The sequence below is a fragment of the Echiichthys vipera genome (genome assembly GCF_963691815.1).
Source record: "Echiichthys vipera genome assembly, chromosome: 9".
NCBI classification, from domain to species: Eukaryota; Metazoa; Chordata; class Actinopteri; order Perciformes; family Trachinidae; genus Echiichthys; species Echiichthys vipera.
The window spans coordinates 9034908-9094067 of NC_139834.1; the positions used below are offsets into that span (position 1 = coordinate 9034908).

The following is a 59160-nucleotide window of genomic DNA, read 5'->3' on the forward strand; positions in this document are numbered from 1 at the left end:
ATGGATTTTATTAACTCCGGATACACTGCACCTTCAGATCGGGTCTGCTGTTTGACTGGGACACTACTGCCAGACCAAGAGGAGAAGACATCCTACCAAAGCACATTTTCATCAAGAAAAATGCTGTTCCAGGAGTGAAGACACTTGCTGCAGAATGCTAATGCTATTAGCTAAAGTAACTGTGTTGACCTGCACCAGTTACACATCAAAACATGGCAGGATAACGGCAACTTCTCCATCTTTCTAGTATGTAGTCAGACATCTATGAAAACAATTAGAGCCAGCCAGTGGTAGCCCTTCAATAGTTTCATATATAGCAATAACTTCACCCATTTTTGTACGCTGTTGATGAGAACAAAGTCAGAGCATTTGGAAGAGAGGCTCGAAACTGAGGTGGCAGTTTCTCTCAACATCTAAACCAGAAGTCAACACAAGGGGGCAGTCTCACTCTGTGTGCAGAGAGACATTGTGCTGCATGACAGTACTGAGCAATATTTGACCATCGTCAAACACATTACAAACCGTATGAACTATATGTCAAGTATTTTCTAGTATATTGTCAACTGAAACTGATGCAACCCCATTAATATTATTGTTATTATTACACTGTTTATTACATTTGTTTCATGCTTTGAAACCAGTGGTAGAATGTAACTAAATACATTTACCCAGGAGTATTTCCATTTTATGCTACAAATACTGTACTCTTTACTCCACTTCATCTATTAAACAGTTTTGGTTACTTTGTGGATTGAGATTATTAGACAAAATATAAACCAACTAATAAATACTGAGGTATTATAATGGAATAATTTACCCAGCAGTACATAAAGTAGGTGAAATGACCTTTACCAGCTGCAACATTACAGTGATGGTTACATAAATGCATCACTAACTATAATCAAGTATGATGATACTGATAGGGGGCCATTTTGCATAATAAAATACATTTACTTTTAATATGGATGATAATACCTTTGTTGTTTTATTTGTAATAGTGTTTAGTTAAGTAAAATATCCGAATACTACTTCCATTGAGTGAAACTTACAGATATAAAAACTGCTGACTGTATGAGAGTTTATATTACAGGGATTCATTTAAAAAAAACACCTATATGCTGGTGAACCTGTTGGATTGTTGTTGGATGTACAAACACATCGCATTACAACCCCCCCCCCCCCCTTTTTATATAGAAGGTACTGTTGTAAATGTTCATATTTTGTATATATTTAAGTTTTCTCAAGCTGAAGTGTTTTGTTGTTTGTTTTTAGGATTGTGCTTGTTTTAGTTGTTATGTTAATTGTCTTGTGCTGCTTACAGTATTTCTCAATTGCTAAAACACTAAACCTGTTGTCTGAACCAATTTCTCTGTTGCCTGAACACACTGATTGAATCAATCACTCTTTTGGCAAAACCATGGGCACTTTTCACCTGTTTAGACACAACTTACCAACACATTTTCATTGTGATGCACATGTGCTGCATAATAGTGAGCAGAGGTGGCAAAAGTCAAACACAATTAAAGCACGGTTGTCACTACTTGAACACACACTTATGGCTAATGATGTGAGGGAATATATAAATTAAAAAAAATAATAATAATAAATATATAAATGCACAAGATATTTGTTTTTTGTCTTTGTGTACAAGTGCTAAATGCAAGTTTTTTTGTTTTGCAACATGCATTCAGCTTCATGTCCTGAGCATTGTGTTTTCTATTTTTCTATGTAGTGTTTAGTGGCTGCTCAGTAGTGTTTTTAATTTTGATTGACTTGGGGCACAATTTGACAACAAAGTTCAGTTTTGGGCACAGATTGAACTGTTTTGAGGTGAAAGTTTGGTTTTGCAAGAAGAGTCTGAGGTTTTGTGAATGTAGCTTGAAAATTGGGGTTTGTGTTCACAGTTTAGAGAAAAGGAGAGAAGCTTTCAAGAAATGTGTCTTAGCAATCGAGAAAAACTGTAATGTTTTTGTCTTCTAACATCTTAGAACCATGTTGAAAATAAGTGTTTTTCACTGTAACATGTTATCCTGTATATAATCCATAAATACAGATGAGTCAAATAAGTCAACCCCAGTAGAATACTGAGTTAGTGTGTAATTTAGGTTTGTTTTTTAGTTTAATTTAGGTTTAGTTTCTATACAAGGTTCGACAAATATATTGGGAAGAAAAAGGTTTTTCAGAGCTGACTTGTGTATAGGTGTGTGTGTGTGTGTGTGTGTGTGTGTGTGTGTGTGTGTGTGTGTGTGTGTGTGAGTGTGTGTGTGTGTGTGTGTGTGTGTGTGTGTGTGTGCGTGTGTATATAGGTGTGTGTGTGTGTATATAGATGTGTGTGTGTGTGTGTGTATAGGTGTGTGTGTGTGTGTGTGTGTGTGTGTGTGTGTGTGTGTGTGTGTGTGTGTGTGTGTGTGTGTGTGTGTGTGTGTGTGTGTGTGTGTGTGTGTGTGTGTGTGTGTGTGTGTGTGTGTGCATAGGTGTGTGTGTGTGTGTGTGTGTGTGTGTTGGCTGTCCAGATGTGTACACACTGCCATGAGTCTGGCAACAGTAAACACTCTGAACTTCTTGGCGAACATGTGAAGTGTGCCGTGACCTCTGGCTCCCCATGTGGCCACCAAATTATGTTTGTTCTGGCCAACATTTGTCCCATTTAACGACTGAATTCTTAAGATGTGACACCTCAGAATTAATTATTTTTCCCAACTACCCAAAAATCAAACTAAAAAACAACATCCTAAAGTAGATTTAAAAAATGAGACAGAATAATCTTATATAAATACTTTTTCTTTTAAAAAGCATGTAACTGTGGGTTCACCACCACAGGAAACAAGGTTCAGGTTTGTGAAGTGTTGAGACCAATTACTCTTGTTTGTTCTTTAACATGGCTGTGAACATACAAGAGCGGATATAGGCCAGTCTAAAACAAACAAACAAACCAACAATGCTGCAAATTAGACAGAACTCTTACTGAACCTGCATTGGAACATTTCCTCCTAAACTTTTTTAAGTTAATGTGATGAATAAAAGCAGCATCGACTATTTTCTAATGTTCAAACGCACAATTGTATTTTTCTCTCTGTCAGGCTACAGTCACCAAAAAATTAACAAATTGTTTTCAGAAACGTACATAATAAGCTGACAGAACATTAGTGAGGAGACTTGGGTCATACAGTGTTCAGGATCAGGTTTTATCGGGCTCAGTGCTGGTTAGGTTCACTTCAGTGCATAAAAAAACTATAAAAAATGTATGAAGCTTTCCTCCTCTTTGGATCATGCCCCAACTCCTCCGTTATTCCACGCAAGTTAAAACAAGTGCTGAAAATGAAAATATTATATGAGCCGGCACTGCCAAAGCAACACACTCCAGTAACACACCAACTTTGCTGAAAACTTAAAACACATATAAGGGGATTTGCAGGTCAGCTCAGAATTTGGACCACTAGTGTTAAAACTAAACAGACACAAAGAAATAGAGAATGGACAAACAAACGCAACTACCCATATGTGGCAAAGCCTTTCATGGTGTTCTCCACTTTTTCATGCAGGCAAATTTGGCCTCACCCTGTTCATAAAGTGGCGATGTTGAGAAGCCTGACGTATGCGTTATGACAAGCAGGTGAGTGGAAGCTAAAACAGCTGTAACTGTGTGATGCCATTGAAGGAAAACTCCGGGTGGAGCCGCCACCGGCCAGCAGAATAAAGCTGCACTTGTTTCACAGCACCAGAAAGTCCGAGCCTGGATGCTCTTAGTTCTGCGACATGTTTCACATGATACAATGAGAGCTTGTTTACAAATCAGGGAGGGTAAATGAGCCCACGGAGAATATGTAACACACGTACACACACGCACTGTTGTGTGTCTGCACTGACCGGAGTGTTTCCAGGTAAAAGAGGTGGGACCTGGTACAAACAGGATGCAGGAAATGAGCCTGCTTCTAAAACAGGTCAATCAAATGATCCCTGCGAAATAATGGGCACAGTGTTACTCTTGTTTAAAATAAGGCCATGTTACAATGGTCACAGCAAAACATGTTTCAAGAACATGAGGCATGAATGTTGGTCTGTACGTATAAGTGGTAGAAGAACAACTCATTCGTATCATCAGCTACATAAAAATCCAAAAAGCAGCATTTTAGTGTTGAGGTGCTTGAGGTGGAGCTAGATTTAACTGCTTTACATACATTTAGTCCAGTGGTTCCCAGTCTAGGGGACAGCCCATAGTCTGCGGGGTCACAGGGTGATTAATGGGAGAGGAAATTAGGAAAAGAAAAACGAAGTTCTGCTACATTAATCTGCATTCATTTCTATGACTTGTATCTTAACATTTGCTTTTCAAAATATCTGAGAAGTTTAGTTTAGAGAGGAAATGGAACTAACAACTAGGGTTGGGACAATATGTCAAATTACTTCCTCTTGTGATTCATTATCAATACACTGGTGTAAAATACTGATATCTTTATTTATTCTTTTGTTTTCTGTAAACATAATATACACAGATAGAAGGCAGAGTTGTATCCTTCCTTTAAACAGTTTAACCCTGGAACTGTTCAGCCTTTTGCTAGTTTATGGCTGTTTCTCATTGAAATGACGGCATGTTGCAGTCAGTGAGACTGACTCTTTGCACTTTGTTGTACATTGCTTCATCTCAGTTGTCACAATTCTGTGGAAGGGACAACACCACGATGCAGTATATAAATACATAATTCCTCTTTTTTTGCCTTATTTTTTCAGAGAGACACAGTTACGTTATGTATCGTAGATGATTGTCTGTCAATGTATCCAGCACTGCAGAATGGCTGTATCGTGATACCATCATTATCAGGGGCAACATATCGCGATAACATCGTGTCGTGAGTGACTCTCTGATCCCCCCCTTACCAACAACTATGAAGCAAGAGGCCCCAAACACACACTTCTTTTTTGTAAGGGTCACAAGTCAAAATGGTCGGGAACTATGGACCTTATCTTTAACAATGCGTCGTATTTTATTATCTTAATAATTAGAAGGTTTTTTGTGAAATACTAATCTGAAAAGTAACCGGTAAGAGCTGTCAGATCTGTATGGTGGAGTTTGAAGTACAATATACCGTAAGTGGAGTAGAAGTATAAAGTAGCATAACATGGAAATACTACAGTATGTAACAGTAAGTACAGTACTTGAAAAACTGTGGTGTTTTCACAGACAGCCTCGTGAACCCTAATAAATGTACATTTTTACTCTGTACATGAATAACATGCTGCGCTGCATTCTCTGATTTAATAGAGGGACAGAACAGTGTGATAATGGTTTTTTTTGAAGGCTTTGATCTTATTCAAAAGAGAGTTCAGTTTGCCCTCCAAAAGCTGATACTGTAAAATCCATATTTCAACGGTAGGCTTTGTTGGGGTTGATTGATTATAATGAATACATGCTGCTCAAAAGTGACTCTGTCTGACTTCCTTTAAGTGGAGAGTGGTCTAGCTGTTGTACAGTGGAGTTGCCAGTTATACTCAGGGGCGGTGAAGTTATTCAACTGTACAAAGACTCGTGTATTGAATGAATGTGTGAGCTTGTGGTGCAAAGCACTCAGGCATGGGTGTGTACTGTCACAGCCTTCAACACAGGGTATTTGTTTTTATTTGTCCCCGGTCCTGGAGGTTTGCTGTTAGGTGGGAGTTTAAACTGTGTGTTGATGTGTGAATTAAAAGAGCCCAAGATGTTTCGCAGATTTCACTTTAGAAACAGCCGAGTCATCACAAAACCTCAATATCATCATCACAGGTCTGTTATTCTGACATGTGTGCAGAGTTCATACAACACAATATTGTATATTTTGTTTATGCTAGTTATGAACCACACACTATAAGACTCTGTACGAGAGACTTTTGACAATGGATTAATTGTGTAAGGCAGTGGTTTTCAAACTTTTTTAACAATGTACCCCTTTTGAAATATTTTTAGCCTAGTAGTAAAAAAATAACTATATAAAGTTGTACGATCCAACACTTACAATGCTACATTTAAAAGTTTCCATCACTAAATTCATGGCAAACCACAACACTCATGGTACTGTGTCTTTTTGAGAAGTTGCACTTACAATGTAGTGAGAAAAGGGGCCTGTGCTTCACGGGGATCTTTATCATTCTCTGTGTTTTTAGCTGTAATGCTGCTACGTTTCAACTACAAATCCATTTTCTTGATTTTCGTCTGTCAGTTAATATCTAAAGTGACTTCCCGCTGACACTGAACAAATGTAATTCTGACCGTGATTGCATTAGTTGCGACACTTGACAGTTTATGGCAGTTAACCCCGATTCAAAATATGAATATTGAATATAAAACGTGGTTTATCAAACGTACACGTTTTTTATTTGTACTTATTTTCCTATAATTATTTTTGGAATCACACACGACTGAAACTTTTTTAAGTAACATTTTTAAAAAGTTTCATGTACCTGCTGCAGTACTCCAAAGTACCCTCTTGAAAAACACACCGGTATACGTTATGAGGCTAAAAGACCAAACATGCTCTGGTTCCAGCTTCTCAAATTTAGTTTTGGACATTTGAAGACATTGCTTTAGCAGTGGCAGAATTTAACTAATGTAAGTACATTAACCTAAAAACAACTTTGAAGTTTTTCATGATGTATTGTGTTTCTTCTGCGTCTATGGCCTTGGGAAGTACTTACGGTATGTCTCTGAATACAAAGACATTGGATTTACTTACTTTATGTATTCCAATTTCATGCTACTTTAACTTCAGCTCAGCTACATTTTGGAGGAAAATATTATACTTTTTACTTTACAGATTCAGATAATCACCTAATGCATTCTGATCTATTATTATAGACTAAACATACATGGCAGTATAGAAAATATAGTAAAGTAGCATTATTCTGTTTCTTGACCAGCTACAATATTAGTAAGTCTTACACATGAATGCATCAATAAATATAATCCCATAAAATATTCTGAAATGGGCCGTTCTGCATGAGAAATCGGAATGGAAAATACAAATAGGAGTATGCATGAACTTCCAAACCAAAGAGGGCAGGTGCCAGAAGTGAGCAAATCATGAATTAAAGAAATAAATGCCTCACATTTCAGGTCTGCAATTATCCACTTATTTAATGCCCCTAGTTTATTTTTGGTACTTTAAGTACAATTTGTGTGTGTGTAAAATCTGTGATGGACATGTTTATAGTTTTCTTTGCGATGGACATATATTTTCTTTTATAGACTAACTGATTGATTAGAAGAAATAATAGACATACATTCAGTTGTCGTTTGGTAAAGGGCTGCTTGATTAAAAATTACATTAATGACGTATGATATATTATCTACTGTATCTACTGACATTCTGAGGATGGGAGCTGTAAATGGCCTCAGAGGATGAAGTATATATCACACAGTGGGTTTTTAAAGACCACCAGCATCATCAAAGATAATTGGTAACTTTTCTACATTAGTTCAGACGCTGTGAAGCAAAAGGTCAAACAAATAAATAATTGTTGACTACAGCCACTTATTTTTTATTTCCACTATTAGTCAAAAAACAAAGACTGTCTATTTTGGGACCTGGCGTTGTACACTCTAGATGCGATGTGCTATTTCCCGTCTGGTTTGCCGTGATGTCATCATGGGAAAATTGCTCATGGGGCTGCGTGCCCTGTCCTGATTGGTAGAAGGTAGCTTTCAAACTAGATGTATAATAACAACTGGATTTTCCACAAAGTGGAGTGCTGTAGAATAACACTAACTGTGAAGTTGAGGGCTCTCTTCCCTCCTCCAGTGTCACTCTGGTGTTACTTTGTGGAGGTTGAGTGGGAGGAGATATGCAGATGGTGCCAGTGGGGCCCTATTAGTGGCGCCTGTAGTCCACCAAACTCACAGTGGACTGTTGTCACTCTAACAGAGTCCACCACACCCATAGCCAGCTTCAGGGTCAACATTCACAGGGTGGCATTCTGCTTTATAACACAGCCCAAAAAAGGTTGTTCTGCAGAGACTGAAGTCTTTTTCTGATGTAAATTTTGTAGCCCTCTTTCTGAGTTTGTGTTTTTTGAGATATCTTGTTTTGTCAGAGGCTCAGCAATTGCATAATTTCCATATCAAGTGAATGGAGTGGAATATTTAGGGTATTACTTTGCCTTGACGGAGGAATACCTTTTTCTTCTGTGAGAACACTGTAACCTCAGTTTGAAGACTCCTTTCACTGAGCTTTTGACTTCACACATGGATTCAAGGATGCATTTTGTGATGGCTGTGAGTCCTTTTGTGTTCATGACTCTATTTTTGTCAGTGGTCGAAACCAAGTTCTACAGACCACTCCAGTTTAACCAGTATAAAGCTGGGCTCAGTCAACACCATGACCAAGGGAAACCAACCAGCAGACACAAGTAAGTTCTGTCTCTGTCTTGTGCTATCAGGAATCATGTCACCTAAGATCTTAATTTAAATTTGACTTTAAAAGACAAAAGTTTTTATCTTTAATGCCAGCTGGAAATAAAATTCATGTGTCCCACCTCTATCCTTTCATCTTTTATCTACTTTTTGAAAGAAACCACTGCGCCTATGTGGTTGAAAAGACAGTGTCCTTCACTGTGCAGGATGGGGCAGCCCCGTACGTCAAAGCTGAGTACAACAAGTGTTCCTGGGGTCAAAAATGTCCAACTCTCCAGTGAGTAAACAACAGCTGTTATTATGTCAAGTTAATATTTACAAAATATCCCTTTCTAACTGATGGTTGGTTTTTCATCTCAGGTATCGTCTGATGTACAAACCCATGTACAAGGTGGCACATAAAACCGTCACAGAGCTGGAGTGGCGTTGTTGTCCCGGGTACTCTGGTTATGGCTGTATGGAGGGACATCCGCATTACCAAAATCCCATGAAAGCGATGCCACCATTCAAGGGCCCACCAATGAAAGGCCCACAGTTCAAGGGCCCACAGTACAAAGGTCCCATGTTCAAGGGTCCCATGTTCAAGGGTCCACCTTTTAACACTGATGTAAAGGCCAACCCATGGGGTCAACACAAAGGACCTCCCACCGGCAGTTTTAACTCTTACCCAATGCGCCACTTTGGGCCTCCGAGGACTTCCTCCTACCCAGACACCTCCTTCGAGACTTATCCGTCTGAGCCAGAGCCTGAACCAATGCCAGAGCACCAGGAACCACATAATACAGAGCATGATCAAGAACATGAGCATGAGCATAGCCATGGACCCGAGGAACATATACCAGATGAAATCCCTCCTCCTCCCTCTGGTGGTGAACAGCCTGAGGGTGAGACCACAGGTGTGTTCTAAGTCCATACTACATACTTACTTCTAACTGTATTTGACTATGTTGTGTGTTCACACTTAATAGTGACAAAACTGACTATAATAACACTTTTTGTCTCACACGGGCTCCGAAAGACTGATGTCTATTTTTAACAAATTGAAACTGCAAACACACCAGATAACAAAATTGTATTGTTTAGTTCCAATGTTAACAGCTTTTCTTTTTTTTCTTTAGGCCAGGCTCTATACAGTGAGACAGAGGAGCGAATTTATCGAATGGAAGAAGATGTGCAACGTCTAAACCAGGGTCTGGAGACGCTGAGGGGAACTGTGAATGGACTGGAAGATAGTCTGCGAGCCTCTTTGAGAGAGGATGCCAACAGGATGCTGTCAGCTCTGCTCTCTGCAGCCCCTGGTCCTGTTCCTGCTCCAGCTGCAGCCTCTGGTCCATCCACTGTAGGGTTTGTAGAGATTCCTGGGGGAAACCCTGAGACGGAAGGTCTAGATGGAAGACACGTGTTTCCAGGCCTTACAGAACTGAACGGAAGGGTAGAGGAGCTCAGGACAGAGCTGCAAGCCAAGACAGCAGACCTGCAGGAACTCAAAGCAACAGTGATGGGACATGATGGAGCACTGAAAAGGATGTCGAATAGAGTGAGGGTGGTATCTGACTCCAGTGGCCAGAAAGTCATGGAGAACTTAATGAACGCCAAGCTGAGTACAGCCAGGACAGAAATTCTTGGTGGGTTTGAAAAACATGTGAAGAGTGCAGAGGGCCGATGCCAGGGGAAAGCTGGGGATTTGCGTCGGCAGTGCCAGAGGGAGCAGAGTGAGAGGCAGGAGCAGATGGAGGATGCGCTGGAGGAAAGTAACACAGAATTGAGAACTGAGCTTAGAAACCTTCAGGCACAGATCAATGGTTTAAAGGCTACAGAGAGCTGCTCTGGTAGAGTGAGTGGACTGGTTGAAAGGCTGCAGTTGCTGGAAACATCAGTGGCAGGCCTCAACCAGTCCCAGGGGCACTTAAGAGTGGAGCTGAGTGGACACAAGGACCACATAGAGGGAATACTTGAGGGGCGTCTGGGATATGTAGAGGCCAAGCTCAACCTGACTGATCAAATTAAAAGTGATGAGTCTGTGAGAAGGAGTATCCCAGACAGGACTGAGACAGGACAGGACATGGAAACCAGAATGGAAGGTAAGTTGATGGCTCTAGAAGACCGTTTACTGACGGCTTTAGAGGAGCTGGGTAATGCCACCGCCCCTGCACTGCTGGAGGGTCATGCTGTTCCCACCCTGGAGACAGAACTGGAATCCCTCCGAGGGAGACTAGCGGTGGATGTGGACAGAGTGCAGAAGCACCTGAGCAGCCTTGAGATTCTCTGCTCCTCTTCCTGTTCCTCACCTCAAAACCCATCTGCCATCCAGGGAGACTCTGCTGCGCCAAGTGCTAACCTGGCAGAGGACCAGAATGTTAAGGAGGCACTCAACATGCAAGGAGATCGTTTACACAGACTCAACGTAACTCTGCAGAACATCTTGAAGCGTCTGATCCTCAGGGACCAGCAGGAACAAGCAGAGGGAGATTATCCCATCCAAGGAGAGCTCACAATCCTCAAGTTCAATGTCCGCTCAGTCAACCACACCCTCAAAGGCCTCCAGGACTCCCTGGGGACAGTGGTCCACCAGGTGGGCGAAGCCAACAGCTCGTGGCATGAAAGAGAAGCTCGTCTGGCCAAGCAGATAAAGGGTGTGGTGCAGCTGGTTGGACATCAGGCATCCATGCTTGGGGCAGGTGAGCGCAGACTGACCCGAGTTAAAGGTGAGCTGCAGGAGATGAAGAGGCGGTTAGCTGAGGAGGTCCGAGGCTGCCGGAGCACAGCTTTGGGGGTCCAGAAAGAGGTAACTGAGGTTGGAGGGCGTGTTTCCAGTGTGGAGAACAAGTGTAATGGCCTGAATTTATTGACAGAGGACCTGGAGAGAATCAGGGAGGAGCTGGAGAGACAATCTAATGGGCTTCTTGTGCAAGTCAATGGGACTCTCTCCAGCCATGCTCAACAGCTGTCTGAGCTGAGAGGCGAACTCAGAAACTGCACCTCCCAGGCAGAACCAACACAACAGAGTTTAGAGCTAGAGCCAGAGCTGAGACGAGGGGACACCTTCACTTTGAATTAGTTCAGTTCATACGGACAATAGATTTTAAAAATTAATGAAAAAGGGAAAATACTCTGTAAGTTCAGCGGGGGTCCACTAAAACACCATCTTATTATTTGAATTGTAAAATACAAAAGGTTTTGAACCTGCACTGATAGAAGGATGGTTTTAGTTAGCTTACAGAATAAAATGGCAGCTAATTTCCACTGCACTAATAACACAGAATCTTGAAATTGGATCATAAAGGTACTAAATTTAACTCTTTGTTGTAATGGACCCAATGATCGAGAAAGAGAAAAACAAATGTTACTATACTGTTTCTGTAGCTTACAAGCTTACAAATAATATTGTATGAATGGTTGTTTGACAATGTTTACATGTTTCAATTTTTGTACAGATTTTTTCTTATGTCTAGACTAGAAGTATACAAGATATTATGTTTTTATATGATTTCAAATCCCTTTCTATTTTGACTGTAATCCTATATACAGTTTAATTTCAAGGTATTTAAATTCTGACAATCCAATAAAAAATGTCCATTCCTATTCATGTTTTCTTGGTTAACAGACATGTCCAACAAGAGGTGATACATACAATAATATATTAAGGACTCTTCTGGTCCAACCCTGAGAAACCACAAGAGGGAAACAGAGAAGCATTCATACTGTAGACTGCTGAGGACCAGAGAAGCTTGACTTGACTGAAGCTATGTATATAGAGTATAAATTATAGTCTCGCTTTCAGAAATTAAGTTCATAGGGACAGCCCTTGCTTGCCAGAGGAAAATTACAAATTGGCATTATTACCAAGGTGATACCAGGGTGATACAGGACAAGGACGATTTCAGTGCAGCAGCCAACATTACACTCTCTCTCTCTCTCTCTCTCTCTCTCTCTCTCGACTACCAGTCCGGCTTTCTGAGGACAGTTCTCATTGGACTTCACAATAAGGTGATAGGTGACCTTGCTAATAACCATCACCTGTTAGTTCCAGCTCCCCTTTTGGACAAACAGCCATTAAAATGACAGCTATGTGGGAGATGAGCCCACGGCTGTGTAAAAAGAAAACGTTTTAACGCGAGACATGTGGTGCATAATAACTACGGAAATGCCAAGGAGGAAAAATAGGGCAGGCAGAAAAGATAGACACCAAATTAATGTTGGAGGAGCTGAGCAATCTGGAGACAGAAATATAAACTTATACTGATAATGATGCCGGTTCATGCACACACCCACATGCAGAAAATAAGAAGCTTCCAGAAGCAACATTTCGCACTAAACCTACAAAATACTTCTCTTACATTATCTTAAGTGTAAGGATAAACCAAAATACAATAAAAGAGAAATAATTGAATACAATGGGGTCGATCTATAAACCGATACACAGAATGAGACACCATTCTCTCTCTGCTACATCTACTGCTTCTCTGGTACATATCATTATCATTACTTAAGTTATCACCACACCAAAGTTCAGACAACAACACATTAATCTTGTTTGTTTTCAAGTAGACACTGACAGAAAGGGCAGTAAAGGGGGCTCTGGTGAATGCGTCTCCTGTGACTCGAGAGTCTCTTCACTGCTCACTCATGGATCTGATTCTGAGTTATGCTCCCAGCACAACTCGCAGACTGTCTCTGGCCAGGCATGTGACCAAATCACTAGAGGCAAAGCTGGCAAAGAGACAGAGGACAAAGGATATTGGAGTAAACAGAAGGCTGCAGTGGTCTAAAATGTGAATCATCCTATATAATGTCCTTTGTACAAGCTTACGGTGAAAGACGGGGTTTTGTCCTCATTACAGTGAGGGTCAGAGAGCGGACAGTGTTTATTACAGTAGGCTCACACACGAGAGAGCCCAGGACAGGGTTGCTTTAAATCAAGGACTCTGGGCGTATTAGAAATAAGCTCCGGGATTTGATATTTGTCAAGAAGCAGTAACGTGTAAAGCTATATTGTCCTCTATGCTGAACAAGCCCACGCTGACAAAACATTGTGACATTTACCATCACGAGATGTATGGATCCTTTACTGGAAACGCAGCCCCCATTTCCTGATGCAGCTTTTGTCGTGTCAAGAAGATGAAATACTGAGTCCTTATGGAAACACTTCCGCGTGTCTCTGCTGTGTCACTAGCAGAAGATGGATTATTCCCAGAGTTAAGTGCCTAAACTACAATTTGGCTCAATCTTCAAAGTGTAGAGTAGATTCAGACGAAAATGCCCAGGAGATTCATGCTTTTAGAGTAAAGATCGTTCATAAACATTAAGATTTTGCGAGTAGGTAGTGCACATGGGTACTAAGTATTGCACATCTCTGGACGTACCTTATATACACCGGAAGAGTGTTAGGAGCATGAAGAGCACAAAGGTCACATGCAGATAAACAGTAAGCACCCATTTCCTCTCACAGTCTGCTGTTTTTTAAACAGATTGTGAAATAAGGTTGCCATTTTTCTTAAAACCAGGATCATTCACACATCAGTTATTCACACAGTCTATAGCTTTGAATTTTACTTTGAATTTGATATTATTCAGGCTTCATGATAAAAAGATGAAAATGTATTTCCCTTAAGGAAAGCTAGGTTTCAGCTTCATTAGACGATGTTTAGCAGCTAATGTATTAAAAAATGCACATTTTAAAGTTGAAGGAATATGCTCATTGGGTTAGATGAGAAGGTCGATACCACTCATGTTTGTATGTACAGTATTAAAGCTAGAGCCTGGAGATTAGCTCAGCGTAGCATAACGACAGCAGGGGGCAAGAGCTAGCCTGGCTCTGTCCAAAGCATGTAACTCTCTTTACACTTGAACTACAACTTAGCGTTTTTACATTCACAAACTCACAAGATGTAACATAATAATAATAATAATAATAATAATGAGTGAGTTTTAGACCTTCTCATAGGTAGACAGATATTTAGCCATTCCCCCCTGCCTTGTTTTGAAGCTAAGCCAAGTTAATGCTTAGCTACACTGAGCAACTTAATATGCAGACATGAGCGTGGTATTAATCTTCTTTCCTGACCCTAGAAAAAGCTAAAGGTGTATTTCCTAAAATGTCAAACTATTCCTTGTAAGACTCGGTTATCACTTTGTTAAGATAAGAGTAGCTTCACAGCCACAGATAACAACTAACTTTGAGCTAAAAACTACCTGAAAAAGGAGTCTGTGATTTAAATCATTATGAAATAATCATTAGCTGCAACTCAGTCTGCAACAATACTGGTCCAAATGGCATGACACATTCAAATGACTGAACCTTTGTTACTTTCATTAGTCCCCATGTTGTTGTATATCCATAAAACTCCATCAAATTAGAAGAAACTCATGGCCTCATAAAGTGGGCTTCATTCATCAGGCGTTAACACAGAATGTTAATATACTAAAAGGATGATGATATAGTGGCTTTGTCAGTCTTTGTGAGTCAGTTTTTCCACAGTGAGACCTGTAATGATGTTCACAGCAAATCAGGCAAGTCAGGCTTATTCGTTTCACTGCTTCCTTAAGGGACTGGAAAGCAGAATGAACAGACCCAATCAATTTTCAAGTGGTTTACGTTCAATTAAATGTACAACTCTGCTCTGTTTTTGTTTGAAACTCAATCAGCCACTCTCCTACAAAAAAGAGAAGCAAAGACAATGCTGGATAAGAAAGACTATTTTCACACCCCGAGGACAAATTTAAGTGCTGGCTCACTGAGCATTTGGCATTCATATATACCATGCTGTGTATTTCAGTAAATGTGTTTACTCAGTAGAACTTTAAGTAGTTTTTACTTTGGAAGAACCTCCACCAATAACAACAAGACTGTTTTCAATGGTCACAATAGAAGTCCACAATGAATCAATCAATCAATCCATAAGCTAGTACTGTCAGTCACTTGCCAATTGTTCAGTGACTTTGATTATAACGAGAAATAACAATAAAGCAATGTTTATTTCTGGTAACGCTTACACTGGGTTTCAGATTCTTTATTATTTCACTTTTACTTCTATCTTCAACTCTGTTAGAGGTTTGAAGCCCAAATTAAACACATCAGAGATCATCAAATGTACCCCTCTGTGACCTGGACATTTTCTCTTTTGGTATCTGTCCCACAACACCCAGGTAGGACTATAAAATAATCTAATCCTCGTCATAAAACAGACACAGGACTGTAAATCAACTAAAGCACCTGCTTATGCCAATAACAGAATTTACTGGAAGGGCAGTCGGAGAGCGCAGACCTCCGTCAAGGCATACCATATCTTACAATGTTATGCAGTGTGAATTTTAACAAATTTTTCCATTATTCCAACATCACATTAATTCAGAACAAAAGAAAAAATAATTTGTATCATTAGAACCGGACCAGTAGTTTTTCCATAATTCTACTGACAGACAAACAAACTAACAAACAGAAAAACCGAGCCAAAAACATGACCTGCTTGGCGTAAGTAATAATGTTATTTGATGACTATACATTGGTATAAGGTTTCTCATCTTTTTACACCAGAACAATATCGTGACTTTTAACAAAGGAAAAGTGGTCCTCTAATGATGATTTCCAAAATAAAATGGATCTGATTCTGCCATTTACTTCCAAATGTGCTTTACCCTTTTCTCCTCCTCTTCTTTGAATGCAGGATTAACTAATTAGCGCGACTGTTGCTCCATTAAAAAAAAAATAGAAAAACAAAATGCGTTCATGTGCTATGTTCGCTATTATACTATTCTACATTCAAATGATTCACTGGCGAGATTGATGATAAAGCATTGTTTGCTTCGTAATGCATTACAAAAATAAAGCATCAATCGATTAATTTATTTTCAAAAAAGTTGGAAAGGAGGCTGTGATGAAGGGATTAATGTACTCTGAGAATAATGAGATACAACATATCTGATGCGTGTTGTGTCGTTATTTATCACACGCCTGGTGTCATTTGCATGTGATTCAACACTCAGCTCAGAGATTGCTGACTTATTAGCAAAGCATTAAATTAGCATTAGCCTTCAGATGTTTGAAGGGATTTACTGAGCTGAAGGAGAAACTTTTCATACAGTCTAAAGCAGCTGTGGACAAACGTTAAGACTCATTCATATTGATTTGAATATTATTCATATTCGTATTATTCATTTGAATTCACCTCCCATTTGTGTACCATGCACTTAGAACAAAAATACGTTAGCCTCATAACATTTGCTAGCACTAAACACAAATTGTAGGTGATGGAACTGCCATTAGTTTTCAGGAATTTAATCATAAACCCAAAGGGGATCACTAAAGTTGTTACAAATTATCCTAAGGGGGAGATGTCTGTACAAAATGACATGAAAATCCACCCAAAAGCTGTTGAGAAATGTAAAAAAAACCCAATGTTAACCCTGCAGTGGGGGTAAGAGAAAAGGGGCTGTTATACGACAATTCACCATGACGTCACAACATTAATATTAGTTCTTCCAGGTGGCAAAAGTCGAAGCATTCTCCGATGGCACCACTAGTAAACAAGCTCTTCCGTGTCTTTTAACCAGAGTTAATGACAAATGTCAAATTAGTAAAGTGACGTTGATGAGTGAAAGCAGTAAGAACGTTTGGGCAAAGCTCAGCCTGAGCGGCTCAGGTGGTGGTTTAAGACTTTACGGTATATTTTGGAGCTGTTAAAGCATGTCATTTTATTGTGAAGGACTGAAGTATGTTCCTGGATGTTTTGACAGCATTGATGTTAATGTGGAAGACCAGCAGCTCCCAGTGTTTACGGCGAGGAGATCGGGGTGTCCGACTTGGGCCGAGAGGAGCAAACGGCTAATTCACCGGTGTTAGCGTCCTTTTGACCATTCGTTAACACAAAGCTAAATTCGGGGGTTAAACCGAAATACAACAAAGATAACAAGTTAGACTTTAGTTTAACACCATTAAATTAACTCAAAACATTACACTAGCATTTATATTTGCAGGTTGAACAGAAAGTTTGATAGAATTAAGACATAAAATGTCCGTCTGGAGACACAGATCGGTTCTCTATGAGAAAATGTCTCCACAAACACGATGATGGAGGTTTGGTTCCTCGGTCTTACGGTCTTCTCTGTAGCACTCGTACTCTTGACCACATCCACTCGCTTTAACCTCCTCACCCACAGGTCCCGCTGGATAAATTCATTTTTTTCAGAACAAAATCAATAAAAACCCTACACCTTTAGCTGTATATCAGATGGCTTAACCCCAAACACAACACGTTTTCGATTTTAACTGTGTAACACTGTTTACAGTTGCCGGCTGATCAGCTTCAGGTCAGTGGAAGTTGCTCGCGTTCTGCCACCTGGAAGTGTCTTGACGCCTGTTGTTTACAACCATTCTGAAATGCCCTATAATGTCTGTACAGAACTTTGTGTCAGTCCACCTGTAAATATTGACATATTTCACAGGTTAAGTAAAACCCAAGTGAAGGAGTTCAAGTACCTAGGGATCTTGTTCACGAGTGAGGGGACGATGGAGTGTGAGTTTGGCTGTAGAATCGGAGCAGCGGGGGTGGTAGATTCATTCGCATTACCTTCGTTCCCACCCTCAACTATGGTAATGAAAGCTGTCATGACCGAAAGAACGAGGTCACGCCAGGGAAGACCCAGGACTAGGTGGAGAGATTATATCTCCACGCGGGCCTGGGAATGCCTCAGGATCCCCCAGTTAGAACTTAGTGAGTGAGTGAGTGAGAAAAACCTTTGACCTGCTCGGGTGCTAGAGGCAAAGTTAGGAGATCAACAAAGTCATTAAGATTCCTTCTCTGGGGAAGATGAATATCTACACCAAATGTGATAGCAACGCATCAAATAACTTACTTACTGACATCCAGCGTGTCTTAATGATCTGAAGGAAAGTGATTGCACTCACGTTCAACATGATTTCTCATAACTTTCATCTTGTTCTGATCCGATTTTCTGCTTTCTCTCATCTGCAATAATTCACTACTACAGCAGACACATCTACTACATCTCACCATGTCAGAGCGACCGGCCTGAGAAGGAGCAGGACCTTGTGCCGACATATTAATATGACAGCACTGCTCTATGCAGCTTTCTGACAACCCTGCAGCCTCGGCACGACTTAGCGAGCAAGCCCATGCTCCCTTAAGCAGCTTTCCATGACTGTCAAGTCCGGGAGTGGAGCTGCTGCAGGCAGGGAGGGTGTGATAAAGATACAGCCCTTCAGGTGCACTTCCAATGCTCCCTGACGTGGCTGCTTTTACTGTGTGACCGAAGATGACACTTTATTTTTTTAAGTGGCTGTCTCATTCATTTTCCACTCTCAAAAAAAAATCTCATTCCATTCGCAAATTATGCATCAAACATTTTGTAATTCTCCGTGCATACCAACGTTATCATTATGTGAGCAACAGGCGTTCACGAGGCACAATCGTGAACTACTGGTGCTGCTTAATTTCTTCACTGTGAACGGTTAGCAGCATGATGAACTACAGTTGTAAGCTGTTTTATACCCTAGTCACAAGAGAAGAAATTACAATCATCATTTACTCATTCTGACTTTTAGCTTTTAGCTTCAAAAGGCACATCCTGCAAATTACTAATGTCTGTTTTATATTCAGAGAGAAATACATGCATGCTTCAAATATATGATTCATACGTGGTAAAGAAGGTGAATAACCAAAAGTGTGGAAATAGAAAGTAGCGACAGATGAAGAAATGGGGAGGGGAGTGGTACTTTTGACTCATCAGTAAAATTCAGAGCTTGCCAGTATTATGCTGATCCCTTTCTCCCTCTCTCTCTCTCTCCTCCCCCCCCTCTCTCTCTCTCCCTCCCTCTTTCTAGTGTGAGTGAGTGCGTCCAGCTTGCTGGATGTTTGCAAGTGTGTGTCACTGAGGAAAAGGAGAATACCTTAACCGGACTCTTCCAGTGCTCCTCTCTCTTTCCCTCCCTCTCTCTCTGACTCTTCCTCCCCACTGTTTCCGAGTTGGTGGCTGACCAAGCTCCTCTCCCCTGTGTCCTGCTCTCCACTTGGCCTCCATGAGTTTAACTGAGGACAAGTCATTCCTCCCTGGAAGGTAAGCAGCACAGCGGTGGGTTGTCTTTTCTGATTCCAGTGCAATAAAAAGATAATAGACAATAACAAAAAGTGGGATTGTTAATGATGCATTTTTTAATTTTTCAAATTTTGCTGACATTGTTGAAAATGGTTACTAGCAGCTAACATGAGTCAAAAATATTCACTCTCTTTATTTTTATTTATATGCAGTTTAATCTCCCTTTCAGTGGTTTTAAGTCTCCCTCTAAAATGATCGCATCTGGTTGGGTTAAAGGGGTGTTCACTGACGGACATTCAGGCAAGGTTCAAATACTATCTCAAGGAAGTGAAAACGGATTGTGCCAGCTGTAATGCTGATGAAATGAAGGCACGGACATGACAGCCAATTTGTGGGACTGCTGGCAGGATTAGTGATGAGTTTGCTGATCATCCCTCTCTGTAAAGAGAACTGCTTCTTCATCTTTAGTCCTAGCTGTAGCTGTTTGACCGTTTTAAAGACAGCCTGTCAGCTTGATCTCTCTCCCTGAATGCATGAAATGCCTATTTTTATTACATGCACAGACATATGTGATCGACAGTTTGCTTATTTGTGACTCTAGCCTCACAACAGAGAATCAATATGTGATGACAGTGACCAATTATGAGGCCAGGGTACCATGTTTTTGTGTTGGAGACAACATGCTACAACAAAGTGAACGACCTTCAACTGAAGCTCCGAGTCAAAGACAAATAATTGAAAACAGCAGTCTGAGGCTATAAAAATGATCCATCATTGACACATAGATGTCAGCTTTTCCACACTCAATCAGACTGCAGTTATGTAATATGTTTGTGTCACGAAAGGGAAGCAGTTGTGGTAGAGTGATAAGGATAGGACTAACAGGGTGGCAGAATTGTATTTATTTATTTATTTTGCATTCTTTGCGGCTGCTGTCCTTCCCATAGGCTTGGAGATCTGAGACTCAGAGGCAATGAGAGAAACTACATTGTAAAGCCTGACTAACAATAGAGATACTTCATAGCCTATTATACATGATATTCTGATTGTTTTTCAGCTTCTACTATGAGAAATAACCCAATTAGCTTTAAGGTCATGTCAAATTACAAATGTTTGTATTGTTTGCAACAAGAACTTTAATGGCAAATTATCTCTGTATTAATCAGGTAAATCATTTCTCATCTTTGAAACCACATCAGTGGCACCGCTGCCCTGTGATTAAATCCTTTTCTTTATTTTACTTAATCCTATCCCACTGGATAATAAAAGCAATCCAAAAAGCTACAATTACAAATATGTTTTAATCCTCTCTCTAATTTAAAGTCGATTTTGTAAAATGTAGGGTTGTTCTCGACTCAATACATTCTTAAGTCGACTAATACTCCCATGTTTTTGTTAACTAATCAATCAGTTGATTAAACTGAATGACGATTAGCCAATGACCTTAAAGTGTTCCATATAAAAATCATAACTTGACAGATCTGTAAAACTGAGTTTCTCCACAAAGACTAATGCAAAACCACCACTTTAAACTTTGTGTTTACCGGAGATGTGCTCATACATTTCTTTGGAATTAATAATTCAGCATGAAAAAAGCATTAACAAAATACTAAATCGACTGAAGAAATCTTAGTACTCTAATCAGTTGACTGATCGACTAAGAGGGGACGACAGCCCTAGTAAATTTTTGCCACCAAATCTGTAGACTGTTAATTTCAGATGCCAATTTGCTACAACCAAAACCACATGTTGAAGAATATTATTGAGGGAGATCAAAAAACAAAACAAAAGTGTGAGTCAGCAGGTCTGTCAGCAGGCTCGAATAGTTTAGTGTCACCTGAACCTTTCAACATTCATCACGTGAGCATCCTCCACAGTCATTACATAAGATATGTCACAGCATACCCTGCGATGTTTGAAAGAGTTGCCTCCAACCACTCTTTGTCATGCTGCTAAACTACGGTGTAACAATTACTGTGACTGTGCGGCATTCCCTTGTCACTGTCAGTCACTCTCAGAGGAGGAGGCAGTTACACACAACGAGGGTGAATAAAGTCCACTAAAGGTCGCACAGGGCCTTCAGGGGATGTGTCGCACAGCACACTGTGTGTCATGTACTGTATGTTGCTTTTATATAAAGAACAATGCAGTGAAATCACAGATTTAACAAAATACTAATGATATTATTTGCACACAAAAATGTGATCAGCAATGATGATTACACAATATTGAACAGAACATTTAGCAACAACTATTTGGCTAATCTTTTCAGCCCTAATGTGGACATGTGTATCGACCTGTGCTATAAGAACAAGCTTTACACTTTTGAATTCTATTTTTAGAAGACATGGCCAAAAAAGCTGCATGTTCCAAACTAAATTACCACCCTTTGGTTGTATGTCTCCGCCAACCAACTAGTCAGGTTGCAGTTTATATCCCAACTGTCCATATAATATCTGTTCTGAAGACTTAAGACATTTAAAAAAAGGTATTAAGTGTATCTATTGGCAAGACTGGATGCTTTATACACATCTTCAACTCTGCAGTAAGAAAGATTACCAATTCACCAACTCAATACCCGACCAAATGTCTCATCTGTTCCTGAGTCATGGCGCTGAATGGACAGAAACATCATGTTGTCACAATGAAGTGGACCGTTGACCTTTTGGATATAAAATGTCACCAACTCATCATTTTATCCTATTAGTTATTTTTTTATGAAATGTTGTCATAATTAGCGTATAAACTCAAATTTAAAATGTCATGCGCACAAACAAACAAACATTGAGGCCTGTGGGCGAATGTAACATCACTATGATATTGCTAAGATAAAATCATCAATTACAAAGCCATCATTATAGTGTGTCGGGTAATAATGATTAGAACAATTATGTCTGATTCAATTTGGCTTCCATTATAGTAAAAAACACATTTTTTTTTAGTTTTAGAAAAAGATCAAATTCAAACACAGGTTGATGACTGAGCCATCCCACTGGGTGCCAATCTCTGAAAACCATACAGACACTCTGACATTGAAAGTGTCGTTGCTCATGAGCTCATGCATGTGGACTTCCTGACAGGTCTGTCAGCCAATAAATGTCTGTTTATCTGCTCCGACCAAAGCGATTTAAATGAGTGACAGGTCTAGTTAAAGTGGCATCACATAAATCTCACAGTTTTCATGACATGCTGCAGGGAAACTACACAATACTGACCACAGCGGTGAACTGAAGCTTAATTAAAATTTCTTCCTCAGTAAATTACACAGTCAAAATGTCTCCACAGAGAAGGAAAACTTGGGAAGATGAGTCATTGCAGGGGATGATGAGGTGCAAATGTGCATCAGAAATGAAAATGTGCATAAGCCACATCAGCAGCAATATATGGTTTACCCCCTGTATCACCATCTGGAGGTCAATGTGCCTGTCTCAACAGCATCCAATTAATCACAACTGAAAAAGGAAAGTTATGCAGCCAGGCTCAGGGACATGATAACAGTAGTGTCACAGGTCAGCTAGTCTCAAAATACTTGATCTGTCACAGCCGACCAAAGGCAAAACTCAGCTGGTGAAGCTCTCCCCGGCTCTTTTCGTCTACGCCCTCTCACTTTCACACTCACACGGCTAGGGGTCGTCTTGGTTTTGTTCCTCTGGTTTCATAAACATGCTCAGATACAAAGATCAGCCCTAGAGACATTTGATAGTATTGTCACAATATACTGTGTCTGTGTTGACATTTTAATGCAGTAATCTGTTAATTAAACACAATTGATACAACCCAACACTGCTTTCTGATTTATACAGAATAAATAAAACATCTTTCGCACAGATCTGAGTGTACATGTTTCCTTCTGAAGCCTCCTTGTACAGGATACAGGTTATCACTCATGAAACATGCACCTGAAGATTGTCTTCTTTGTTGTGACAGGGCCAATAAGGAGATAATAATAATTGCAATTTGTCAAGCTGTCGGGGATGAAACGGTTAGCGGTTGAATGATAAACCGTGGTGAAAATTCCTCACCATTAGTATTACCGTTTAGAATTAGCGTCGAAAGAGTATTTGATTACCGCACTTAGAAAAACTCACAGTATACTGTCCAGCATTAACCAAATCTGGCAACATTCTCCCAGATGCAGGCACAGCAAAATATGCTATTGCTATGAACTCAGTTGCCAGTTTATCTGATACACAAACCAAGCAATGCTCAGCTTTTGTCCAAACTGTTTTTAGAGGGGTGTTGATTGTATGCTCCTGCAGCAAATCACATCTGGCTTGTGATTGCTTGTCGTTTCCCCATTTATTTATTTATTCATTTATATTAGTGATATTGAGCTTGTAATAAATGTTCCAAATTTCAGCATTTTATCATTGCATGACATTCTATGATGAGACGGTCAACCTGTTGTGTTCCCCGAGTCTGCAACATGATTGATTCTGGAGTTTGCAGTTTGTGGTGCTGTTGAATTTAATTATACTGACTGTATTTTCATTACCCATTTCTATGAATGAGGGTAGACTGCATTACAGAAACACCTCACTGTATTATGCAATACAGTGCAACAACACCATAAACTACAGCCTCAAAATTATCATAAATAACATATCATATCATAATATTAGTGCAGACACTTGTATTAGATTGCATTAGGTGAACCTCAGTGTACCTAATAAACTGGTAACTGAGGGTACTGGGCTTTAGCAAATCTAAGTAAACATGTTTTGTTGATAACAGAATGATTGGTTGTGCTGACACAACAGTTGAATTCTTTGATTTAGTGGCATTAACTGGTCATTTGATGAACTGAGCTGAGTCTCATCTACTCAGACTGACTGGACATCTCGTCATTGGCTGGTGTGCTGACCTGCATAGTAATGAAGCCTTCTTCTTTATCCTGTGTGATTGCCCAAGTCCTTGAGAGTCAATGTTGCCTCGGCACCGTCTCTGATAGCCCATAGTATTACCCCACATTGATCCCTGAACGGTGCTTTCTTCACGGATTTAATTTTAAATTTTTCTATCGCGCAAAGTGATGTACTGAATAGCAATCGTAATCTTGTTTAAAGATAGCTAGCCAAGAAGAAGATACTGATTGCCTCGGTTATGTGTCTGGCTAATAACAATAATCAAGAGTACTTCTGACACGGTTGCTGATGCTGAAAGGACACTATTGAGATTCTTCTAACAATCTATTAGGTTAATTTATGAGCTTTGTGATGCTTGATGTCAGCTCTCGTGGCAGAATGAACCCCTCTTACCTCTGCTCATTATGTTTCTATTCTATCACTTCTGTGTCTGCATTGCACTTGTATTTGCATACTTGCATCATGTGTAAACATGTGACCGCTGGAGATAATATTGCAATTTCACTCATCTTTTTCCCATCAAATTTGAGCGCATGTTATCTTAATCATTTTGTTCTCAAGCTCTAAATCTCTCATCTCATACTCCTGTCGTAAATCCTGAAAGGCACAGTCTTCCTAATTCTTCCCATCTGTCGATCCTGCTTTGTGTTTAATATAAATTCCTCATCTTTTGCACAGGATTATTTTTCTAATAAAATAAGCTTTTTTTTTTTTATCTATTTCTACATCTGTAGACTGGATGTATTGTGCAACACAGAGAGTAAGAAAGCACAGCTTTCACTTCAGATAATATGGTAAATGGACTTTTATATATGGCTTTTATATAGTGCCTTCCTTTGTAGTCTTTTGACCACTCAAAGCGCTTTACACTACTTGCCACATTCACCCAATCTCAAACACTCATTCATACAGTATACTGTTGGCAGAGGTGCCATCTGCTCATCTGGATCTCATCTAACTCTTATTCATACACCAATTGGAGCAATTTAGTGTTCAGTTTCCTGCTCAAGGACACTGAAGGAGGACTGGAGGAACACAACTGTAGAGACGTTCATGCAGTGAGGAAATAGATTTAGCTGCTGTAACTGAGCACTCTCTCTCTCTCTACAACATCAGTCGAGTAGATTCTTTAATAATTGAGTTGTTCACAGTTAACTTGTGTGTGCTTATGTTAATTACATTTTAGATGGGAAATTCTTCAGACACATCGGCTCTGTTCGTCTCCACCATCTCCAAGGAGCACGACATCCTCATGGGTTCCCTCTACAGCATCTTTTGTAAGTCCACACAACAAGCAACTATCTCATGGTGTTGTTCCGTCGCAGACTCCATGAATATGTGACAAATGCCTACAGGTGCACAAGCTCCAGCCCAGCTCAATCTCCCTTTTTGTTTTACAGTTATACTGTCCCTCATTGGTAACTGCATTCTGCTACTTGTTGCATATCACAAGCGTTCGACCTTAAAGCCAGCTGAGTTCTTCATCATCAATCTCTCCATCAGTGACCTTGGGATGACGCTCTCTTTATTCCCATTGGCAATACCATCATCTTTTACACACAGGTATCTCACATTACCCTCTGTCTGTTCTGTTTTATATCATTGTAAGCTGTGTATATATGGCCAAAGACGAAGATGATTCCTTTATTGTCATTTCTCAGCACTTAGGCTATATACATTGAAATAAGTACCAAATCCAGTTCTTTTGTCTTGTTCAGGGGCACTGACAGGACCTGATATACATGTTTTTCGGGGTGGATAAAACTGGAGCACCCAGAGGAAACCCACGCAAACACAGAGAGAACATGCAAACACAGAAAGGCTCGGCCTGAACCAAGGCTCGAACCCAGTAGCCAGCAGTACCTTCATACTGGGCGACAGTGCTAGCCAAATAAATTGTACCACACAAACAAATAATTGGAAGATGTCTCCTTGAGCTTTAAGATATTAAGACATTTTTCACTATGTCCTGACATTGTATAGACCAAAAATAATCAGCAGATTAATTGCTAATTGCAGCCCTAGACCCCATCATGGTTCTCTTTTCTCCTTTCCTGTGAATACAGGTGGATGTTTGGAGAAATCACCTGTCAGCTCTACGCTATGTGCGGAGTGCTGTTTGGTCTATGCAGCTTGACAAACCTCACAGCCCTGTCCTTAGTGTGCTGCCTCAAAGTCTGCTTCCCCAACCACGGTAAGAGGATAACAAACCAATGAGCATGGTGTTGCCACAGATTTTATCACAAAGTTCAACAGCATGACATTTGAGGAAAAAAATGACCACGATAACAGCAAGCATCTTTTTGTATCTCCCGTTTGATCAGGTAACAAGTTCTCCTCCTCCCACGCCCGCCTCCTGGTCGTTGGAGTGTGGTGTTATGCATCTGTGTTTGCTGTAGGGCCCTTGGCACAGTGGGGACATTACAGTGCTGAACCTTACGGCACAGCCTGCTGCATTGACTGGCATGCACCCAACCACGAGCTTTCAGCTTTGTTTTACATTATCTGCCTTTTCGTCTTTTGCTATGCACTGCCCTGCACCATCATCTTCTTCTCCTATACTTTCATTCTGCTGACAGTGCGGGGGTCACGTCAGGCTGTCCAGCAGCATGTGTCACCACAAACCAAGACCGCCAATGCACACGCTCTAATTGTCAAGGTCAGAGGATATGAGTGTGTCACTTCAGTATGACTGATTTCAGGTTTTACAGTTGACAGAATTTGAGCATGATATGAAACGGTAAACTCGCACATAACTTTTAGTATTACATCTTTGTAGCATCTCCCCTATCTGTGTGTGTGTGTGTGTGTGTGTGTGTGTGTGTGTGTGTGTGTGTGTGTGTGTGTGTGTGTGTGTGTGTGTGTGTGTGTGTGTGTGTGTGTGTGTGTGTGCAGTCATAAATAATGGGATGGCACTACAAATATTTGTACACTTTTCCACTGGGTGTGAAGCTAAATAAATCTTCTGCATGTCATGTTTTTGCAGTATGTGTATCCATGTATTAGGGTCTGCTATGTTTCGTCTCCATAGCTGTCAGTGGCCGTTTGTATAGGCTTCCTGGGTGCCTGGAGTCCATATGCTGCTGTGGCCATGTGGGCAGCTTTTGGAGATGCCACAAGGGTTCCTCCTGATGCATTCGCTGTGGCCGCCGTGTTAGCCAAATCTTCCACTATCTACAACCCTATGGTCTACCTGCTGTGTAAGCCCAACTTTCGCGAGTGTCTCTACAGAGACACGTCTATGTTACGACAGAGGATCTACAGGGGAAGTCCACATTCGGAGCCGAAAGAACGTTTCGGATCGACCTCGCAGCGTAACAAGGACGTGAGCATCTCCACACGCTTCTCAAATGGACAGCAGGAGAGTTATGGGGCATGTCTGCACTGCGCTGAGAGTGCAGCGCCGTGTCATGTGACGACCCCCCAAAGAACTGCCTGCATCCTGACTGGATCCACCTACAGAGAGGTAACAGTTAACCAGCTCTCAGCCGAACCACAGGCTGATTTCCTCTAGTGGTACAACCTCCTTCTTTTATGAAGCAAATAAGACAGGACAGGTTCTCAAAAAGACAGAATACTGGGCATGGACAACAAAACAACAAATGGCCTGGACAAGTCATAATGTGAGTGTGTGTGTTACCAAGACGTCATAGAATAACAACATCACAGGCTTGCAAGGACCTGCAATGGTATTGTTCCTGAAAGTCCCTCATAAATGGCCCGTTTATTGGGAAATACCTGAGATTCATAACATACACACAATCTGAGAAGAATTGTTTGCGTATGATGTCTTGATGCCCTGCCGGCTTCTAGGTTAATTAGACAAATGAGTGACATTTCAAAGCATCTCATCATATTTTGCATACAGCACGCACATCCTAATAGAGTAAAGTCAGAATAAACCAAGTTTAATATATGGCCAGTGCAAACAAGACAAACTATAAGAAAAAACATATGTAGAATTATTGCAAGAGGAGGCTACACACTGTCAAGCATGAGCAGCTGGTGGAAAACATCTTGAAATGTTGGTTTACCAAGAAAAATTGACCTATTCCCTATCTCTTCACAGGAGTGTTTGGTATGTTCACAACACCTTTCAGTGCTCAGGTTAGTGCTGGGCGATAATTCAACATGATCATTTATTGTCTTTCAATGGAATTGTATCGTGATGAAATCAGATATTGAGATATCGTGATATACAATTACGTCATCTAAATTGATAATAACCCAAGCCCCCACCACAGCGACTTCCTGGTAGATCCAATACAGAAGTGCCAAAAACTGCAGTTCTGTGGCTAATTCTGTGTGTCCCTCCCCCCAAACGTCACATCAATGCCCTTTTTTGGTAAGAGGAAATGAGGAGGAGTCAAGGTCCGACAAGATGGCGACTCCCAGAAGGGAGTAGAATTGGATCAAGTTGAGAGAACGGGCCCTGGCGGAGACGCTACGTCCATTTTTTATACAGTCTATGATAATAGCACGCACATTCTAACTCTTTTTTTTGTTCAGAACCTCTCGTGAAAATATTCTGAGTTAATATTTTGCAATAAAGTTCTTAATAAAAACATACTCAGTATTTTTCTATATAAATTATCGAGATGTTAAATGACCTCTATCAAGGTAGAAGACTTTGGCCAGATCATCCAGCCCTAGCTCAAGTAGAGCTTTCTACGCCACTATCAGACTCATTTTGTTGTCGACCCTGACCAGAAAACAATCAAACACTGAGACATATTGTTGAAATTGCACTTGTTTTTCTTAAGACATCTCAGGCTGCCCATGATGTTTTGTAAATAGATTGTATATTAATTGTGGATGTTTTCAGAATGTATTCTTATTCATTTACACTAAAAGAAAATCTGGAGGTGTTATTTATCATTTCTGATGCAAAAGTTTTACTGCTTCAGCCCATATGAGATTAAAATAGATTTATGTGGCCCATGGACTAAAATGAGTTACACATCTCTGTTTTGGAGGATTCCTCAACTCTTATGTTGGTTATGGGACACCTCTCCTTCCCATACCTCTTAGTTCTAACCTTGATTTCATCTGGATTAGATTAATACTTGAGGGGATCTGCTGTGAAAAACAATGGATTTTCAAAGGAGCCCATATTGCCGTTAAAATATTTGAAGGTTAAAATAATAATTTATTTATCATAATAAAGTGTCTACAATATCTAATGCATAGAGGTGCTGCTGTGTTTGTCTTCTACTCATTTTCTTTTGATAATTAATAATGCATGTTTATTGCAAAGATCAAAATAAAATCACTTTTTGGGTTTTAAGACATAACATTCATGTAAAAGACAGACAATTTGCTTTCCCTTAAAAACAAAACACAAAACTGCACTTTCCATTTTTAATTCTGCCCTCCCTTTTTAATGTGGTATTGTGCAGTTTTTCTTCGTGTATGAATACAGAGAAAAGCCAAGTGTTTGTGTTGATATTATCAAAACTGATCATTGTGCCACTTCATATACTAAGGAAATAAAAGAAAAGGAGTAATTGTTGTTGGGGTTTTTTTTTTCCGAGAAACTCTCAGAAAGCCAGCTTGTTTGAAATCCTTTCATTTAATCTTTTCAGATTAAGGGAAAATTACAATTGTAGCAGAACAAATTACAGCAGAGGAGCTATTCAGATAATAACATTTTGAAGGGCATCTTTTGTTTCCAACCTTGTGTCTGTAATTAAACATTGATCATTAACTCACCAGGTTCAAATACCATGCCTATCTAATTTTCTGCAAACGAGAGTATTGACATTACTGGCAGCACTGTGGTGTGGTCTCTGTTTTATTTCACAGCCCTGTCATTCATTAAGAGAAAAGGCATCTTAATGAGGTGTTTGAATTGATGTTGAACTTGGACAAGATTAACCTGTGAAGGCAGCCACTCTGTTCTTGGGGAGTTGAAAGAGTGCTCATTCAATAGACTACTTCCATTTTAGTGCACATCTTTGTTTGCCACTGAGACAGCATATTCGAAGGAGGATTTTTGAGCACACAGACCAAAATCATGATGACAAGCAAAGCTACAGCCGGGGGCGTTGCCTACTCTTTAATGTGCATCCCAAAGCACACACAAGAAAGACCCTTTATATCTTAGAAATACAAAACAGCAATGTGTATAGCTATAGAGTGTAATGGCTAAAGAGATCTATCAGAGCTGAACTGAACTGGAATAAAATGGAAATGGAAATTCCCATGCCAGCAGGGAGCCAGAGCAAATATGCATGAAGTATCGACTTAGATGCAAAGTCATTTATTTTCCCCAAGTGTATAAAAAAAAGTCTGGAGCCATTACAGACGAGTACTGAGATGCAGCCAGCTAATTAATTCTACATGGGCACACACACTGTTTGTATTTACTGTGACTATTATGTGTGAGATTCTTTATTTTGTGAGCCTTTTCTCTAGAGACAGATGGAAACTTTATAGTTAACACAATTATAAATATCATCCAATATGCTGTTTTGCCATCACAGATGGAGTGAGAGTTAACCCAGCACAGCACCCAGATATACAAAAGCTTCAATTAGGAGTCACTTAAGAGATAATGATTGGATTTTACTGATTGAAAGATCCAACACATAGTTCTGCACATCTTTATCTTCATCTCACTCTCCATCTCTTGAAATTCAGACAATGACTACCAGCTGTTTTTGTTTTCTCCAAACTACCCCGGGCACCCAGTAAACACAAAACACACATTTCTCTTGGCCTGTTAGAAATTCTCAGCTTGACATTTCTGCCTTAATGGTGATTTGAGGACACGTTTTATTCTGAAGTATGTTTGAGCGAGAGAAAGAAAGAGTTAATCATCCTACCTCTGGGCTGAGAAGTCCACAGTCATGTGTGACGGGTCCATCTTGAAGTCGCCCACCTGCATGAATCAAAATGCAGCTATTTATAATGCACTGAAATAAATAACTAAACAAACAATAAACTCAGCTGTTTAATGTTTTGTATGCTGCATGTACCTGGAGTTACAATATTGTAGAGCCTACATGATTGGACATGTAAAAGTTGATCAACAGAAAAACAATATGAATAAAAACTGTCATCGAGTCTTATGATAAGCGATGAATTGTTAAAGTCATTGCTTTATTTCATATATTAAGTCTCAGCAGTTTAGTTATCTATAACAACAACAGAGAAGTAAGTTATTGTGCAGAACTGAACAAAGCACCTGAAGCCAAGTCAAAACCAGACAAGAAATCAAAGTCATTAATCAAGACGTTGAGTCTCTAACAACAAGAGTAAACATAAGCAGCTTTTTGCAAGCCTTTTGTATTGCGTTGTATTAGCTTGTGTCACCACCTCTAATTCTATATTTGATATTACTGTGTGAGAAGAGGTGAAATTTAGATTCAAACTCATGACAAGTAATGCACAGGTTGTTTCTTCCTACTGTTTCTAGTCGGATGGAGGCAGTGTGTACAGGCGTGCTGTATCCAATGCTGCCCTCTGGTGCACACAAATGGAAAAATGTGAGGAACAACTATCAGGCAAACTTCTATTTACCCCTGAGGTATTTTTTATGTACAGGCAGATTTTGAAGAAATCTATAATTCTGGCCCCCAAACTCCATTTTTGATCATTTGTTGAAGCCCTCACACACCAATAGTCCACCTTCACTTAATAAGAGGTTTTGGCATTACTGTGTGACCTTGCAACTTTATCATTCTTATTAATAGAAATAATACTAGTATAGACTAATCGGTGGATTGCTTTCTTTTGTTTAATAGTTAGTAGTTGTTGTTTTTCTTAAAAATGGCCATCATAATTTCCCTGAGCCAAAAATAACACGTTAAAATTGCTTGAATTCATCCTGCAATTCAAAGCATATATTTATTTAGTTTTACTATCGAATACGACCAAAAGGGACCAAATCCTCATATTGGAAGAGATGGCAATGACAAATGTTTGTTAGCAATAAATGGATTAATTAAAATAGTTGATTAAACAGGCCCAGGAGAATTGAAAACTTTTAAAGTTAATATCCACAACTATCTACTGCTGTACCCTCAGCACTGTCCTCCTTGACCACACTACTGAGAAAGTGTGGATTTGAACTTGTGAACAAGACTATCTAGTGACAGTCACACACCATTGACGTGAATTTCTTTCTTTTGTATGGAAACTAGACTATCCATTTGACAGAAGAGCTTTAAAGACAATGTGGACTTCCCATAATACTCCTAATAGTATAATTGGCTAATAACACTAAGGGTAGCTAACCCAGACTGACAGCGGGGTAGTATGAACAATAACAGGAGCCTGAAACCAAAGCAGTCAGCACTTCACTGATATAATAATGACTTTAAAATGCACTTTAGAGTTGACTTACAACAATTGAGCCACACTGACCTGTTTTTCTGAAGCACTGCAGCAAGATAATTTGAGTAACGTGACTTCTTGTTGCTCTCTGGCATTTTTGTGTCACGAAAAGATAACGTTAATGCATCTTATACACGACTGAGTAAACATTTATCTGACCAGTGTTTGTTTTTTTGACAAGATGGCAGCATTATAGATAAGCTAATGTTAGCTAACTACCCCGAAGCAACGGTCACTTCTTCCTCTTCGTTTATGTTATTATTGTTCCTGCATTTAGAAATACATTTTTGGTAGTCTGTATAACTCTGGAACATGTTAAAAAGAAAAGAAAAAGAGAGACATGTATGTACTGAATCATCTCAATTAAAAATAAATAAAAGCTACGAGAAAACCGGAATCGTGGTCTGGAAATGTTTTTAGATTGGACTGTACACTGTTGATTTAACTCAATTACGTTAAACTCTGTTAAATCACAACTGTATACACTGAGTGTATAATAATAATGTAAATATAGATCTATTTAAGGATTAGTATTAAATTAAAATTAGTTAAGATGCTGCATGTTTAAGTTGCAGTTATTTATTTTTGTATTTATTTTGTATTTATTGCGAATATTGGCAGTAGTACAAAGTGAAGCTATTTTTTGGACAATTAACTTTTCTTTCTTTCTGTCTTTCTTTCTTTATTTATTTCTTTATTTATTTATTTATTTATTTACTTTGGTTGTTGTAATTTTTGGCCGGAAGTCGCTGCCTTAGTTACGCCCTATGGTTACGCCTGACGTCCTCGCGGTTATGTGCGCGCTCGAAATGTCAAGTGTCAAATGTTAAGGTAGGCTGTTTGTTGATGTCTGACAACAAGCTCGGTAAATATTCATATTAATTAAATTAGCAATTTCGTGTTTCAGCCTATTTTTTTAAACGTTATTCAAATGTATTACGTTATGATGTTTATGTATGAAAAACACGTCTGCCGTCGCAATTTAGGGTCAGCTAACGTCCGTTAGCGCTGTTAGCTAGCTCCTTCGCTCGAAGCGAACGCAGCTAATAGAAAAAAGAAGCTAATAACTAATAGTTAGCTGACGTTGACCCCAGAAGTTCAGTTGGATTGACTGCGGTTTTAACATTTCACAGCTAGACTGGATATGAATTGCAGATATCTGTAATTCAGTTCTTCCTACTCAAAAAGAGCATTTCAGATATCCACAATAACATTCATACTAGTACAAATCACTTTTGCCATAATGTGTATTCGGCTTTAAATCTGGATATCCACAATTATACATTTTATATATCTAGAAAGAACAGTCTTACTAGGAAAGAAAACTCCAATTTCAGATATCCACAATCCAATTGTTACTGGTCATTATTTTAATTTCAGATATCCCAAATAAAAAAACATTCCAGATTTCCATAATGTAATTTTGACTATCCAAAATACATGCTGACTAAAACTGTCATTACGGAAATGCACAACTGTTATTTCACTGGTAAGAATGACATTAAAGATATCCAGAATGTTCATTCTAGATATAAAATGTAAATGACAGATATCCAGAATTGAAAGCCCAATAAACATGAAGGGCAAAAGTGGCGTAATTTGTACGTAAGAATGATGTGGTGGGTATCTTAAAGTATAATTCTGACTAGTAAGAATTCAATTTTTGACTAGGAGAAATGGTATTATGGATATGTAAAATGTCATTACAAATAGGAGTGATTCAATTAAATGTTAAGACTGCTTTCCACAGCCGCATTAATCAGAAACATGGGAGAGGTTTAAACAATCATTGTGTTGTCACAGGTGACAGCTAGTTTCACTTCTCCAACATGATGTTCTACACTCAACTCTTCACGTCCAAGCGGGGGCCTATGGCCAAAATTTGGCTAGCAGCACACTGGGAAAGGAAACTCACAAAGGCCCACGTATTTGAATGTAATTTAGAAACAACCATCAGAGACATCATTTGCCCAAAGGTAAAACATGACACAAAACACTTCTCCCATATAATGTTACTGTTATAACTCACACTAGTGTTTGTGTGACCTTTGTAGATGAAAATAGGTTTGCGGACATCTGGTCATCTGCTCTTTGGTGTGGTCAGGATCTACTCCAGGAAAGCAAAGTATCTCCTGGCAGACTGCGGTGATGCCCTGGTTAAAATTAAAATTGCATTCAGGCCAGGTAATTAAACCTACTTGTTTTGTCCAGTGTCAACAGTTATTTAAATGTAGCGACAAATAAAGGAAATGGAAGTTTTGGGTCCCCTGCTAGAGCTGCTGCCCCCACAACCCGACCCCGGAAAAGTGGTTGAAGATGAGTGAGTGAGTGAGTGACAAATAAAGGCACAACAGGGTTTGACAGGGTTGTGATTACATTGGTCTGGCTGAAATGTTAATTGTGGCTGTGCAAAGGCAGAAAAGTCACAACTGCAAACTACATTGTCTAGAGTGGATTGAACACCCCTCAAAGAGTTTCAAGAAAAACTGAAGGAGGACAACCACCAGAGGGTGACATAGACATAATTACTTAATCAACTTGTAAGAGGGAATAAGCTCAATCCAATAATATATGTATGGTTTCTCTTGTGTACAACAACACACAGACCTAACTTCAACAAGGAGAGTAAGAAGTTAGCATCTCTGAATTTACACATTTTGGCTCAGCTGACAAGTATTTATGTGTAAGATCCTTAAAGACTCTTCATCTGTATGTTTAGATGTGTACTTGACATGAGCTGTGAGTGCCTGTGGAGCTCCAGAGAGATACATCTTAAAATAATTCATCTGGTGCTGTTCTTACGTATTCTAGTTCTAAATGCAGTACATATTTGTATCATTTGCATTGTAATATTATATATTATTGTATATTATATCTCTCAACACACCAGGTCAGACAGATATGCCTGTGGAGGGGCTTGAGGCAACAATAAAAGCCATTACCTTGATTGAAGATTTCACCGCTTTTGATGCCCAGCTGCCCCACCCAAGGTATAATTTTCCCCTCTTCTCCAAGAATCCCAACCTGACATTTATACTGCAGGTTTCTTTGAGATATGCCACTCAAGAAACATTAAAAGGCACAGGTTTATTCACAAATGTAATATAAACCTTTTTGTGCTTCACAAATGACCATAATTGAAAACAAAGATCTTCTTTTTTACATTTTATTGACAACTTTTCAAGAGGCTTTAGATTAAACATTTAAGTTTAAGTTGTATAATACCTTGTGTTTCTTTACTGTATAAGTGAGTTCTGTCTGTGTCCACACTATGTTCTCTTCATACTGGGACACCAGTAACATAGATGTCGTGGACCACTTTTCACTGAACCAGTGTCGATCAGAGGAAATCACTCTGAAAGAGGATTTTGGAAATGGCTTTCTGAACTTGGCAGATTTTGGTAAGAACCAGTTTGCTCTCATGCTGTGTTACTTCCTGATTTGATGAGAATTATTGCCATTTTCTGTGTTAGTGTAGAGTGTTTTGGTATATTCAGAATTACTTTATTCCTGCTACTTACAAGTATTATCTGTGTAGCCAAAGCCTGATATATCGTATTGCTCTGTGTGATAGAGCTACACTGTGATCCAAAAACTCTTAAAACGCATAAATAAGCACAACTTTATTATTATGACTTAAGTAACTGCTGCAGTAAATACACGCTAGCACATAAAATCCACAGCTGAACATAATCCCTAATAAATTAATTATTCACCCCTGATTGAACGTTTACTGAGAACTACAGTCCCCAGCTTTTAGAAAAGCCGTTTAGAAATGAAATTATATCTGTGACCTGATTTTAAAGATTTACGTCCGCAGCAATAAATGTGCTTGAGGCTGATTTCCTCAGACAGTTTAGGAGAGTCGGGATGCATTTAGAGACAGATTAATGCATGGTTGATAATAACAAAAATATATGACAATGTTTTCTTTTGCATTGTTTTATGCGCAGAACTGATACCTCCTACTGACTTTGCAATCTTGTTTCCTCCTTCCGTGTGCTCTGATGGGTAGGAGATGAGTCCCAGAGCCGCCATAATGGGCTCCTGGATATGAGCTTCCACAGCCTGGCTGAACATGGAGATGCTTTTGGGGATGAGGATAGAGGATTCGACCTACTCGGTGATGATTGTGAATTGATCAGGATAAGTTTTTGCCATATTTTCTTTTCAAAGAACAGCATGTACTGTACTGAAGAAAGAAATCTTGGGGTTTTCACTGGTTTTACTGTTCTTAACAGTGGACTTGAACCTTTCTCCAAACTATGCAGGTAACATGTCTGACTATAATGCATTCTCCAAAAGTGTAAATAAAAAGATATCTTTTCGACACAGAAGAGAAACTAGGCGGGTTTCTAGATGTGATGTTATTGGCCAAAAGCTGTTGCTGTAATGTTTGTGTACATACACTTAAGTTAAAAGGTGATCCATCTGAAAACTTGAAGGAAATGACGTCAATAAGCCCTAAATGATGCAGTGGCCAGATCCTCCAAAATCAGCCTTCATAGACCGAAAAAGAATTCTCCACAGGTTGTTCTTGTTTGGAGCCTGAATATGTTGTGAATACAAAAGCATTAAAGGGAAGTTAAAATTAAATGCATATATTTAATGTTAGCCTGGCACAAATTTAATGTCAACATACTTTAAACTCATATCAAGGAACCCTCGAACCTGACCCAGTTTCCCAGTGGTGTTTTCACTTTGTCAGCATTTAAGGACAATCAGCTGAAGTATATGGCTTTTGAAGTTGTCTGGAACTACACAATCACACCAATACGTACAGTTGCTCTGGTCTCAGGAGGAGGAAGCAGAAATTCAACCTGGCCTTCAGCTCCTCTGAAGAATCAGTGTTCATGGGCTGCGTCTTTGGATCCAGCCTCTGAATTGGGACACAGAGAAAAAATAGCATCTGAGACAGAACATGACCTGACTGCTCATTACATCATGATAACCAACTACGAGAAAGATTTTCTCTGCACATCATTTGCATAGCTTTGTTGCAAGAATGTCCCACTTTTTTAAAGTACCAAAACACTCTGCTGTAAATATTTGCTGTCATTTATGTCAATGGTGATTTTTTTTTTTTGATGCTTTTTAAAATAATAAGTGATTGTTTCTTTTCATTTTTAATAACCCTGCAGACTTTCTGACAAACTCCAGTGAAAATGCAGAGTCCACCGACCTCATCCCAGAAAAGCCTCAAAATGAAAATACAGAGACCTCTACACTCAATAATCAAATAGGTGATTCATCCAGATAAATATTGTATGGTACATCAGTTATTTATATCCTGTCTTTACCTTCCATTAACACTAATGGAAAGCACCGCCATTTGAAAAAGCGACTTAATAGTAGTTTGCGCTTTGAGTGGTTGGAAGCCTAGAAAGGCGCTTATATACATGCAAGACCATTTACCAATAATTAATTAGTGCTATGCCTGTATTTTGTGTTTTTAACTGCGTTGTTTGTGTAGATTATGGTACAGCTGTACCAGTGGATAGTGTTTCGTTTTATTCATCAAGACAGTACATATGCACTAAACTCAAAATAGACTCATATGTTTTCCAGATGCTGACACACAGGAGACGGAGACCCCTACACAGAGTGAGACCACCCTGTTTGCTAACGTGGAGGAGGCCTTTGCCCTTGAACCGGTGGCCATCACTCGTATGCACAACTCTCAAACTGTTCCTTCAAATCACAAATCTCTTGTATATTATGCAAAAGTTTATTCGGATGCTGCACAAGAGCTGAAACCACCATTATAATTCTGAACATTCCTCTGCAAACCGTAGACCTGGTGTCCTTTCCTTGTATCACAAACACTAAGCTCTTGATATGTGATGCCTGCCTGATATCAGATAGAACTGTCAACTAGTTTCACTCTGTAAACTCTGTGGAGTAGGCAGATGGACCCAGGCAATCTTGATGCAGCAAACAAGCATTCTTAATGAGCTTTTACTGCTTCTTTTCAGCAAACTCCGAGAGGAAGAGGGGGCAGAGGAAACGCAAGTTGGTTGTGGACCAGACTAAAGAGCTCACCAATGAATCCATCAGAGAGCAGCTCTCCAACTATTCGGATCTGGTTGTCCCTTTGGATATGGCCCCACCAACCCTGCAGCTCATGCAGTGGATGGAGGGCGGACGTGCAGACAAACTCTTTGCACAGCCGTGTTCCACTATAGCATCTCCACAGATAAAGGAGGTAAAAACAACAAATATCAATAGTCAGATATTAAATGAAATTACTGCTGTTACAATATAATCTAATTTTTCCTTTGCAGCTCTTTTCCAAGAGTGTTTTCAGAGGGAAATATGGCGTGCGTGAGGAGGTTGAGATGATGCGCCAAAATGGACAAGAAGGTAAGAACTTGCACAAGCAGATATGACTATAATATGAACTATAATCTCACTGTTTTTAATAAATCACTGGTATTGCCCTCTGTTGTGCCTTTTCTTACATGTAATTGGAGTTGCACCGATACCAATATCGGAAATGCCTCTGAATCTGCCTAAAACTCTGCTATAGGCAAATATACAAGTCTGCACCAATCTGATACCACGTAATTTAGCCCTTGCCCTAGTTGTTTTTTTCTTATATGACTCACTGTATGAATTCTCTGAGCTAGGCCATACAACAATATCAATCATATCGCATCCATGCAGGGTTAGCAGTACACAGCTGTGAAAAAATAAAAATAATATATATGTGTTTTTTAAGGCACTGGTATCTGATCAGTATTCAATATTGGCGGCTACACAAGTTCAGGTATCGTATCCGGTAGAAAAAATGGCATGTCTACATTTAATCTGCTTTATTATGTCTTGTATAGTTCAGACGGACATAACCGCCCTCACCACAGATGAAGTCAGTGTCGTAGATTCATCAATAGATCCTGAAAGGACACACACTACCAAGCTGACGGACCTTGATCGCATGAATGACAGTCATCGCGAGAATCACTCAGAGCTCGCACAGGTAAGCATTAGCATGACGTGTGAAGAGAAAGACTTAATTCTCACTCATGATGCTCGTTTACCTTTTTTTCATCTTTGGTTTATATTCTGTGCCGTGTGTCTATCAGGATGAAAACAGGTCGGATTTCACTCACCCAGAACTTCCATCAGAGGACTCCATGTTTGTCCATCCGTCTCTCATGCAACAGGGGACTCAGTCAACTTCCCTCAACACTCAGGTGCCTGTGAACACACAGTTAGAAATAGAAGCAGGGCAGGGAGTTATACTGTGTCAGACTTCAGATTTCACTGGCTTCTTCCTTCAAATTGAACCAATAATGGATGGTTATCTGAAAGATAAATGGCACTGGTACAGTAAACAAACTAGAGAACTATCAGATGGCGGGTGTTCATTTCTCATGCTGCTTTGGAGATGTTCCCAGCATCACTGACTGAAATCTGTTTGGGCTTTGTTTTCCCACCTGCAGTCTATGCTGGACAGCCAGGACTCTGAGGAGAGGAGGATAACCAGGCGTACACAGAAGCTTCTAAACACTCTCAAAGTAAGGACCTAAAAATAAATGTTGAGGCATTAGAATCACAGGAACACCAACTTTAATATTATAACATGTATGTGTATGTTGATGACACATGGACTGTTTCCATGTTAGGCAGTGCCTCTGCTCTATTTATCATCAAATGGCTGATAAAAATCTGTAGTCACAGTGGACGGGGATTTAAAGGTGAGAAGGCCGGGGCGGGATTAGGGATGGAGAAATTAAATAATCTCCTGTGTGTTTGTTTGGCAGAGCCAGAGCAACGGTGACACCACATTCAGCATGCATGCACTCTGCCAAGGAAGCTCTCGCTCGCAGGCTGCAACCACTTTCTTCTGTCTCCTGGTCCTGAAAAAACAAGAAGCCCTTCACCTGCTCCAGAGAGCACCCTATGAGGACATCCTTGTCACACCTGGACCCAAGTTCTACGATTAGTAAAACAGAAAAATGTTTCTTAAAAGTACAGTTGCATTGTCCGATCTGCTTGATCTGCCTCAAGTACTAGGTGTTTGTGTTGCTGTGTTTTGTACAATTTCTCGGTGTGAAATTGAATTTACCTAAATGGGATTGTGGGCTACATTGTAAAAAGAAGAATCTCACTTTATATTATAGGTTGCTCACATTCACATGTGTCTCAAAAGATGTAAATACTGTTTTTGCTTGTTCTCTGCACTTTTCTTGTTGGTGAGAAATTGGGGAAAGTATCAATGAAGGAACGTTTTTGTTTAAATCTGTTTTGTCAGACTGTTTTTATGAGGCCTCGGCAGTATCTGACACCAGAGGTCGGTTTCACATCTCTAAATATTTTAAGATTCTTTGAGTATTTATTTAATTCTTCAGGAACATATGATGTTACACTTGTTCTAAGGGATTTTTAAAACTGAAATCTGCACGTTCAGTTTTTACACCAGTTCCTCTTCTATTTATTATAAACAGATTTTAAGGTTGTTTGTAAGACCTGCTGTGGGACAGATGACAGTTGAAGCCCTGTTTTATCAGAGAAAAGCTAAATGGACAATTAATTTTAAGCAAATATTGTAAAAAGACAAAAAAGATATTTAAATCTATTTAACGTAATCCCATTCACTCCATGTCTATAGGAAACCCAAATAAGACTGAATGTTTCCTTACTTTGTAAACATTTATATAGCTTAAGCAAGACTTCTTATTATTATTCTACTGAACTTTGGGATATGAAACTCAATTCATGCATTAATCCGTCAAGATAGATATGTTTTTTGAGTACTCACGTCTATAGTACTGAGCTGTAACCATAGCAACTAATGGGGTGACTGATGTTAAATTATACACACATTATTAGACTCAAATGAAGTTTGTTTTAGTCTGTGCTCATTGCAGGCCAGACATCACACATTCAGCAAAAAAACATTTTCACTTATCACATGATAGTAGGAGGTGACCATTAATACATCTATGTGCTCTAGAAGGCATTAGGACGACTTTACAAAACTAGAATTCATTGTTATTCCCAATTCTCACTCGTTCTTTGAGTTCATTATGTTAAAAGTATTTAAATTTACACTTTAAGCAAGTTTAAATGTGGGTTTTTTCTGAGTTTGTAAATATGTCACGGCTTTTGTTATTGTGGATTGTATTAAAATAAATGCTGAAATGGAAACGTTGTTTCAACCGTGGCTTGAATTAGTCTCTGCACACTCATCCATCATCCCAGAGGTGGGGTACATGGTGCACCGGTGCAGCTGGAAACTCACCACCCTGCCTTTTATGGCAGCGTTTCAAATGAAGAGCCTTTCTAGACCACGATTCACCTGTCAGACGATATTAAACCAGCCGTCAGCAGCCACTGATGTGCATGCGGAGTCCTGCCAAGCGGAGCCTGTCTCCCTACTGTCACTTTAAGAAGCACCGATGCAGCAGACGCAGTTGCCTCATTTCATCTCCGGGCTCCATGGCTGCAGGATGGACTCTCAGCAGCAGCAGCAGCAGCATCTTTTCCTCCCGTTGCCACCAGGGACTCTTCATCGACCATCGAGTCTGGCGGGAACCGAGGCTTCTCTACGATGCGCAACTTCCACCTGCCGAAATGGTTTGATGTATCACTGTTAATAATATAAAGTGTGTCGGCGCCTGTGTGTGTGTGTGTGTGTGCAGTGCTGCTACCAGGAGCTGTTGGAGACTCAGAGTAATATCCTTGTTGAGGACAGTATTTGGGACACAGCTGGGACTTTAGTCAGCTGTTTCTATCAGGAGCTGCGTCGTCTTTGTGGAAAGTCCGCCGGGCGTTAGATGTTCTGTTTAAGGACTCTTCTGTAGTCTGCAAAACAATGACACTTTGTTTTCTTTTTTATTGAATCCTAAGTCCAGGTCCTGCCTGCTTATCTAACACTGCTTTACTGTAAGCGACAGATTGAATGCCATCATAATGATTGTTCAAGGACGCGTCCGCGGACATTCTGGCTTAACATGTGGCCTCACCAGCTGACTATCACCATCCGCGCGTCTTAATGCTGCTTTAATAAGTACGTTTTCATCCACCTCCTGTGTGAAGCTCGCCTCCACAGTCCACACCGATGCTCACACTTACGTAAGATGATTGCGTATTTCTCACCACTAACGTATTTGCCACCTGTTGCGCAGACAGAAGAGAGGGAGGTGAGATTTCCGGTTTCCTTGTCCTAGAATATACAAATGATGACAAAATGAATTCATGTGCAAAAAAACAATTCACGTTTTAGATCGTTAAACTTTGAATTATGAGTATTTTATGGATCTGTTGTGTCTGCAGACAATTATCTCGCAGCAGCAGCAGCACTAAGGTTATTCCAGGCCTGCATCAGCAGGTGCCTGAAGAAAAGGACTTTTCAAGGAAGATTAGAACATTTTGTCCTCATGTTTCCTTTTTGCTTTAATAAAGAATACAACTCAACTGGTGACAGAACAACCTGGCTACTGTGACTTCTAAGCAGGGGGGTGTAGAGTGTCACTAAGGTCATGTCCTCTGTGTTTGGGTGTTTTTTCTTAAAAGGGTTGTGACCCTTTACACTTGTGGATATTTTAAAGACAGACTGCCTTGCAACAAAATATAAACAAATACATTGACTAGGATTGGAAATGGATACCAGTGCCAGTAGGATACCAAACTAAACATGATTCGACACCTGACAATGGAAATCAAACTGCTCAATGGAGTTTCATAGAATAAAAAAGACGTAGCTAAATCTCTACTAAGGTCTGGGTGAATTCTCGATTCTGATTGGTTGCAGGGTGTCCATTAAATAAGACATTCTGCCCAAGAGGTGTCCATAATCAAGGAAAAAATGGCCCTGGCGGCCAAGACCGTCCAGCGCTCCCTGTCGTCCATTAGTTCCTGACCTCCTTTCTACCTTGTTGGGTATTATCCCTAACATAATATAGTCTAACATCAGACAAAAGGGATAAGGAAATATCTGATCAAAGAATAAGGAAATGAGCCTAATCATCTGATCAGGCATTCAATAATCCCAACGTTCGATACTTGACTCTTTTTGGTCGGTATAGTTGTTACCCCAGTTTGAATACCCAGCTATAAACGGACATCGTCCACTGTTTTATTCGTAATTAAAATAGCATATAGACTTTCACGTTGAAGGAATGAATTACAGTTGACAGAATAAACAAAAAAATCCAAATCATTTAAATAGGAGGTGCTTTTTGGGGGGGGACTTGGTCTCATGACTTCTAAAATCTACGACACTGCTTTTAGGGGAGTGACACAGGTTTTTATTTATTTATCTATTTATTTATTTAAAGAGACCCTTGAGACTCCTGTAGTTGTGGGATTTAGAGCACAACAAGCCTATGAATCTGTGCATTACTAACAATAATGGGACATAGTTTTTCAGAGGGCGGGAAATGACCACAGTGACCTTTTTTTGACTACCGGCCACCAAATTTCCGATTTCCTTTTGCTTCTTTGTTGCCCTTTTGACAGCAGTTAATGTGAAGGTTTATCATGTTTATCTGCAGCTCTGCAGACGGAGAGGACACAGCTCAGAGACAGGCAGCTGCACTGGCTGTGAACTAACTGTCTCCTTTGTGACCGCACAGAAAGGAGGCTTTATTTGCTGCTGGCATAGACTATTTATTTATTTATTTATTTTAAATAAGGGTTCGACTGTGACTTCCAGTAAAGAAGCACATAATCAACACGCAGTATCCCACAAGTTGGAAGAAATAACAGTTTGGGGCATTTTCTTAAGTTGTTTTTTTTAATATGTTTGCGATTTAGATGATTCATGTGCTGATTCATGTGTTTTTGCGGTCCAGCTGTGAGGGCTCCTAGCATCCCTCTTTAGAGACAGCAGTGGAGAGGTTGGAGGTCCCTAGCACATCAATGTCTCTCACTCCGAGTCGAAAGCCCTCCTCAGGTCAGCGCAGGTACTGTCACATCCTTCTCACACCCTCAGTTTCCGAATGATGCAAAAGATCGGGCATATTCGGTTTTGTGGCTTCTTGCTGATTATTAAACGAGTGTAATGTGATCTGTCCCTCCAAGGCGCTCAGTGGGCACTGGTGGCAGCAGCGGGCGTTATTCCCACAGTGACACATCCAGTACCCACACCTACCCCGGGCGGATCAGGGCAGCAGAGGGCAGCCCCACAGCCCGGACGTATCCTACTACACCCAGGTAAGATATGAATCGTGAATATGTTAATACGCCTCCAGGGGCCGTGTTCAACATCAGTTTGATTTGCATGATTTGTTTCTATGAACACAGGCTTTTCACATTTCATTCACATTTTTTTAACCAGACTCTCAGCTTACAGTTCTCACATGTGATCAAGCGAAGAACTTTATGGATTTTCTTATTGGTGTGTTGATTCAGGCGTCAGGCAAAGCACACCGCCTGCAGTGACAACCATGGGATCAGGCCCCCGACCCCCGATCAGTACCTCACCCCTCTGCAACAGAAGGAGGTGTGTATACGACATCTGCGAGCCAGACTGAGAGACAATGTGGAAAGACTACAACACAGGTGAGTCCTCTTCTTCTTCAAAATCTTTTAGGGGTGCTGTTCACTGAACTGTCTTGCTTTCTTTCTGTAAAAGAGGAAATAAATAGTGTTCACTTCTCCTTTATCAGAGATTGTGAAATAGATGACTTGAGGACTCAACTGTACAGGATGCAGGAAGACTGGATAGAGGAGGAATGTCACCGTGTGGAGGCCCAGTTAGCCCTGAAAGAGGCCCGCAAGGAGATCCAGCACCTTCAGGAGGTGGTTGAGACAGTGAGGTCCAACCTGAGTGTTCGTGAACAAGACCCCCACGACCACAAGCCATACTCAGGGTTGCAGGGAGCTCGGCCAGGGGGGAGGTCTCGCTCCTGTGGCTGTTCCCCAGCCAGCACTTTGAGTCGCAGCACCACCCACACCCGACTGAGCAGCGAGGCTCTGCAGCTGGAGCGCGGCTCGAACGCTCCCGAGTCGAGCAGAACGTCTCGCCAGGTGGGAAAGACCCACCTGCTCCTGGAGGCGGCCCTCCTATCAGAGCAGCTGCCACCGCAGGGCCACATCCGAGGCCCTCCATCTGTGCCACGCTCTTCCACCTACGAAAGGCTGTGCAGCGGGGGGGCGGTGCTGCCAATGTCACACTCCTGCCACACACTCAGTAGCAGCTGCAAGTGCAGTGGCCACACCTTCCTCCCCCATCATCACTTGTTCCTGCATTTACCTCAGGAGGAGGCCCCAGGACCAGCGCCAACTGCTGCCGCCCCTGCTACTGATCCTATCCCTACTCCTTCTCCTGCAGCAGAGAAGAAGCCAGAGGTGCGCTCCCAGGCCTGCAGCCCGACCATGACCTGGCTGTGTGAGGAAAGCGCCGTTGAAGAGCTGAGTATCATTTCTTTAGCCACAGCAGACATCCCCCCCACAAAACCCCAAACCTTTCCATCGTCTTTACCTTCTGTGTTCCCTCCTGAGCATTCATACAGGTTAGAGCCACTAGCCCCAGACAAACACGAGGAGGCAACACAGAAGCCAGCAGAGCCCTACACCTGCCAGCCCCACCCTGCAGCTCCACTCCCAGAGAGGCAGGACGCTGTGGCAGTGGAGATAGAGGAGGACGATGAGGATGAAACTGAGGGTACAAACGAAGACGGGTATCCCCCTCAGCTCTGCCACTGGAGCCGGTACTTTCTCGTAGATCTGTTGGCTTTGGCGATGCCAGTGGTCCCAACCATGGCGTGGCTGTGTCGAGGGGCGCCACGGGAAGTCCTGCCAGTGTATCATATTGGCTCCCTGCTGAGAGGATGCTGTGCTGTGGCGCTTCACTCTCTTCGGCGCCGGGGTGCAGGTAGGGGACGCAGGCCTACCAGCATGAATGGAACAACACCGATCTGAGACTTTGTGCTCCCTCCGACGTCAAGAATACAACTCCCAACCTCCGCAGGCACAGCTGACTTTATCACAGTTTGGTCATTGCCCTGTGTTGGACATCTCCTCTTATAAGATTTTTAGATTCGACATAATGCCCTTGTGATTTTGTGGTCATGCCTTGCCTTAGAGAACAAACGATTAGTTGTTCATTATTTCATTACTCAGATGTTTTCTCTTTCTTGGAATTTGCATGTAACCCACAGTTTAGTTGGGTTCTCTTGCTTGAATTCAAAAGCCCCAATGTGGATCATCTATCATCTGGGCAAAGGTAGTAAGTTTGTTTTATGAAAAGTAAAAGAGAAATTGTCCAAAGTTGAATGCTCCTACATTTGCATTTTCCCATTTTTGAAAGTCTTAAAAGGGAACTGGAGAGTGAGTCATGGCATTTATTAGACATCAACAAGGTCAGAGAAATAAGTTACAGTCAGTACTTCATTTTTGGACTTGTTCATAAGCAGTTCATAGGTTTAGAGAGCGCAGTGAATGTAGGGAGAAAATACCAACTGTGGTTGAAAGCTGTTGGGACTTTTACCTTTTGAAAAGCATGTGCATTAAATCTAGTTCTCAGGTGCAGAACAGACAGGTTATTGATATTTTTGCCAATAAACAAATGGGAGTTTAAAACTGTACAGACTCGATTTCTTTGATCCTGTTGGGACATTTATAATATTTCTTTTTCTTGCTTCAATCGGTAAAATCAATGAACCTGAAAATGAAGAATGACATAAATAACGTACAGTAAATGAGCATTTGTTTCCACTGCTCGAGTCCAGAAAGGCACCGCCTGGCCGTGTCTACGTCATGTGCTTGTATGAAGGTTTAAAGCAGATGAGACATTCTGTGAATCGTGATCCACACAGCTGAAGGATGTGGACGAGCAGTTTTGATTACTGACTTTGTGAGGAGATCAGTTTTTGATAGAGTGATGTGTTTTCTAAAGTTATGACCTTTACACAGCTGCAAGTCAAAATTAGCACTTTGCATAGGTTGCTTTCACAGCGCTGTTCTGCAGTTTCTAACAATGTACTGTATCACACTTGTGAATACTCATCTTACAAGTGGCCCTGTGTGTGTTGACTGAAATGGCTTGTTGATACAAACTATGATGCACAGTACATGGGGTTACTGATTTTAGCCTTATTATGCAAAAAGAGCAATGTTTTAACATTCAGGGATCTTTCCAAAAAGGTTTTGCTGGACATTTAATCAACGATTCAGCTTAAAGCAGATTGGCTAAACTTGAATGGAAAATAAAAGAAATAATGTGTATGTGGTTGGAACAGAGCTGATTGTAGTGTTTGAACTTCTCACTATTTTCTTATTTTCAATTTGTTGGACTGGTTTCAAAGCAGCTATGTTTCCTTCATGTTCAAAATTGTGACTCTCATCCTTCTCCATGTGAAATTAGACCTTGCATCAGCTGCTATTGTACTTGCAAAAGCAATTAAATAGTGATTAACTACTATACTTGCACAGGGAAAGAATATTGTAAAATGCCCTGGATATCTCAAAAATAAAAGTTTGTTTTCCTTTATCATTATAGTGTGTGAAGTGTGCCATAATACCATTAAATGGTAATTTATAAATCAGAGCTTAAGTCAATGCTAAGGTTAAACAGTGAAATACAAACACCCAAAGGGAAGGACAATAGCAGTTTGTGTTAAAATTACTCTTTTAATGTGTTTAGAGTAAGGAACAGAGCTTTTACAACATCCACAGCTTGTTACACACAACTCCTTCAAGAATCACAAACCTCAAGATGTGCCTACAAATCTTTGCGGGGGAGCGTATCATGCAAGTTTAGAAACCTTTCTTATCAGAGACCAAATATTTTTCCCCAAACACATTTTGTTTTGGCAAAAAAAAACAAAGATGTTTTACAAGCAGTCAACAAGACAAAAGACGCCCAGTTGTGAGTATTTCAAAAAGTTATTTTTACTCATATAAATTAGGAATTGATGCTGCAGTATAGACGAAGAAGATCCTACGTCTGCAGAGACCTGTAGGCTGTTCATGGCAATAATGTGCTTGATTCATGAATCCCTGGCTACAATGTTTTCCATATTATTTTTAATTTAACTCGATAACATGTATCACAAAGGTAATTCATTCATTGACATATCATTGTGTCAAACTATTTATTCATGACAATTAATTTCCCCGCAACCAATACAATTTTATTGTAAAGGCCACAGAGCCCCAGGAATGAGATTGATTCAATACTTACGACACTTATCTAAAACCTGGTCCTGATGGCGGACACAATTTGTAAATTTTTCAAGTCAAATAAAGAAAAAAAAAATAAAACATCACCATAAAAATACATAGAATATGACATAAAACATGGGATGGGATGGCCTATGACTTATTACTTTATGGAACCTAAAGTATAGTACGAAGGATAAAGTTTTAAAGCAAGTGACAAAACACAACTTGTATGAAATAATGGAAAGGAGAGTGAACTCGTGAAGATATAGACATAGGTCCTATGCAGGGATCAAGTGCAGGAATCATCTGGTAACGTTTTTCCTCCATGTTCCCGAGATAGGAGTCAACCTGCAGCGGGAAAGAAAATGAGTGTTAGTGCCGCGCCAGAGGAGGAGAAGCCAGAGGGGATTACAGGATATGGAGAAGAAAAGCTTGTTATGTTCATACCATTTAAACTGTAAGCACCGCTCTGAAGAACAAAGGCTAAAGTCATCGTCAAGGTGCACGTGCAGACACTCAATGTAAGCATGATGCTGAAAGAACTAAAGAAAGGCAGAGTCATTCATCACATGCTCTTTGAGAAACGTTTAACCTCTTAATGTTCTGCCGGCCTGATGACTTTTTGTCTCTCACAGGCTGTAGAGTTAACCATGACACGCCAGCTTGTGACGAAGGGGTCCCTTGACCTCTCAGCTCAACATATATGAATAATAATGGGTTCTATAGGTACTCCTCTTTACAGACATCCACACTTTAATGATCGAAGACAAACATGCGTTTTTTCCTCATGCAGTACAAGTGTGTTATTTTCACAGATTCTAAAATTTTGTATTTGCAGACTTGAGTCCCTAAACAGGCTTGAAATGCATAATATTGGGTATGACTGAAAAGCTGAGACTCTTAGAGATTTAATGAGTGAGACCACTTTATAAACTTGACCTCGCTGTATAAAATGAGCTGTTGTGACCTCGAGGATAATCACAACCTTGTGAAACTTTACAACCATTAACTAGAGACCTAGGGCGTTCAGAGGATGGATGGCTTCCCTAGGTATATTGACCATTAAGGGGGCTTCTGAGCAGTTTCCAGAACAGAGGTTCTCGCCATCTAATCGCCAAAAAATGTAATTCTTGTAGAAATCACCAAATTTCAAATGTTTTTGATACCAAATCACAGCCATGCCTAACAAAATAGATGTATGACTAGAACTACTCAACACAGTGCTGAGCTGCATCTCAAATTAATCTTTAGGTTCACAGCTTTCAGATGATGCATACCACTTGTATGTGGCATCTACTGTTGACCTGCCCCCCTGACCACCCTGAACATCCTCTGTCTCCCACTCCTCTGGAAAAAAAAGGTTAAAGATATATAATTACACCATGCATGCAGTGTATGCACACGATCATGGTGAGTGTACAAATGACTTAAAAATGTTCTCACCCTGAAATTTTGAGTGGAATTAAACAAAGTGAGTGCACAAGTTTCAGGCTTCCAGACTGATCAGCTCCACGTCGAAGGTGAGAGTGGCGTTTGGTGGGATGATCCCTGGGTGACCTTTGCTGCCATAGGCAAAGTCTGGCGAGCAAATCAGCTTCGCCCGCTGACCTACACTCATCTGTGGAGGAGATGGAAGAGGTGCTTATGACAAAACACACATAAAAGCCATTCTTGAAATGAATAAACCAACCAGCTTGATATTCACTCGAGTGCACAATAAACAAAAAAAACCTGATTTAGGAAAGTAGGTTTTCACATACAAACAGTCAAGAATCATAAAAACTGAAAAAGATGGCAACAAATGTACACGTTTAAGTGTTTTACAGTTTTGTGCAGTTCACAGTATAATGTATAGAGAATATGTGCAATTATGTACAGATATATTGCTGTTGCCATTACATTAAGCTTTAAAACAAGCTCCTCACCTGGGCTACTCCTTCTTCCCAACCACGAATAACCTCCTGGTGGCCAATCTTGAATTTGAACGGCTTCCCTCGGGACCTCGAAGAATCAAACACTTTCCCATCTGACAACGTGCCTAATAAAAAAAACATGTATAGCGATTTCATCACACCGAAATCAACTCCCGATTGTTGAGAAGTCCCACTCCTCCTACGCACAAGAGGCCTTTATAATAACAGTCACTGAGAGCCAAGAGCTAACATTAATAGGTAAACACCCAACTGTTAGGTGTATACACTGTGATTAGCATGAGTCTGTGCAGCATGTGCATGTGTGAATGTAGGAGCTATTAAAAGAAAAGTAAGACACTAAGATCAGCATTAAAAGAAACTAAGCTGAACTTCACACTAGAGAGTTTACTTGGGGGATGCAGCATGGGGTATGTGTGTTAAACATATTGAATATTTTAAAGAAACAGGGTTGTTAGAAAGCGAGAGAGAGAAAGATTTGCATTTCACTCCGTTTTATTATTATGTACAACGCACACAGAGACCTGAAATACACACATGCTTAAACAGTCATTCCTGGCAATCTACTGTTCAGCAATCCAGCAGGGTTCCTACACTTTTTCCAATGTCAGATTCAAGCATTTAAAGGTGCATTTTCATGCTTTTCCAGCACATTACAGTTGTGGTAAACTATATATTTGTATAGAGTACAGTACTCAGAATTTAGTATTATTGTTGCACTTGTTCATGACATTAAACTGGATGTTATTGTCCCATGAACAACCAACATGATGTTTTCAGACAGATTAATACAGAAGGATGACAAATGAAAGGATAACTAACTCGCAAAAATAGAATCAACTGTTCTGATAATCTGTTAATCGTCATTTTTCATGCAAAGATGTTAGAAAATGTAGTTTTCAGTCTCCATATGTAGACGTTATTTTCTCTGTGTTATGGCATATATACCATACCATATAACTTCACACTTCAAGCAGCTTCAATCACTTTATTCAAAGTCCAAAGCGCTTCTCAGACCTTGAAAACACCACACTAAAATTCAAGGATTCCCAGCACCCGTGCACCCTGTCCACTCCTCTGTAGTTGGCGGTAATGCGCCTTAAAGCTGGCTGCAAACCGCCATAAAAAACAACAAGAAGAAGAAGAGCTAACTGTTAGCACGACTAGCATCATGTTAGCCGGTTAGCTTGTTTTAATACAGGGGCTGACATGACAGCAGCTAACTGAACCGTTAGCTCGAATGATGCCCCGTCTTTTTTTAAATGCCTCAAACAATAATAAACAAAGGTCCGTTTAGATTATTTAGTCAATAATACCAGTTAAAGAAGATACACAGGCGTTAGCATCGCCTGAGCCGAACAAACACAACAAGCTATGTACAGTATATGGTTGGTGTTGGATGTTAGATGCGAGGCTAGTTCGTAAGTTAGCTGAAACTAAATGTTTTTACTCTTTTTAGGCCAACAGCGGACTTTCACCCCGCGTTTACATGCTGTCTGTAAGTTAACGTTAGCTTTAAAGAACAATAACAGTTAAGGTCTTTTGGCTCCATTCCTCCGCAGCCTCCAACACTCACCGACATAGTGCACCACGACGCGCTGCCCCTTCTTCGGAAACGTCCGTCCTGAAAAATGAGAAAATCACAGAGAGTGTGTATAATAATGAACCGTACATCACTGTTAAGTTATTATTATTACGCTGTTGAACAAGGTCGATTATTCCCACCATCGCCCGGAGTTAAGGTCTCGATTTCTACTCCCATTTTGGCTCCTCGGTATCTTTTCCTCTTGACCACCCGACAACACGAGCGGAAGCAGGAGGAGGCAGAGGCGGCCTGTCGGCGGGCGGGTGGGCACGGATGAGGGGGAGAGTGACCACGGACAGAGGCGATCTACACTCTGCTGGGGCCCTGGGCGAAAATTCACAGGGGGCCCTCAAACCAGCGTTCATCACCATTATGTTTTTAATAATCTGACTTTAACAACAACAAAAAAGCCAAATATAAACTTTTTCTTAACTCAAAAGTGCACATTTCAGTTATTTTTAAAATATGAATATAGAATATAATAGCTTGTATTATTATTGTATTGCATACAACACATTTTCAGTGCTACTTTTGGTGCATTAATAACAATTCAGAACAATTGAAAGATATACAAGAATAAATAAGCTATAGACACAGAAAAAGAAGGTACTGGAGAGAAGTGGTTGCATTTGCTATGTGTATTAAAATAGTAATAAATATTATTTCACCTTGTAACATAACAGATTATAATGATTATGATGGGGTATGATAGTATAGTGACATATTTTAGGATGGGAGTTTTGTGTTATTCTTATTGTGCATGTTTAACATTGTGAGTATAAACATTAAACAAGTTGTAATGCAAACATATTAATATGAAGAACAAATAATTTTTTTTAAAAACAGGAGAAAAAAGAAACAAAAAATCTTGCAACAGGAGTGGTGGAGTCAAGCGTGTGTTTTAAAAGTGTGACATTATCACAAATATCTAACTAACGATGACCTGGACAAATGAGAACATTCACAGGCTTATTGCACACCAATTTGGGTCGGCAAGTGTTAAAATGGTGCGGGAACATGAAAGGTTGGCTCGGAAAATTGCAGATTACAGAAACCACCTATGGATTAGTCTGAGATGCAAACAACAATGGCTTACACCAAGAGCATAGAATGGAGAAAATCATAGAAAAGGCTCAAAACCAACTCCTCGGTGAGTGAATAAGACAGGTCAACTTCACCATTGAAGGACTTAAAGAGAAAGCGGACTTCTCACTACAGAAACTGACATCAATCCTACCTGTTTCTATCATGGAAAAAGTTGTGGATTTCACCCAGAAAGCCCAACTATCTCAGCACAACAAGAGCAAAGAAAGACAAACAAAGAAATTCCACAATTTGCAATCCCGGGATATTGGCAAAAACACGGAAATACTCACTTGGAGGCAAAAAACTGAGACACCAGCACAGGAAGAAACACAAAACAGATGGGTTAAGAATTTGTCGGACAGAGATCTTACCCACCCAGAGAAGGAGGTCCTAGCCAAGAGCTTGAACTTTGCCATGACACCAAAAGAGGTACCCGTTGATTACGGCTACAGAATCGGCTATAAAGAAAAACAACCTTAATGGAACTGAGGCTGAACAGCTAAGGTTAAAAGTGTCAGCAGCGTTGTCCCAAAATAAGGTCCCCCCATCCAACCCCACCATTGAGGAGAGAAAAGCAGTAACAGCACTGAGCAAAGACCACAGCATCACAATCCTTCCAGCAGACAAGGGTAGATGCACAGTTGTTCTCAATACGACTGATTATCAGGCAAAGATCTCTGCACTACTCAGTGACTCTAACACTTATGAAACTCTGAAACGAGACCCTACCAGCGGTTACAAAAAGAAGGTTATAGAGTGTCTACAGCAACTACAATAAGAAAGAGTCATTAGCAAACCACAGTATTACAGGCTTTACCCCCAGGACTCAACCCCCTGCTCATATGGACTCCCAAAAATCCATAAAGAAGGGGCCCCGCTCAGGCCCATTGTCAGCAGCATAAACTTGGTCACTTACAACATTGCTAAGCATGTTGCCAATATTCTGGCACCACTGGTGGGAAACACCCCACGCCACATCCAAAACTCCATGGACTTTGTGAACAAAGTCCGAGACCTAAAAATGGATCCAGATGAAACCATGGTATCCTACAACGTGACTTCCTTGTTCACCTGTATTCCAACCATGGAGGCTTTGGCCATAGTAAGAGAGCGGCTCATGCAGGACAACTCCTTAAACAACCGAACAAATCTAAGACCAGACCACATTTGCCAACTTCTGGATTTGTGCCTGAATACCACATATTTCCAGTTTATTGGCATTTGTTACAGAAAGAAACACGGCTGTGCCATGTGTTCACCAGTTTCCCCTATTGTGGCAAATCTGTACATGGAGGAGGTAGAGGACAGGGCTTTGAACTTCTTCAAAGGAGTAGACCCCAGCCATTGGTTCAGATATGTGGACGACACATGGGTTAAGATCAAATCCAAAGAGGTGCAAACTTTTACCGTACATATAAACTCTGTGGACAGAAACATCAAGTTCACCAGAGAAGACGTCAAGGACAATAGTTTGCCTTTCTTAGACTGTGACGTCCATATGGAGAACGACAGGAGCCTCCACATTGGGGTATACAGAAAACCCACTCACACAGATCAATATCTACTTTTCGACTCTCACCACCCCCTGGAACACAAGCTTGGAGTTATCAGAACACTGCAACGCAGAGCTGATAACATACCCACCAGCTCACAGGCCCAGGGGGAAGAACGCAAGCACCTGAGAGGCGCCCTCACAACTTGTGGCTACCCCAGCTGGACCTTTGTGAAAACGGCAGCTGCCTCCAGAAAGAAAACCAAAGTGGTTGAGAAAGAAAAAGAAAACAAGAGAAACAACATAGTCATCCTGTATGTGGCTGGGGTATCAGAGAAACTCAGGAGGATCTTCAACAAACACTGCATCCCTGTGTACTTCAAACCCGGTAACACACTCAGACAGAGACTAGTACATCCCAAGGACAGCAAAGCAATCTGGTTTATGCTGTCCAATGCAACAAGGAATGCAAAGATCTCTACACTGGAGATACCAAACAACCACTGCATAAACGCATGGCCCAACACAGGAGGAACTCAGGCCTTGACTCTGCTGTCCACTTACATCTAAAGGAGAAAGCCCACTGCTTTGATGACAACAATGTCCAAATCTTGGACAGAGAGGACAGATGGTTTGAAAGAGGAGTAAATAAGCCATCTATGTAAAAGTAGAGAAACCATCGCTAAACAGAGGAGGAGGTCTGAGACACCACTTATCTCCAATTTACAATGCTGCCCTTTCATCCCTTCAGGAGATTCAGAAATCTAACCTCAAAGGACAACTGTTCACAAAAGGCCTCCTGTGACTGCAACGACTGTCGTTCAGACTCATTAGAGCACTAACGAAGTCGAAACCAACTTCCACCAACGACTGCCACTCTAACGACGGTCGTTGGCACTTGGAGCACAAAGGGTTACAGTGAGATCATCGGCCTTGTGAGAGGTTAAATACCTGGATCTCCACCCAGTTAGTTGGACCAGTCCCAGCCTGGTCAGATGCGTACATGAACTGATGAAGCCTCTTGGATGAGAGGTGAAACGTCTTCCTAGACAAATAACCAAGTCCAGTTGCTTTTGACTGAAATTGCTTTGAGGATAACGACGACCTGGACAAATGAGAACATTCACAGGCCTAACTAAAACTGATTAATGGAACATATTTTCAACCTAGGGAAGGTCTTTATACCAACATGTAGTTATTAATGTACTTTAGATAGATAGATTATTGTCATTGTATAGTGCAATACAACACTGTTGAGCACTGTGTGCACTTCAGGGGCTTTCATTTGTAATGCCTGCCATTGGTGCATGAAGTAACTGTATTTTAATTATATATTTTTACCATGATTTTGTACTCTGATAAATTATGCAGGAACAAGCTATGTGATCATCCAGTCCAGTGTAAAAAGTGTCTGCATGGATGTTTTCTGAAGCTATTGGGAGCATCTAATGTATTTTTGTACAAGTAGTTTTTACAGTGTTCATTCATATTGATGACAGTTGTTAAAAGTGTACCAATGAATGACTTCTGACAAAAGGTAGCCCATTTATTTGAGCAAGAACAGGTACAGAAATGTTGCAGTTTAAATAAAAATAGGTGAAATACACATTAGAGAAAATATTTATTATTATATTTAATTTCTGCCAATAGATCGCCCTAAATCATTGGACCTTTGCTTTGTCCAAGTATGTGTTTCAACATAGACAACAAGAGTCTGATTAAAATTTAGATATTACTATAACTTCTGAAAAAGGACCCAAAATAAACAACATTATAGACAAAAGAAAAATACAATTAAATCAAGCCTTTCAAGACCTGCACAATGCAATTTACAAAATCAACCTCTAAATACTGTGGGAATATTTATGGAAATTTATAACAAGGGCTTTTCACGACAGCAAGAACACGGTCAAAATTTAACTTTAAAGGCCCAATCTGTCATTTTTTCACCATATTCACTGAAAGGTTGAAAATGGAGAATGAGCAGTTGCAACTACAGAAAATAATTCCACCACTTAGGTTGCTCCTCAGACCCGGCCCAGTAGCCTACAGGAGACCGGAACCTGTTTGAACCCATTCCCCACCACAGCAACTTCCTGGTTGATCCAGTACAGAAGTGCCAGAAGCTGCAGTTCTCCGAGTGTCCACTAGGAGTAGTTTGCACAATAGAGCAGTTTCTCATTGACCCCCATGTTAAACAGGCTGTTTTCACAGCATCATTAAACCTGTTTATGGCCTGGTACTAAAAAAACATTTTAGTCTGTATGTTTAGGTCATATCTCCATGACAACACTTAGAAGGGTGAATATTTTTGTAACAGGCCAGTTTTTATTTTATTGGAGGATTATGGAGTGGCCTATTGAGTGACAGTTAGCCTCTGGCCCTCACTTCTCCTCAGAGGCTAGTTGTCAGGATTAGCACGCGAACTCCGTCATCTCGGCCTGGGATATGATCATTCGTGTGGTGGTGTTTCCATAAGTGACAAGATGGTTTGCTCTTCGATCAACTGTACCAACAGATGGTTTAGGACACACCGTGTTAATGTTAGCTTTTTATGCTAATTAAATACTTGCGCACTTGCATCATGACTTGCAATACAGTAGGTGGTCGTACTGAACGTGCCAATGAGCTGAATCTGTTCTTCAACAGATTTGATGAAGGGGCTCAGGACCACCACCCGACGGCTCCTCCACAACCATCCACCTCCCAACCTCCAGCCCTGTTTAGTGATGTGATTTTGGAGAATTAAACAGTTCTTTTGAACAGCTCAGTTCTTTTGAGCGGGTCTTTTGTGTGCACTTCTGCCTCTTCCTGTGGCTGTGTCTGACAGCTGCAGGATGCACAGACAACTACACTAAAAACACACCAAACACGCTTTGATTGACACTTTTTTTCAACATGTGCGACCATAGACTGTATAAAAAATGGACGTAGCCCCTCTGTCGGGGTTCATTTTCTCAACTTGATCCAATCCCCCCCCCCCCCCCCCCCCTAGGAGCCGCCATCTTGTCAGACTTTGACTCCGCCTCATTTCCTCTTACCAAAAAAAAAGGGCATTGATGTGACGTTGGGGGGAGGGAGATATGCATATGGAGCATGTGCAGACACGTAACCCAATTGTAGTTTCAGCTTCAGGTAATTTAATTTAGGCAAGAAAGTAAATAAGCATATCTTATAAGAAGTCAAACTATCCGATTAAGTATCCGCCTATACCCACGACATTTTGGATCTCTTATTGGACCTACTAGAGAAAAGCTCAGGATCATTTTCAGGAACATTTCTGCCCAGTTCATTGTCTCCTAAGCACCTGTGTGAGCTCAGTCTCTGTTTATGGACAACTGGTTTCGGTCTTCTGTATTCTCTAGAAGGTCTCTTTGGTACATTTGAACAGTCAGACAACTTGAATGAGCATTTTTTATAATGATTGTAACAACCTGGTAAGGACTGTGACTTGTACAATGTGCTGGTCTTTGTGTTATAATGTGTAGTTGATGTGGCATCAGCATTGGGCTGCTGCAGGACTGATGGCGGCTCTGCGTTTTCTTTTGGGTCTGATGATGATGATGATGATAATGATGGTGATGATAATGATGATGAAGCCTCTGGGCTGGATGAAGAATAAAAAGAAAATGAATAATTGCTGCTGACTGTGATAGAATCAAAACATGTATGTATGTTTAAGGGTCTGGTAAAAAACACTTAAAATAATAATTTTACATTTTAGCCCTAGATGATGATATCAATACCACTCATGTCTAACTAGAAACTGTTCAGCCAGACAGGGTTCAAAGTTAGAAACAAACAAATAAACAACAACAACAACAACAAAATGCTAAGATATGCAAACATAACAATCATTCAAAACTCTGGAAAGTAACTATTTATAGATAAAAGGGGTTCTATTTGTTGTTTGGCCACTTGGGAGCAAATTGTTAACACAACACTGACATAATCACCTTTTAAGTTGTTATGATTATTTACACATCCAATAGTTATGGAGGAACATTATCATTCATTGAGAATCATCTTTCTGTTCACCTGATGGACGAAAGTTAGATAGTTGCCCTCTTTTAACTCTGTTTTTGGTCTCTACCAACTCCTAGGGGAATTACCTGGCTATTTAGCTGCGGCGAGCTTTGAAGCCAAGTTGACATAGTGGGCAAACGGTGGAATTGCAACTACCGGATTCATCACACGATGCCCTCTGGCCCAAAAGGACTTTTTCCCATTGACTTAAATGGCTAAAGAGACGTCTATAAATCCATGGACTCGCATTTGATTTATTTGTTCTGAACATTTTAAAAGTCCAGAAG

The 59160-nt window shown here is 40.3% G+C and overlaps 5 protein-coding genes across 5 annotated transcripts; 4 read left to right on the forward strand and 1 right to left on the reverse strand.

The window, feature by feature from the left end:
* Positions 1 to 8224: 8224 nt before the first annotated feature.
* emilin3a (elastin microfibril interfacer 3a) lies at positions 8225 to 11438 on the forward strand (the record flags this gene model as incomplete). The annotated part of the gene is made up of 4 exons (XM_083919763.1): positions 8225 to 8376; positions 8538 to 8657; positions 8741 to 9276; positions 9499 to 11438. 4 exons carry the CDS (start codon positions 8225 to 8227, stop codon positions 11436 to 11438), a joined length of 2748 nt encoding a protein of 915 aa, XP_083775889.1.
* Positions 11439 to 19286: 7848 nt separating this feature from the next.
* On the forward strand, positions 19287 to 28803 carry opn7d (opsin 7, group member d). The gene is made up of 6 exons (XM_083919766.1): positions 19287 to 19453; positions 25484 to 25574; positions 25698 to 25860; positions 26364 to 26491; positions 26622 to 26956; positions 27329 to 28803. Exons 2-6 carry the CDS (start codon positions 25484 to 25486, stop codon positions 27809 to 27811), a joined length of 1200 nt encoding a protein of 399 aa, XP_083775892.1. The 5' UTR covers positions 19287 to 19453; the 3' UTR covers positions 27812 to 28803.
* A 5663-nt stretch (positions 28804 to 34466) lies between these two features.
* Positions 34467 to 40586, forward strand: rad21l1 (RAD21 cohesin complex component like 1; the record flags this gene model as incomplete). The annotated part of the gene is made up of 14 exons (XM_083920486.1): positions 34467 to 34613; positions 34692 to 34821; positions 35528 to 35627; positions 35935 to 36038; positions 36653 to 36760; positions 37779 to 37880; positions 38111 to 38116; positions 38206 to 38304; positions 38613 to 38842; positions 38922 to 39000; positions 39471 to 39616; positions 39723 to 39833; positions 40083 to 40157; positions 40404 to 40586. 14 exons carry the CDS (start codon positions 34467 to 34469, stop codon positions 40584 to 40586), a joined length of 1620 nt encoding a protein of 539 aa, XP_083776612.1.
* A 3919-nt stretch (positions 40587 to 44505) lies between these two features.
* Positions 44506 to 46509, forward strand: snpha (syntaphilin a; the record flags this gene model as incomplete). The annotated part of the gene is made up of 4 exons (XM_083919764.1): positions 44506 to 44549; positions 44668 to 44799; positions 44998 to 45147; positions 45255 to 46509. 4 exons carry the CDS (start codon positions 44506 to 44508, stop codon positions 46507 to 46509), a joined length of 1581 nt encoding a protein of 526 aa, XP_083775890.1.
* A 1701-nt stretch (positions 46510 to 48210) lies between these two features.
* On the reverse strand, positions 48211 to 52512 carry fkbp1aa (FKBP prolyl isomerase 1Aa). The gene is made up of 5 exons (XM_083919770.1): positions 52410 to 52512; positions 52261 to 52308; positions 50679 to 50791; positions 50197 to 50371; positions 48211 to 49101 (listed from the first exon to the last, which is right to left on the reverse strand). The coding sequence occupies exons 1-4, from the start codon at positions 52444 to 52446 to the stop codon at positions 50240 to 50242; spliced, it is 330 nt and encodes a 109-aa protein (XP_083775896.1). The 5' UTR covers positions 52447 to 52512; the 3' UTR covers positions 48211 to 49101; positions 50197 to 50239.
* Positions 52513 to 59160: the final 6648 nt, after the last annotated feature.

Excerpts from the sequence above, each read along its gene's own strand:
- fkbp1aa (XM_083919770.1), bottom strand. The coding sequence starts at position 52,446 with ATGGGAGTAGAAATCGAGACCTTAACTCCGGGCGATG. Across the intron at positions 52,309-52,409 it reads GACCTTAACTCCGGGCGATG|GACGGACGTTTCCGAAGAAG; the intron begins GTGGGAATAATC and ends CTCATTTTTCAG. Across the intron at positions 50,792-52,260 it reads CGTCGTGGTGCACTATGTCG|GCACGTTGTCAGATGGGAAA; the intron begins GTGAGTGTTGGA and ends TTTTTTTATTAG.
- opn7d (XM_083919766.1), top strand. The coding sequence starts at position 25,484 with ATGGGAAATTCTTCAGACACATCGGCTCTGTTCGTCTCCACCATCTCC. Across the intron at positions 26,492-26,621 it reads AGTCTGCTTCCCCAACCACG|GTAACAAGTTCTCCTCCTCC; the intron begins GTAAGAGGATAA and ends CCGTTTGATCAG. Across the intron at positions 26,957-27,328 it reads CACACGCTCTAATTGTCAAG|CTGTCAGTGGCCGTTTGTAT; the intron begins GTCAGAGGATAT and ends TCGTCTCCATAG.